This window comes from Gossypium arboreum, chromosome 7 (assembly GCF_025698485.1).
Source record: "Gossypium arboreum isolate Shixiya-1 chromosome 7, ASM2569848v2, whole genome shotgun sequence".
Taxonomy (NCBI): Eukaryota; Viridiplantae; Streptophyta; class Magnoliopsida; order Malvales; family Malvaceae; genus Gossypium; species Gossypium arboreum.
Window position 1 is genome coordinate 82,415,139 of NC_069076.1, and position 72,089 is coordinate 82,487,227.

Genomic DNA, 72,089 nt, shown 5'->3' on the forward strand with positions numbered 1-72,089 from the left:
GGGAGCTTAGTCCAGCAACGTAACCAGATAAGATGTCAATCGGTGGTTGCCTGCTGATGCTGTTTTCGTGGGCCTAGTGGCAAATATCGTTTCTATGTCCTAGAGTAATCAACCTATACATGTTCCAGTTGGTGACAAGGTAAACATCATTTATCAATAAATACATAGTTTGTGCAGTAAATTTTTTTATTTATTATATGTTTCTACTAATATATCTCTCGTACATGGGGAACCATAGGCTAAGTTACATGTGGCTGCCTGACAAGTTGGAAGACGTTAGGCTATTGTTAGATCAACGCTCAGAAATCGAGGTTAATTACTGTGACAGCCATAATGTGACCCTAGTCGAGAAGTGGTTTCGGGACCACAAAACCGAGTTATAAAAATAATTATTTGTTATATCCTATGCTTATTATGTGTGTACATGCATATGTGAAAGTTTCATTCTCTAATTTTACCAATTGTGTGAGAAATTATTAAATAGGGATCAATATGAGACATGGTGAAATATGATAGGCTAATGTTAAAGTGGCCTATTAATGCATGTAGGAAAATACTTGGACTTGCATGTCAAATTGCCAAATTTCCTTATAGTGGCCGGCCAAGCTAGATTGATGATGGGCAATATATTTGTTTGCCTTAGATATTATAATAAGAAGTGGCATTATTTGAGATAAAATAATATTAGTAAAATAAGGTAAAGAAAACAAAGGGAAGGGATATTCATCTTTCTTCTTCTTCATTGCCGAAATTGAGAAAGGAAAGATTGAAAAAGAGACCAAGGCATTCGGCCATAGCTATTTCAATGGAAAGGTATGCATTGTGATTTTTGTTTACTAATTGATATTGAGATTAAGTTGATAAGTGTATAGTCTAGTTAACCCATAACAAAACTTATGGATTCATTGTTGGGAGATAAGAATGGTAGTTGCCGTATGTATGGGTATATATGCACTTTGGAAAGGAGATTTTTGGTGTCATTTGAGTTCTCTCTATGAATGTATGTGCATGAGTATTCGGTCATGTTATAGATTCATGTTGAAAAATGTTTAATGCTTAATGTATTATACAATTGTACTTGTGAATGAACTTGAGAATATCTAAATTTTTGGTTGGAGGTACCGAATGTGGCCTTGGGTGAGTTTTAAAGAATAAAGGTTTAGGTGACTAGAGGTCAATGACATTCGGCCAAAGGCTTGTGTGCTAGCAAAATCGGTATAAGTGTTATTTTGATGTGTTGAATGGAGTAAGTTAGATGTCGGAACACTTAAGGATTCTGCATTTCTATGACAACCGATATACGTGTATGAGAGGCTAAGTTTAAGTAGTAAGGCCGAATAAGTTGTGATTAAGGCACTTGTGAGTTTTGGCCAAGTAATTTACAAATTAAATTAGAGTTCTTGTGATATTATCTTTGATTGTTTATAATCGAAAAAAAAAAATGGGAAAATTAGCAAGGGTGGTGGCCAAATGTCCAAATATATAAATATATGCATGTGTGATTAGATTATTGATAGTATGGTAATTGCATAAGGCTATTAGCCGAATAGCTAAGGACATAAGGTAGCAAGATAAAAAAAATTTTACCATGTCGTTCCGTATGTCATTAAATCATTAAAATGTGGATACCAATATATGAACCAAAGCGGTTGAATGAGTTAATTTATTTGTTTAAGCTCAAGATCTTAAAGGAGAGGCGTCCAACAAGGGGAAATCGAAGGTCATCGAGTAGCCGACCTAGAACTACCTTGCCTAACACAAGGTAAGTCATTAAGCATATATTTGGTATTGATTTAAATGATCATAATATATATGCAATTGTGTTAATGAATTGATGTGTAAATGGAAATGTATGTGTATGGAATGATGCCATCGTTGAATGTATAAAGGTGGTAAATTGCATAAAGTATTGGTCTCGGCACTAAGTGTGCGGGTATAAATGGACACGGTGACAAGATTGGCACTAAGTGTGCGGGTATAAATGGACACGGTGACAAGATTGGCACTACGTGTGCGGGTTTAAAATTGTACAGCACTAAGTGTGCGAATTTGATTATATAGCACTATGTGTGCGATAGCACTAAGTGTGCGGATTCACTATATGCTCTCGCATTACAATTGGCACTGAGTGTGCGACATTATCGAGTTAATCCCGGACAGCGGATCGGGTAAGTACCTTGAGCTCATGACGAATAGGCAATATGTTCATGCTCGGGGTTGAGCTTGGTAAGCTTTAAATCTATGTGATGATTGCAATTGTGTGATTGTGGTGAAAATGAGTTAGTGTGTGAAAATGCCTCAAATATCTTATCGTATAAATATGAAATGTGGATGTATGACTTGGTATGAGATTGAACCGAAAGGTCCGAGGAATTATGGTATAGTTTCGATATGGATGAGTACCTAGCCTCGTTTATTGTTTCATGTTGTGATAACTTTATCAATGGGTGGTTGATGAATGCTTATGACTTACTGAGTTATAAACTCACTCGGTGTTTTCTTGTCACCCATTTTAGGTCTCTTGGACTCGTATTGTTGCGTGCTCGGAACCGTCGTTGAAGTCATCACACCGGCTGGAAATCTTTTGGTATTGTCTTCGTTGTTGAAGAACATTTGGCATGTATAGGCTGTTATGTTTTGTTGAACTGTGGGTTGTAAACTTTAAGCCATGTGAAAATGGCCTATGTGGTCGTCGAGTGGGATGCTAGAACCTATAGCCACGAGTCTTAGAAACTTTAATTTTGATAAGGTGGCCATAATTTGTGTCATGTGTGATGGATGATTAAGGCCAAGGAAAGATTCATGAAATTAGCATAGTCTACTGCAGTAACTGTTGCGGACAGCAGCAGTGAGATGAGATTGAAAAATCACTAAAAATAGTAGAAGTAGAATTAAATAGTGAATAAATTATGAAATTTAACCTTGATGAATATATTCTTATATGGACGAAACGAAACGACCATATGAGCAGTATACTGAGAGATATTAAAGTTCTCGTGAGACAGGGCCGGAACGGTTTCTGGGTCCCCTGTCGCGACTTTGAAAATTTACTATAAATTATTCAGAAATAATTAGAAGTCATGCCTTATATGTGCAGATTCCATTTTGAGTCTAGTTTCATTAGAAACAATCGGCACCAGTATTAAAGCCCTGTACAGAGAGATATTCAAGGTGTAACACGCGAAGGTCAGTGTGGTCGACCCCTGTAACATGGGTGACTTTAACTAATAAACTGTACCAATTGGCCCAACAAAAAATTCTAGAAATAAATCCATGGATGGATATATGAGTCTAAATTCAGGGAAAATTTACGGAATCAGTTTCCAAGTTTTGGAACTCGAGATATGATTTTTAAGGCGACAGTGACGCAATTTTCCAGCCTGTCTGGAAAGGCCAAATTGGTTGGTACTTTGAGAGGATTTGGCCCGTTAACCCCTCGTGTCCGACACTAGCGACGGTCACGGGTTCGGGGTGTTACATTTAATTGGTATCAGAGCTATGGTTTAGTCGGTTCTAGGACTACCATAGCGCGTGTGAGTCTAGCTATACATGCCAAATTGTTAGTGCTTAATAATGTGATGACTTCGACGGTTGAAATTTTTGTTTTGATTAGCAATGGAACCCGGGTAGAGAGACCCTTGGCGGATGACGTTGAAAGTGTAGCGGCTGCTCTGCGCAAGGGACACCGCCTGTTGAGCCTCGATCATCCGCGATTAATCAAAATGAAGGGCGAAACAAGCCTTCTTCACCATGATGAATGAGTGGGTCGCGCAATATGCCCGAACCAATCCGATTGTCCAACCATTCCCGAATTTAAATACTCCACCCCAAGAGCCCAAATGCCTCCGATTCATCGATCCTGTGAGGCTGAGTAAACCACTGTGGACTTGATTAGGAAGCGTGGGGCCGAGGAGTTCAAGGCCATAGTTACTTGATGATGCCGAAAAGGCCGAAGTTCGCTCGATAACACCATTAGAGTGTTAGATGAACTGTCATGCACACCGATGAATGTCTTAAATGTGCTATATCCTTGTTGCGAGACTCACTTACTATTGGTGGAGGACTTTAATTTCCATAGTCCCAAATGAACGAGTTACTTGGGATTTCTTTCAATCCAATTTCAAAGAAATACATTAGTCAACGGTTCATCGATCGAAGCGTAAGGAATTCTTGGAACTCAAGCAAGGTCGGATGACCTTATCGAATCTGAACATGAGTTCGTAAGACTTAGTCGGTATGCTCGGGAGTGTGTGGCTGATGAGGTTGCGATGTGCAAAAGATTTGAAGAAGGATTGAATGAAGAGTTAAAGTTACTAGTGGGAATTTTGGAGATAAAGGAGTTCGTGACACTAGTCGAACGAGCTCGCAAGGCGGAAGAACTTGGGAAGGAGAAGAAGAAGGCTGAATTTGAAGCAAGAGATTACCGTAAAAGATCGACGAGTAAAGCTCCGTTCTCGGCTGTAAAGAGGTTCGGGAGGACACCAAGAAGTCGAGGACGATCGGGAATTTCCATTAGAGCCCGACCATTGACGGACTCCCGAGCTACTTCAGTAGCTAGTGTGGGCAATAATCGTCAAGAGAGACCTGAATGCCCCAATGTGGAAGACGACACCTAGGTGAATGTTGGGGTAAGTCTATTAATAGGGCTGTTATGGATGCGGTTCAAGGACCACTTCATTAGAGATTGCACGGAGCTAGATGAGAGGAATAAGACGCAAGGTGCAAGACCTAGTGGAACGACGGTGGAGGTAGGCCCCGAGAATCTCTGGAGGTAGGGGTGGTAATCGAGAGGAGCCTCTAATACGGCTGTCCGATCCGAGACCCGTGCTCTGCTAGAGCATATGCCATCCGCGCACGAGAGGAGGCATCCTCCCCGACGTTATCACCGGTACTTTTACTCTCTTTGATACTATTGTGATTGCATTGATTGACCCGCTCTACTCACTCATATGCATGTGAAACCTTAGCATCCATAGAAGACTCTACCGTTGAGTCTCTCGAGTTCGTAATTCGAGTGTCAAACCCTTTGGGTCAATACGTACTCGTTGATAAAGTGTGCAAGAGATGCCCCTAATAATTCGAGAATCTGTTTTCCGGCCGATCCGATGCTTCTACCATTTAATGAATTCGATGTTATTCTTGGTATGGATTGGTGATCAGTACATGATGCAAAGGTGGATGCAAAAGGAAAACCATTGATTTGAGGAGTGCAAATAATGAGGTAGTCCGAGTCGAGTCTCATCGATTTAAAAGGAGAGCCAATGATAATATCTTCTATGACCGCTCGGAGGTATGTGAAAAGGGGTGTGAAACATACCTTGCGTATGTGTTTGAAAGTAAAGAGACGGAAAGGAAACTCGAATCGGTACCGTGGTTTGTGAGTATTCGGATGTTTTTCCCGAGGAGTTACCGGATTGCCACCGGTTCGAGAAGTAGAATTCGCATCGGTTGTACCGTACTACGCCGATTTCAATAGCCCGTATCATATGGCATTAACGGAATTAAAGGAATTGAAGGTTCAATTGCAAGAATTGACGGATAGAGGTTTCGCTCGACCGAGTTTTTCTCCATGGGCGCTTTGTATTGTTTGTGAAAAGAAGGACGGAACCATGAGGTTGTGCATCGACTATCGTCAACTCAATAAAGTGACGATAAAGAATAAATATCCATTGCCACGAATTGACGATTTGTTTGATCAATTAAAGGAGCCTCGGTGTTTTCAAAGATAGATTTGAGGTCGGGTACTATCGGTTGAGGGTTCGAGAATCGGACATACCCAAAACCGCTTTTAGAACGAGGTACGGTCACTACGAATTCTTGGTGATGCCGTTTGGGCTCACTAATGCCCCTGCGGTGTTTATGGATTTAATGAATAGAATTTTCAGGCCATACTTAGATCGGTTCGTAGTTGTATTTATCGATGACATTTTGGTCTATTCGAGAGAAACCCGAACATCTTGAACACCTGAGGCTAGTGTTGCAAATCTTACGAGATAAGCAGTTATACGCAAAGTTCAGTAAATGTGAATTTTGGTTGAAAGAGGTTAGCTTTTTGGGGCACGTGGTGTCCGCATCGGGTGTCAGGGTGGACCCGAACAAAATTCTGGCCATAGTCGATTGGAAACCACCAAGGAATGTTACCGAAGTTAGGAGCTTTTTGGGGCTTGCCGGTTATTACCGACGATTTGTAAAAGGTTTCTCGACGATAGCCACGCCAATGACGGCTTACTCCAAAAGGATGTTAAGTTCGAATGGACGGAGAAATGTCGAAAAAGTTTCGATCAACTGAAAGCTTATTTGATGAAGCCCCAATTCTAGTGCAACCCGAATCGGGCAAAGAGTTTGTCATTTATAGTGACGCATGCCTACTTGGGTTGGGTTGCGTATTGATGCAAGAAGGGCGAGTTGTGGCCTATCGCGTCGAGACAATTAAAGCCACATGAGAAAAATTATCCGACCCATGATCTCGAATTGGTCGCCATCGTATTCGCCTTAAAGATATGGCGACATTACTTATTTGGTGAGAAGTGCCATGTGTATTCGGATCACAAAAGTCTCAAATATTTGATAACCCAAAGAGACTTAAATCTGCGACAAAGGCGATGGCTCGAGTTGTTAAAAGATTATGAGCTCGTCATTGATTATCACCGGGAAGGGCTAATGTGGTTGCGGATGCCTTAAGCCGAAAATCACCGCTTGCTTTACTGACGATGAATGTACACTTGTCTATCCTACCCGACAATGTGTTAGTAGCTGAATTGAAAGCCAAACCATTATTGATACGTCAAATTCGTGAAGCTCAGAAAGTCGACGATGAGTTGGTTGCAAAACGGGATGAGTGTGTTTCGAACAAGGACTCGAAATTTCAAATCGATGATGACGATTGTTTGAGGTTCAGAAGTCGTCTGTGTGTTCCAAAGAATTCGGAACTTATTCCAATAATTTTGAACGAAGCCCATTGTAGCCGAATGGCAATCCACCCGGGGAGTACGAAGATGTACAACGATTTGAAACGTCGGTTTTGGTGGCATGGTATGAAACAAGACATCTCTGATTTTGTTTCGAGATGTTTAATATGTCAACAAGTGAAAGCGGAACATCAAGTGCCTTCAGGATTACTTCAGCCGATCACGATACCCGAGTGGAAATGGGATCGAGTCACAATGGACTTTGTATCCGGACTGCCATTGTCAGTGAGTAAGAAGGATGCGATTTGGGTCGTTGTCGATAGACTGACTAAGTCGGCTCACTTTATCCCCGTACGTACGGATTTTTCAATGGACAAACTAGCCGAATTGTACGTTTCTCAGATTGTGAGATTACACGGGGTGCCTATTTCCATCGTGTCGATAGAGATCCGAGATTTACCTCGCGATTTTGGAAGAAGTTGCAAGAAGCTTTGGGTACCAAGTTACATTTCAGACCGCCTTTCACCCCAAACCGATGGTCAATCCGAACGGATAATTCAAATACTCGAGGATATGTTGAGATGTTGTATCCTTGAGTTTAGTGGTTCATGGAACAGATCGCCTTTGATTGAATTCGCACAACAATAGCTTTCAATCAAGTATTAAGATGGCGCCTTACGAGGCTTTATACGGTCGTAAATGTCGTACCCCATTATTCGGACCTGAACTTAGTGAAGGTAAATTCTTGAGGTTGATTTGGTTAAGGATGCCGAGCAAAAGTTCGAGTAATTCGTGAAAGTTTGAAGGTCGCCGGATCGCCCAAAGTCGTATGCGATTTGAAAAGGAAAGACATTGAATATCAGGTTGGAGACAAGGTATTTCTCAAAGTCTCACCCTGGAAGAAGGTGCTTAGATTTGGCCGTAAGGGAAAATTGAGTCCGAGGTTCATCGGTCCGTATGAAGTATCCGAACGAGTTGGACCAGTAGCGTACCGATTAATTTTACCCCCTGAGCTTGAAAGGATCCACAACGTTTTCCATGTCTCGATGCTTGACGATATAGATCTCGACCGTCGACGTAATCACTCCATCCGAGATTGAGATTCACCTAATTTGAGTTATGAAGAAGAACCGATTCGCATATTGATGCGTGAAGTAAAGGAGTTGCGAAATAAGAAAATTCCATTAGTGAAGGTGTTGTGGCATAAACACGGAATCGAAGAAGCCACTTGGGAACTTGAGGACTCTATGAAAGAACGATACCCGGACCTATTCACCGGTAAGATTTTCGGGGACGAAAATTTCTTAAGTGGGGGAGAGTTGTGACAGCCATAATGTGACCCTAGTCGGGAAGTGGTTTCGGGACCACAAAACCGAGTTATAAAAATAATTATTTGTTATATCCTATGCTTATTATGTGTGTACATGCATATGTGAAAGTTTCATTCTCTAATTTTACCAATTGTGTGAGAAATTATTAAATAGGGATCAATATGAGACATGGTGAAATATGATAGGCTAATGTTAAAGTGGCCTATTAATGCATGTAGGAAAATACTTGGACTTGCATGTCAAATTGCCAAATTTCCTTATAGTGGCCGGCCAAGCTAGATTGATGATGGGCAATATATTTGTTTGCCTTAGATATTATAATAAGAAGTGGCATTATTTGAGATAAAATAATATTAGTAAAATAAGGTAAAGAAAACAAAGGGAAGGGATATTCATCTTTCTTCTTCTTCATTGCCGAAATTGAGAAAGGAAAGATTGAAAAAGAGACCAAGGCATTCGACCATAGCTATGTCAATGGAAAGGTATGCATTGTGATTTTTGTTTACTAATTGATATTGAGATTAAGTTGATAAGTGTATAGTCTAGTTAACCCATAACAAAACTCATGGATTCATTGTTGGGAGATAAGAATGGTAGTTGCCGTATGTATGGGTATATATGCACTTTGGAAAGGAGATTTTTGGTGTCATTTGAGTTCTCTCTATGAATGTATGTGCATGAGTATTCGGTCATGTTATAGATTCATGTTGAAAAATGTTTAATGCTTAATGTATTATACAATTGTACTTGTGAATGAACTTGAGAATATCTAAATTTTTGGTTGGAGGTGCCGAATGTGGCCTTGGGTGAGTTTTAAAGAATAAAGGTTTAGGTGACTAGAGGTCAATGACATTCGGCCAAAGGCTTGTGTGCTAGCAAAATCGGTATAAGTGTTATTTTGATGTGTTGAATGGAGTAAGTTAGATGTCGGAACACTTAAGGATTCGGCATTTCTATGACAACCGATATACGTGTGTGAGAGGCTAAGTTTAAGTAGTAAGGCCGAATAAGTTGTGATTAAGGCACTTGTGAGTTTTGGCCAAGTAATTTACAAATTAAATTAGAGTTCTTGTGATATTATCTTTGATTGTTTATAATCGAAAAAAAAAATGGGAAAATTAGCAAGGGTGGTGGCCGAATGTCCAAATATATAAATATATGCATGTGTGATTAGATTATTGATAGTATGGTAATTGCATAAGGCTATTAGCCGAATAGCTAAGGACATAAGGTAGCAAGATAAAAATTTTTTACCATGTCGTTCGTATGTCATTAAATCATTAAAATGTGGATACCAATATATGAACCAAAGCGGTTGAATGAGTTAATTTATTTGTTTAAGCTCAAGATCTTAAAGGAGAGGCGTCCAACAAGGGGAAATCGAAGGTCATCGAGTAGCCGACCTGGAACTACCTTGCCTAACACAAGGTAAGTCATTAAGCATATATTTGGTATTGATTTAAATGATCATAATATATATGCAATTGTGTTAATGAATTGATGTGTAAATGGAAATGTATGTGTATGGAATGATGCCATCGTTGAATGTATAAAGGTGGTAAATTGCATAAAGTATTGGTCTCGGCACTAAGTGTGCGGGTATAAATGGACATGGTGACAAGATTGGCACTAAGTGTGCGGGTATAAATGGACACGGTGACAAGATTGGCACTACGTGTGCGGGTTTAAAATTGTACAGCACTAAGTGTGCGAATTTGATTATATAGCACTATGTGTGCGAGCTGATTTTATAGCACTAAGTGTGCGGATTCACTATATGCTCTCGCATTACAATTGGCACTAAGTGTGCGACATTATCGAGTTAATCCCGGACAGCGGATCGGGTAAGTACCTTGAGCTCATGACGAATAGGCAATATGTTCATGCTCGGGGTTGAGCTTGGTAAGCTTTAAATCTATGTGATGATTGCAATTGTGTGATTGTGGTGAAAATGAGTTAGTGTGTGAAAATGCCTCAAATATCTTAGCGTATAAATATGAAATGTGGATGTATGACTTGGTATGAGATTGAACCGAAAGGTCCGAGGAATTATGGTATAGTTTCGATATGGATGAGTACCTAGCCTCGTTTATTGTTTCATGTTGTGATAACTTTATCAATGGGTGGTTGATGAATGCTTATGACTTACTGAGTTATAAACTCACTCGGTGTTTTCTTGTCACCCATTTTAGGTCTCTTGGACTTGTATTGTTGCGTGCTCGGAACCGTCGTTGAAGTCATCACACCGGCTGGAAATCTTTTGGTATTGTCTTCGTTGTTGAAGAACATTTGGCATGTATAGGCTGTTATGTTTTGTTGAACTGTGGGTTGTAAACTTTAAGCCATGTGAAAATGGCCTATGTGGTCGTCGAGTGGGATGCTAGAACCTATAGCCACGAGTCTTAGAAACTTTAATTTTGATAAGGTGGCCATAATTTGTGTCATGTATGATGGATGATTAAGGCCAAGGAAAGATTCATGAAATTAGCATAGTCTACTGCAGTAACTGTTGCGGACAGCAGCAGTGAGATGAGATTGAAAAATCACTAAAAATAGTAGAAGTAGAATTAAATAGTGAATAAATTATGAAATTTAACCTTGATGAATCTATTCTTATATGGATGAAACGAAACGACCATATGAGCAGTATACTGAGAGATATTAAAGTTCTCGTGAGACAGGGCCGGAACGGTTTCTGGGTCCCCTGTCACGACTTTGAAAATTTACTATAAATTATCCAGAAAGAATTAGAAGTCATGCCTTATATTTTCAGATTCCATTTTGAGTCTAGTTTCATTAGAAACAATCGACACCAGTATTAAAGCCCTGTACAGAGAGATATTCAAGTTGTAACGTGTGAAGGTCAGTGTGGTCGACCCCTGTAACATGGGTGACTTTAACTAATAAACTGTACCAATTGGCCCGACAAAAAATTCTAGAAATAAATCCATGGATGGATATATGAGTCTAAATTCATGGAAAATTTACGGAATCAGTTTCCGAGTTTTGGAACTCGAGATATGATTTTTAAGGCGACAGTGACGCAATTTTCCAGCCTGTCTGGAAAGGCCAAATTGGTTGGTACTTTGAGAGGATTTGGCCCGTTAACCCCTCGTGTCCGACACCGGCGACGGTCACGGGTTCGGGGTGTTACAATTACCTATCCTTTTCGAACCTATATTCATTACACAATAATTTGCTAAAAAAATCCATACGTAACAATATTTAAAATTTTGCTTTTCAGTTAGAACAAATGTTGTATGCAGACCCTAAAATCCTATCTTGCATCTGACCGAAAGTGTTGGACAATCGTGAGATGTAGGACACGAAGGTGCTATTAATACAGTACGCGAAGATGTAAATGCATGAATCAAACTGAGTTCTACGGTAGTTCAGGTGTAGGTAACGAATTCCACTGCCAAAGCGAGACATGAAGGAATTGTACAAGTGGACATGCGGGGGAAGAACAACTAGGACTGGGTGGAGAAGCATTAGGAGCACATCTAGGCTTGGGATCGTAGGATAGAATCCATACCCATCCGCAAACCATTTTTCTCAGTGGACACGATGGTAGCTGATGATTACTTGACATGCTTTAGAGTCGTCGGCAAGCCGTATCTACTACCACCAAAGGCAAGAAGTAGGAAAATTTGGTAGAAGAGGCAACGTCGATAGTCACAATAGCATAGGAAAGGATGCGGTTGCACGATGGGTTCGTCATTGGCTCTGGCAAGAGATGTGTCGCCTGTGGCTACGCAATATCTGGGTCAATTTGCTTAACTTATTCCCATTCAATTCACTAACCCCATGTTTTTTCCACAAACCCCACCGCGCTATGGATCACCACCGCATGTGGTCGGTTCTTCTTTTCCCGCAGGTACATATTTTAGGCCACTGACGTCCTTCGTATACTACACCCCCATGCCAATGTCGATGTTGAACCCCATGTCGGGACAAATGCTGACATATTCACTGCCAACAATGATGATACCAATGCAGACACCCATGGAGCAACCAATGCTCGGTTCGATGTCGACGTACTTGAGATTTGGGGCACCTTATGGTTACACACCTATTGTGACCCAAACACCGCACGCATCACTTTTTTTTACTGGTTGACTCATTGTCACAACCATCGAATGCGAGAGTGGCAGATACATGATGGCAGACGAGGATGACCTAGTAATCAACCACAGAGGAAGATGATGATGTTGTCAATACAAAGAAACGGTTGCCCAGGGGGCCATGCTAGGTACATATTCAGGTCATAATGACGAAGATGAGGAAGTCTACAGGCTCGTACCTCTAATTGCTCCTCTAGTTGAACCTCTGGTTGTACACCCAATTTGATGCAAAATCCTCCACGCAATCGTCGTCCACTGATTTACGACACATATTCTCCTCGGCGATATGATTGAGTGTATTTTGTGTTAGAAATATTGTGATGTAAATATAAATGTGATAAATAAAAAAATTGAGGTTATTCATTCAAACAATACATTTTTCTTTCTTAATATCTATCATGAGTTATGCATAAGTTAACAATAATTAACAAATTGAACCAAAGGGAATATGCGAATCACGCTAATGAATATGAAATTTCGTAGAAAGTAATGTTAACGACTCTGAGGCCTTAATGTATCCCTGTACAGAAAACATATTGTCTTTGTATGCCTTGGGTTTCTACAATACCCATATAATTTCTATTGACCGCCTCTCTCTCAAATATCCATGTTGTTCCTTATTCGGGTGGAAATTAGACTACTTTTCGAGAAGCGACGCAAGTTCTTATTTGGGGAATAAAATAAAAATATGTTAAATTGGCATGGACTTCTTATAAATATAGATGCTTGAGGGCTGGATAAGGATGAATTTAAAAGTCAGATTAAATTTTTAGGGTTTAAATGTGAAAAATATACTTATTTAGGTTTTAAGGGCTAAATTGAATAAATAGAAAAACTTTAAGGGAATTGTAAAAAATGAATAAAAGATATCATATACATGAAATGCGATGATTTAAAGTGTATGTAACTAATAATTGGAAATAAATTATTGTATAGATCAAGAACCGATTAATAATCGAGGAAAAGGATAAATTACATATTAGTCCTTAACACTCCTGTTTTTGATAGTTGTCCTAGTAAGTTTATATAGTTTAGTTCTATGTATTTTTGTAATGTGTATGTTGAATTGTGTATTTTGGGAACAATATGGATATTCGAGAGAGAGATGGTCAACAAAAATTATGCAGTTGTTGTAGAAACCCAAGGCATACGTTGGGGCCTCAGTGTCGATAACATTACTTTTTACCAAATTTCATATTAATTAGCGTGCTTTGCGTATTCCCTTTGGTTCAATTTTTTAATTATTGTTAACTTACGCATAACTCTTGATAGATACTAATAAAGACAAATGTATTTTTTGAATAAATAACTACGATTTTTTAATTTATAACATATTTATATTTACATCACAATATTTATAAAAAAAATACACTCAAATATCGTCAATGAGAATATGTGCCGCAAGGCGATGGACGATAGTCATGTGAGGATTTCTGAGTGGAACTGAGTGTAGAACTGGAGGTGTATCTAGAGGTGTGAGCCTACAGACTTCCTCTTCGTCGTCATCATCGCTTAAAAATGTACCTAGCATGACCCTCTAAGTAACTATTTCTTCGGGATTGGCAGCATCATCATCTTCGTTCATGGTCGATTACTGCATCATCATTACTTGCCATTGTGTATCCGCCACTCTCGTGTCTGATGGTTGCAACGATGAGTCACCCGGGTAAAACTATAATGTACGCGGTGTTTGGGTCAGTATAGGCGTGTAATTATAAGGTGCCCAAAATCCTAGGTACGTTGGCATCGACATCTGCATCGATTGTTGCATGGGCATTTACACGGGTATCATCATCGATGCCGGTACATACGTTAGCATCTATCCCGACATGGGGTTCAGCATCGACATTAGCTGAGGTGTAGTATGCGGGGGACGTTAAAACTAACTACGTACGAAAATGGTCCATAGTGTGGTTGTGCTTGTGAAAAAAATGCCGGGTTAGGGAATTGAATGAGAATAAGGTGAGTGAATTGACTCGAATATTGCGTAGCCATAGGCGATGCTTCTTCTTTCGGAGCCGATGACGAGCCCATCGTCCATGTATCACCCCAAAAATTGGCCCAGATGTTTTGACTGAATTCCAGAGGTCACATTGGCCAACAAAATGTCCCAAAATAAAACGATGTTTAAATTACTAAATTCCTTCTCGAAATCCATTTACTTTTTATGATTAACAAAATTCAATAAAATCTTGTCTTACGTTTTGTAGATTGTGGTTTAATTTTCGTTAAACTAAACTAGACCAAAATGATACTTTCCAGAACAGTTTGCAACCATTTTAGACTAAGCAAATTATTATTCGAAGTTTCAAAACATTATTGCAATGAAAAAATCGTTATTTTGCTATGAATTGAAATTTGTATTAATAATACTTTAAAAACTTGTGAGCTATTAAAACAAGAGAGACTTAAAATCAATGTCCATATATAGAAACTCAATTTTGTTCAAATGAAAACCCATAGCTTTTCAAAAAGTCCAAGCCAAAACTTAACTACAGCTTATAAAATTTTCTCATAGTCCAAATGAAATTAGATTATCAAAACTTATGAAAACTTTATTTATTCAAACCAAAATGTGTCATTCCGAGAGTTCCGACTTCCCAAGTCTAATGCCTAATTACGAAAGCTCAGTGTGAGTCTAAACAAATGTGAACAAAAAAAATAGTAATAAATAATCAAACAGACATGCAACAACTCAATCTGAACCATATTCGAAAATCACTTCAAAATAAAGCACACTAAGACATGAACATTTAACTAATATTAACAAATAGAATCATATACTGGCAAGAAATCAGACGGTCGTTTTCAAACCATATCGAAATAGAACATCACATTGTTCTTTCACAACCAAGTCAGAGTACAGAATGCAATCATGCTCAATGTAGCCCATACCAAAATGTCAACCTATCCAACCTCTACACATCATCTCTGTAAATTTCCCACACACACCAAATAAGGGTATACTAAACCCTTTCCAACCTCTACACACCATAATCGGGTTATGGTGGACCCATCCAACCAATTCACACCGCGAAGAGGTCATTTGCCTTGTTATTGATATGCACTCACACTGTTGACGAATTTATAACGCAGTTTAACTACCGAATCAAACTTCATTCTCTTCAGAACAAATCCTTAAACACAAATGCAAATGCGTATGCAAATCCTACAAAGCAAATACATATATCGAATCAAATATTATCACATTTGATTATGAAATAACATAATCCATGAAATGCAATATTCTGATCAACACATCCAAACGTTTCCATATATCAGAATATTATACACAATGTCATTTCATTAACTTAAGTATATAACCAAACCAAATTTGAGAATTTCATATATATACAAAATTATTCTAAAAAAAACATGTATTATGAAGACCTACCACAACCAATATTCAAGTTCCAAACAATCCTATAGAGACTTGAACACACAAAAGAACATTCAGTGATTGATAAACCATAAAAGTAACATGTTTTAATCCCATGCTTGACATGTTTTTGGATGATTTATTATGTAAATTAGTGAATTTGATGCTCCTAATCCTTTAAATTTATGTTTCCATACTTAGGTGAGCATAGGGAAGTGAAAGAAGCAAAAAAGGGGCCAAAATCGGACAAAAGGAGCTATTTTCAGGAACTACACGGCCTGGGCACTTCCACATGGCCTGAGCACACGCTCGTGTGAGCCACACAGGCTGGCCACAAGCCCATGTGCCAGCCCGTGTCGATATCGCTCCCTGTTTCCCAAACACGCAGAAAAATCCAATTTTTAGGCTTTCTGAGCATTTTAAAGTCTATAAATACACACTAGAAGAGGACCTAAGAGGAGCACGCAGAGTAGAACGAAGAAATTACTCGAAGAATATTGTCGTAATCAACTCAGAAGCAGATCTTCTTTAAGATTGAAGATCTCCATTCAAATTTCCTTCGAAGTTTTACTAGGTTTCTTATGTCTTGTTGTTATTCTAATTTTGAGATGTTTCCCTCCATATTATGAACTAAATTCCCTAGGTACCTAGGGAAGATGAAACCTATGATGGATCTTATTATTTGATTTTCTAAATTATATGATAAATACTTGATTCTTGTTCTCAATTATGTATGCTTATTTCTTACTTTAATATTTTCAAGATATTAATTCAAGTGTGATATGCTTATTTCAGTGTAGCAAAAGTTCTTGTTTAAAAGTAGATCTGGCATAATTGACTGGAGTTGCATGTAATCTTAGAAGTAGGATGACATAAATCTATCGGTTTAGAGTTAAATCTAATAGGGGAATCCATAGATCGAGTTAATGCGACAATAGGGGTTTTAATTAGAAAGCGATTTCAATTAATTAACCTAGAGTCAGTTGTTCTTACTCTCGAAAGAGATATTAGAGATATTAACATAATTTAGGGATTTTTAGAATCAAGGCACAAGTGAATAAATCGTTTAATTTAGATTAAGAATAATAAGTGAAGTCTAGGTGGATTCTTTCCTGGGTATTGTCTATCTCATTAGTTTTCTTCAAATTGTTTCCCAATTCGCTCTCTGTGCGTTCTTATTAATTAGTCTAGTTAATTAAAAACAATTCCTTCAATTTATCGGCTAGATAATAAAAAGATAGTAATTACTAGTACTTTTAGTCCTCGTGGATAAGATATTCCTGACTCACCATAGCTATACTACTATTCGATCGTTCGATCGGTGTGCGTGCCTTTGTCGTGATTTTAGCTAGTTAAGTGACTCATCAAGTTTTTGGCGCCGTTGCCGGGGACTAAAATATTAGGAACACTCAATTTTTATTAATTTAGCCATTTTTATTTTTATTGCATTTTTTTTGTTTTTAATTTAATTTTTGTTTTCTAATTTTTGTTTTGTTTGCTTCTGGCAAGTTCCTTTAGTTTATGACTAGGAGAAACCCGACAGGACCTTTAGTATTCGATAGTGAGATTGAAAGTACAGCTCGTAGAAACCGTAGAGAAGCAAGACAGAGTTGAAAAAGTATAGTGGAAGAGCAAGAGGACGTTATTGTTATTGCTGAGGAGATGGCTGAAAATCAGAATAATCAGCTACCTCCTGTGGTTGCCGCAAATCCTGTAAATTCAAATCTTGCTCCTCGTACTATGTACGATTATGCCAAGCCCACTCTAACTGGGGCTGAATCGAGTAACACGAGACTTGCTATTGCTGTGAATAACTTTAAACTGAAGCCAAATACCATTTAGATGATTCAACAATTTGTTCAGTTTGATGGTTTGCAAGATGAAGATCCAAATACTCATTTGGCCAACTTTCTGGAATTCTACGACACTTTCAAGATTAATGGCATTTTTTATGATTCCATTCGGATACGGTTGTTTCCCTTCTCGTTGAGAAATAAAGCTAAACAGTGGTTGAACTCCCTACCAAGAGGTTCTATCACTACATGGGATCAAATGACCGTAAAGTTTTTATTTAAGTATTTTCCACCAGCTAAGACAGCTAAGTTGAGGAATAATATCTCTTCCTTCGTGCAAGTGGATTTAGAAACCCTATATGATGCATGGGAGAGGTATAAGGATTTATTGAGAAGGTGCCCTCACCATAGCTTACCTCTATGGTTACAGATCCAAACCTTTTACAACTGTCTGAATCCTTCAACTAGGTAATTGATCGATGCAGCCATTGGTGGGAGTCTGAATAATAAAACAATTGAAGAGGCTTATAAGTTTATAGGGGAAATGTCACTGAATAATTATCAGTGGCAAGTCATGAGAACAAAGCCGATGAAAGCAGCAGGTGTTTTTAACGTAGATGCGGTCACCATGTTATCGAATTAGGTAGAACTCTTAAGTAAGAAAATTGATGGTTTATATTGTTCTACACTGGTACATCCGGTGATGTAATGCGATACGAATGGAGGAGGGACGAACAATCAGAATCTCGATCGTACAGCCCTAGCACAGAGAACGAACAAATCAACTATATGAGTAATAATTTTAGACCTCAAAATAATTCCTATAGTAACACTTATAATGCAGGTTGGAGGAACCATCCCAATTTCACTTGGGGTGGTCAAGGAAACCAAAGACCATAACCCCCTCCAGGCTTCTAACAACAACCTTACCAGTAAGAGAAGAAGCCGAACCTTGAGGAGATGTTGATGAAGTTTATTTCGGTGTCAGAAACCCAATTCCAAAACACCAAAACCGCACTTAAAAATCAACAAGTGTCGATTCAAGGGTTCGAGAACTAGATAGGTCAGCTTGCTAAATTGATTTTAGAAAGACCACAAGGTAGCTTACCTAGAAACACCGAAACTAACCCAAAAGAGCAGCTTCATGCAATTACTATTCGAGATGAAGAAGGGTTAGTTGAATCTGAACCAGAACCGAGGCAAGAAAATGTGGTAACTAAAGGTAAGGTTGAGGTAAGCCAAAAAGTGCAACAATCAGTCGGTAAGGAGTATAAGCCTCCTATACCATATCCTAACACGACAAAGAAAGACCACACAAACGAACAATTTGATAAATTTCTTAAACTTTTGAAAAAGTTACATATTAACTTACTGTTTATTGAAGCTCTTTAACGGATGCCCAATTTAGTTAAATTTTTAAAGGAGCTTTAGGCAAACAAACGGAAGTTAGATGATTCGTTACATGTGGAGCTAAATGCAGTTTGCTCAGCCATTTTGCAAAATAAACTACCAAACAAATTGAAAGATCCAGGGAGTTTTACTATTCCTTGTTTAATTGGTAGTTTAAATGTTAATAATGCTTTGGTTGATTTAGGGGCAAGTATTAATGTCATGCCCTATAAAATGCTTAAAGCAACTAGGTCTTGGGAAACCCAAATAAACTAGGATGAGTATTCAATTGGCAGATAGAACCATTAGATTTCCTAGGGGTATTGTTGAAGATGTTCTTGTCAAAATTGACAAATTTATATTCACAGTCGATTTTGTTGTCTTAGACAAGCATGAGGATAGTGACGTACCTCTAATTTTAGGTTGGCCCTTTTTAACAACTACTAGCACTATCATTGATGTTGGTACAGGTGAACTAATACTTCGAGGAGATGACATGATTACTCTTCAAGCTCGTGATTCTGCTAAGATATCTAGTGATCAATATGATTATATAAGTTCTATTAATGTGAGTAACCTTGTGGCTTAACCTTCTTTGCAGAAAATCCCTCGAAAAAACGTGGTAGAGCCACATTCCAGCTTATGCGACAAAAATAGAACGACACATGAAGAACGAATGCTACAAATCAATGAACTAGACGAATGGCAGAAACATGTCAAAGAGAGCTTGAGAATACATGGTGCAGAACCAAAGCAATGACATGATGAGCATAAGGATGGAACAAACCACTTTAAGGTTAGGGGCTAGGTATTGCTAGACAAAACGGACTGATAAACCATAATTTATACATATTTTTACCCCATGCTTAACACATTTTATGGATGATTTAATTAGGGAATTCGATGCTCCTAATGCTTTAATTTCAGGTTTTATACTTAGGAGAGCATAAGAGAATGAAAAGAACGAGAAACGAGCCAAAAACGGAGAAAATGGGCCAAAATACGAAATCAACACGGCCTGGACTTGTCACACGGGCAGACCACATGGCCGTGTCAATTTGGCAGGTTCGAGCACGGCCTGAAGTAATCGAACATGGGCGTGTTACAACGGTGTGTCCCTGCCAAGCCCAAGTTGAGTCCAATTCGGAAAAGGTTAATTTTGAGGGCTCTTAGGCATTCCAAAGCCTATAAATACACCTTAGAGGAGGAAGAAAAAGAGACACAGAATAGGGAGTAAGGAATTACTCCAGGGAAGCCGATTGATCCATCTCAGAAGCCGGATTCACCATCAAGACTGAAGATCTCACCTCAATTTCCCTTCAAGAGTTTTGGGTTTTCTTTATGTTTTGTATTCTTTATTATTCTGAGATGTTTTCTTACTTAGTTATAAACTAAAACCCCTAAATACCTAAGGGGAATGAAACCTAAGACGAATCTTGTTATTATTTTCTGAATCGTATGATAAATATTTAACTTGTTCTTAATTGTGTGTTTTTAATTCTTGTTTTGATATCCTAGGATACTGATTCAAGAAAAACTCTTATTCAGAGGAGGAATAAACCCTGTCTAAGAGTACATTTGTCATAATTAAGCGGAGTTGATTGCGCGCCTAGACATAGGGTGACAAGATTTTGCCGGATTAGGGTGAAACCTAATAAGGGGATTCATAGATTGAGTTAATACAACCTTATGGTGTTAATTAGAGAAAAGTCTCAATTATTCAATCTAGGGATTAGATGTTATTAGTCTTGAATAGGGATAATAACATAACTTAGGGATCTCTACGGAACAAGTTGAATGAATAAATCGTCCGATTCGGAGCTAGAATAACAAGTAAAGTCTAGGTGGATTTTTCCTTAGGTATTGTCTTAAGTCAATCGATTTTCCCCAAAAGCAATTCCCTAATTCCATTCTCTGTGAGTTCTTAGTTTAGATAATTAGTTAGTTAAAACAAAGCCTCTTTATTCTTAGGCTAGATAATAAGAAGACATTCATTACTAGTACTTTTAGTTCCTTGGGGTTCGACAATCCGATCTTGCTAGAACTATACTACTATTCGATAGGTACGCTTGCCTACATCGCGATAATAGTTAGTGTCAAGAATGATTAATTATAAATATTTAAAACCTATCACGAAATCACGCAATCAAGTTTTTGAAGCCGTTGTCGGAGAATTAAGATATTAGGAACGCTTAATTTTTATTACTTTAGCCATTTATTTTCTCGCAATTTAATTTATTTTAATTTTTATTAATTTACTTTTTCTTTCTCTTGGCAAGTTTTTATAGTTTATGACTAGAAAAAAACCCGTCAGGACCACTAATTTTTGATAAAGAAATCGATCGCACAGTTCGCAGAAACCAAAAAGAAATAAGGCGAAGCTTAAAATACACAGAGAACAAGTAAGAGGACGATAGTCAACCCCCAACCGATGAGATGGTTGAAAACCAAGACAATTAGCTACCTCCTGCAATTGCGATTAATCAAAATCTTACTTCACGCACTATGTATGATTACGCTAAACCTTCTTTAACAGGAACTGAATCAAGCATAGTTAGACCTGCTGTAGCTGCAAATACTTTTGAACTGAAACCTAACACTATTCAAATGATACAGCAATTTGTTCAGTTTGACGGTTTGCAGGATAAGGATCCCAACACTCACTTAGTAAACTTCCTGGAATTCTGTGATACATTTAAAATCAATGACATTTCTAATGATGCCATTCGTCTTCGGTTGTTTCCCTTTTCATTGAGGAACAAAGCTAAACAGTGGTTGAACTCATTACCACGAGGGTCAATCACTACTTGGGCACAAATGACCGAAAATTTTTTATTAAAATATTTTCTGCAGGCTAAAACGGCTAAATTACGTAATGATATCTCTTCTTTTGTGCAGATGGATTTAGAAACACTCTACAATCTAGGGGAGAGATACAAAGACTTACTCAGAAGGTGCCCTCACCATGGGTTACCGCTTTGGCTTCAGGTTCAAATGTTTCGTAATGGCCTGAATCCTTCGACTCGACAAATGGTTGACGCAGCTGCTAGCGGAACCATCAATAATAAAACACCTAAAGATGCCTATGAGTTTATAGAGGAGATGTCACTAAATAACTATCAGTGGCAAGTCATGAGGACTAAGCCAACAAAAACAGCCAGCGTTTATAACATCGATTCACTCACCATGCTCTCTAATCAGGTAAAACTCTTGAATAAAAAGATTGATGGTTTACTTGGTTCTACTCAGGTACATCCAATAATGAGGTGCGAGACAAATGGAGGAGGAGCATGCTTAGAGTATCAACCTTTCAACCCTAGCATCGAGGAGGAACAAGTCCAATATATGGGAAACAATAAATCTTGATCCCAAAATAACCCATATAGTGACACTTACAATGCAGGTTAGAGGAACCACCCCAATTTCTCGTGGGGTGGTCAAGGAAATCAAAGACCACAACATCCTTCGGGTTTTCAACAACCACCTAATCAATAGGAAAAGAAGCCGAACCTTGAATAGATGCTGTCAAAGTTTATATGGATGTCAGAAACCCATTTTCAGAACATCGAGACAAACAAGCACCGATCCAAGGGCTCGAAACTCAGATAGGCCAACTTTCTAAACTAATCTCTGAACGACCATAAGGTAGCCTACCAAGTAATACTTAACCCAACCCAAGGGAACAGCTTAACGCAATTAAAATTCAAGATGACGAAGGAGTCGTTGAGCCTGAACCAGAACCGAGGCAAGAAACTGTGGCAAGCAAAGGCCAAGGAGAGGTAGGTCATAATAAAAACAAATCGGTGAATGCCGAGTATAAACCTCGTGTGCCATACCCCAATGCGACAAGGAAAGACCGCTCAGATGAACAATTTGGTAAATTCCTTAAACTCTTAAAAAAATTATACATTAACTTACTGTTTATTAAAGCTCTATCAGAGATACCAAACGCAATGAAAATTTTAAAGGAGCTTTTAGCAAATAAACGGAAGTTGGACGAGGCGTCGCATATGGAGCTAAACGTAATGTGGTCAGCTATTTTGCAAAATAAGCTACCGAACAAATTAAAAGATCCAGGGAGTTTTACAATTCCTTGCTTAATTGGTAGTCTAGATGTTAATAATACATTAGCTGATTTAGGGGCTAGTATTAACGTCATGCCCTACAAAATGTTTAAAAAATTAGGTCTTGGGAAACCCAAACAGACTAGGATGAGCATTCAATTAGCAGATAAAACTATAAGATTCCCTAGGGGTATTATTGAAAATGTGCTAGTTAAAATTGATAAATTCATATTTCCCGTTGACTTCATTGTTCTAGACATAGAGGAGGACATCAACACTCCTTTGATTTTAGGACGACCCTTCTTAGCAACTGCTAAAACAATTATTGATGTTGGCACAGGTTAACTCACACTCCGTGTGGGAGATGAAACAATCACCCTTCAAGCTCGCAATTCTGGCAACACAACAGAAATTGAAGGTGATCGTTTAACCCATTCTACTAAAACTGATAATAGGGTACACCCTACTTTGCAGGAAATGAGTCTGAAGGAAGTAGATGAGTCATTCTCAAGCAATCATAGAGGACCTAATCATGAAGAATGAAGATTGCAAATAGAGGAGCTAGATGAATGGCGAACACATAAACCGAGAACACACGATAAACCAAAACTACGCCAGAATGAGCTCGATACCTTTCCAAATCAACTTAAGGTTGGAGATAAAGTCTTATTAGATGCCGCAGATCCCCACATTGTCACTAGCACATCAAATGAAGAAATCCCTTTTACGATACTCAGCATTTTTCCATTTGGTATGGTCGAGGTGAGTCATCCCAAGTTTGGCACTTTTAAGGTAAACAACACCCATTTAAAACCTTATTTTGATGAGATTAATACCAGGAATAAGGAGTATAAACTCCTCAAACCACCATGATCATTCAACGAAGAGGTAAGTCGAGCTTAGACTATAAATAAACGCTTCTCGGAAGGTAACCTGAGCACTAACTTAGTAACTTCTTTAAAATTTAGTCTTCAACACCTAACTTACTAACGGAGCTCTTGAGTACAGTTTTTCCACAAAGACACGGCCAAGCACACGGGCGTGCTTATGGCCGTGTAAAACAGGGCTAGGATTTCCCCAAAGATAGGCTACGATAAAACGCCACGGTCGTGTGACATGGCCGTGGTCGAGCCTGCCAAAACAACACGGGTGTGCGACACACCCGTGTAGAAGAACCGTGGGCAAACCTGTTAAAATAGCACGGGCATTCAACACGCTCGTGTCTAGCACCCGTGGTCAAACCTGTTAGATTAACACGGGCGTGGGGCTTTCATACATGACCGTGGGAGAAGTGAACCACAACAAACACGGTCGTGCGACACGGTCATATAGCTACACGGTCTAGACACACGGGTGTTCCAGAAGGCCGTGTAACGACATCTCAAATCGCGACGAGCACGGACGAGACACCAGCCATACAAGCGTGTGTACCGGCCGACCAGTTTAAAAATTAGATTGTTTCTCTTATTTTATTTTCTTTTATTAAGTTTTTAAGATTCATTTGTTTTTTTTAACACGGCTTAACTTTATGACTACTATCAAATTATTCCCTTAACTCTCCTTTTATCATTCAGAATCATGCTTGCCCTCTAGCTTTATTTCTAATACTCGGTCTCGCCAATCAAAGAATATCATCCATTCTTAATTCAGGAAGTTCCACTTCTCTCTCTATCTTATTGTTATACTTTAATATCTATCTTTGTATATTGAGGACAATGTACATCTTAAGTGTGGAGGGGTATTCATTTCATTATCAGAAGAATCCCTGAATGACTGCCTTGTTCTCTTGAAAAGCTCTCATATCATATTTAGGATAAATTTTGATTGATTTATGATTTTAATGGATATATCTTGAATTAAAACATAAGCATTTATGCATTGATTGTTTAAACTTTAAGACATTAGAGAATCAAGCATGATAAGTTGATTTTTAATAATTTAAAATCTTAGGTTGGTTCCCCAAAGTTTAGGTATTACTTTGAGTAAGATTTCACAAGTTTTAAACATCAAAAAGCCATAATTTTTGTGAAATTTTTGAGTCTTTTGAGCATTTATTAAATTCTTTCATGCTCACTTTTATTATTGCTTTGAGTGCGTCAGTATTGAACTGTTATTCTAGAACTTGCTTGATTATGCATGTCGAGACCACTCCATTTGATTTGATATGTTAAAATGATTAAGGCATTTAGGATTAACCCACTCATGCCACGAAAAGCCTACCTCCATGATTAACCCCTAGTAAACCCCCTTGAGCCTAACAAGCCATTTCTTGTATTACCCTTAATATTAACCTTTAAACCATTATTGTTGAAATCCCCTAAATTAATTTGAGCCCTATTTTTTGTCGAGATTTGAATTGAAATAGTTGCTTAGATATGTTTTATTCTACTTTTTAATTTAACTTGTTCTTAAATAAATATATCTATGTATTAGTAGTGATGTAGTGGTCTTTTGTTTGTAAGCTTCAGTAATTAAATTCCATGTTCTGAGAAGAAGCTCTGTTGTACGCAAGTGATGAGTAACTCTTTTTCTAGTTAGGCAATTTTTCAATTCGATCTCGATTCTAACCTTTTTCTTTCAGCTTGTGACCACACCCCCTAACCAAGCCTCATTACAACCCTCTAAAGACCTTCTGATTGATGTATCATCTTAAATTATAGTGATGGAGATTTGATTTTCATGCAAGCCTATGGTAATGACTTTTCATTATTGACTATTGAGTGATTCATTTATTGTCCTTAAACAGCTCGAGTGATTTGAGTGAATCTTTAGTGAGGATGTGAAACTCTGTGATATTCTGAATCAAAGGTAATTACTTAGATAAGGGGAGACACCTATGTTTGCATGATTAAATACTCAACTCGGAATGTTTGAAACTTTTGTGTTCTTTTAGTTGAATTCTCAATGTATGATTACCTATGGATTATTTTGAGATATTATCAATAGAAATTATAAGTTGAAAAGAATTTATTTTGATTATGAGTCGAGAATTTTGCTTGAGGACAAGTAAATGCTTAAGTGTGGGGGTATTTGATACATATTTTTGCCCCCTGCTTAACACATTTTATGGATGATTTCCCATTAGAATTGGTGAATTTGATGCTCCTAATGCTTTAATTTCAGGTTTTATAAGAGAGCGAAAGGAATGAGAAACGGACCAAAAACGGAGAAAATGGGCCAAAGTACGAAATCAACACGGCCTTGACCTCCTCACACGGGTAGACCACACGACCGTGTCAATTTGGCAGGTTCGAGCATGGCCTGAAGTAATCGAACACGGGCGTGTTACAAGGGCGTGTCCCTGCCGAGCGCAAATTGAGTCCAATTCGAAAAAGGCTAATTTTGAGGGCTCTTAGGCATTCCAAAGCCTATAAATACACCCTAGAGGAGGAAGAAAAAGAGACACAGAATAGGGAGTAAGGAATTACTCCAAGGAAGCCGATGGATCCATCTCAGAAGCCGGATTCACTATCAAGACTGAAGATCTCCCTTCAATTTCCCTTTAGGAGTTTTGGGTTTTCTTTATGTTTTGTATTCTTTATTATTCTGAGATGTTTTCTTACTTAGTTATGAACTAAAACCCCTAAATACCTAAGGGGAATGAAACCTAAGATGAATCTTGTTATTATTTTCTGAATCGTATGATAAATATTTAACTTTTTCTTAACTATGTGTTCTTAATTCTTGTTTTGATATCCTAGGATAGTGATTCAAGATAAGCTATTATTCAGAGGAGGAATAGACCCTGTCTAAGAGTACATTTGTCATAATTAAGCGGAGTTGATTGCGCGCCTAGACATAGGGTGACAAGATTTTGCCGGATTAGGGTGAAGCCTAATAAAGGGATCCATAGATCGTGTTAATGCAACCCTAAGGTGTTAATTAGGGAAAAGTCTCAATTATTCAATCTAGCGATTAGACGTTATTAGTCTTGAATAGGGATAATAACATAACTTAGGGATCTCTACGGAACAAGTTGAATGAATAAATCGTCTGATTCGGAGCCAGAATAACAAGTAAAGTCTAGGTGGATTTTTCCTTAGGTATTGTCTTAAGTCAATCGATTTTCCCCAAAAGCAATCCCTAATTCCATTCTCTGTGAGTTCTTAGTTTAGATAATTAGTTAGTTAAAACAAAACCTCTTTATTCTTAGGCTAGATAATAAGAAGACAGTCATTACTAGTACTTTTAGTTCCTTTGGGTTTGACAATCTGGTCTTGCTAGAACTATACTACTGTTCGATAGGTATGCTTGCCTACATCGCGATAATAGTTAGTGTCAAGAATGATTAATTATAAATATTAAAACCTATCACGAAATCACGCGATCACGGACCCTCAAATTGCCATTGTAGAGCTTAATGCAAACAGAAAAACTCCTTTCATGGTACTAAATGTTTTCCCATACGGTATAGTTGAGGTAAATCATTCTAAATTAGGCATTTTCAAGGTAAGGATTACTAGACTCAAACTTTATTCCACTAATAGAATTGACAGCGAGAAAGAGGAGTTTTGACTCGTGAACCACCGTAACCGTGCGAATAACGAGGTAAGTCGAGCTTAGACTTTAAATAAGTACTTCTCAGGAGGCAACCCGAGCTTTAACATTACTAATTTCTTAATTTTATCTTACGATTTTTTTAAATTAATAAATTAATAAAAAAAGTTTTCAACAAACCCATACGGCCTGGACACATGGGCGTGTCCTTGGCCATGTGGATCATATGACATGGTTTTAAAATGTGAAAAAAATCGATAGTGAGTTACATGGCCTGGTGACATGGCTATGTAACCAACCCGGCTAGACACGCGGGCGTGTCCTTGGCTGAGTGGAGCTTGGGACTTAATTTTTCAAAAAATCGACAGAGACACTACTTAAAAACTGGCCATATGGGCATATGACACGACCGTGTGGACCACATGTCTTGGAAAAATGGGCGTGTCCTAGGCCGTGCGAAACTTGGAGCTAAAATTTTCAATTTTAAAATAAGTCAGAGAGTTACATGGGCAAGACACACGGTCATGTGCGAGATACGGACGAGCCACACGGTCGTGTGGAAGGTCACACGGTCTTTGGAGAAATAAAAGAGGTTGCATACGGCCGTGCGACATAGTCGTGTGGTCTACACGGCCTGGACACACGGGCGTGCCCAAGGATTTGTGAAGATTAGGCTTGAATTTTTATTGACACGGGCTTAAAAAGAGCCACATAGGCTTGTGACACGGCCGTGTAGCTCAACACAGGCCTTTACACGACTGTGTCACCCCATAAAACCCTAATCCCTTTTCTTATTTTCCACTTTTTTCGTCTTCTCCAACTCTCTCAACCCTAGCCGTCGTCGTTCCCCTACCTCCATTTTCTGGTCGCTGTTCCTTTCCTCACTCCGTCGCACAGCCACACCAATTTTCGTCCTAAAACCCCATTCCTCACTCCTTTCTTCTCCTCTCCCTTCACCCCAACAGCGACCCTTACAGGCCACCACGTGCACAACCCCCTAACCCTACGCGCACTCTCGCCTTCCCCCATTCCGACGAACCCCCTTCCTTTGGCTTACCTCCTCTCCTCCTTACCCTCGTTGCATGCCTGGAACGGTGGAAATGTGCAAGTGTACACAATCGTAACAAGTAATAAAGTGACAAGTAAATGTCGAGTTATCGTACCCACAGGGACTGTAAAAAGCGATATTTATGAAATTAATTAAAACACTTTGGTGAGGTAAATATGATTTTGGTTTGAAAAGAGTGATTTATAAACTAAGATTTTAAAACTAGGCAAACAATTTAAATAAAATAAAAGAGTTCTTGTACACGATTTCAATTAAGATTTAATCAAGATAATATAATTGTGTTGGATTAATTATACCTTTTTAACTTAGAAATATTAAATTCGTGCTTACGCTGTTAGTAATTTGCTAAATTATGAACATATTTACTAATTAAAAAATTCCATTTATCTCTTGAACATATCCCTATGCCAATTCAACCGACTAAACAGATTTAATAAAGTAAACATGCTATCGCACATACATACTTATTGAATTAAATCATCTCTCGCATATTCCTATGTTGATTCAACCGATTAATTCAACTTAATAAACATGTAAAAGATTATGTGAAGTAACAAAGTAGCCATACCTTGAAACAATTTAATCACAACAATCTTGCAAGTTATGCAAGGCATATGTATCGCCAAATACAATGTTAATTTAATTTTTAGTTACCTTAGAAGAATTAAACATGCACTGATTAAGTACTGAGTCCATTAATTGCAATTTCAATCCATTTAAACAATTAATTCTTTAGTTATCTAAACAATTATAATGCCAGATAACCTAAGCATGATTTTACTTAATCAAGCATTTCATTGAGGCCTATAACAGCATAAACACTATTTTAATATTTCAAGTAGGAAAAATATAATCAATCCAACACGAATTAAATTCAAGCTAAACTGATTAAAATAACCATTTCAAAAACAATATTTTTCATAGATATGTTCCTCATAAAAACAACAGAAATTAAAAAGAAAGGGAACAGAAAGCAAATCCAGTGTTTCTCTGCAGCTTGACTGTTGCTCCATTCTTAGTCTCTATTGTCTTTGCCGAGCAAGGCTTCTATGAATCCTTGATTGCTGCCCAATATGGATGAAGAACACCTCTTTCTCAAGAGAGGAAATCGGCACAAGAGGAAGGGAAAATGGGATGGAAAAATGGAGAGGAAACTTTGAGAAAAGTGAAGAGAGGATAAGAGAATGTTATGGAATGAGGGATGTTGAGGGATGCTTTGAAATAGGCAGCATAGGGTGGCTTTAATAGCTGAAGAGGACTGCTAAAAATAGCAAATTCAGCAGCCAAGAGATCCCTCCCATGGCCGGCCGCACACATGGCAAGGTTGAAGCTTTCAACCTTGCTAAAAATAGGCTGGGGCAAATCTACAAAGCCTAAAATAGAGGTGGGGTTTGAACGTAATTTGGAGGTTTTTCAAGGGCCTTTTTGCAAGCATATTTTATTAGATAATTTTCTGATTTGGGTCAGCCAATGGACAGTTCTTGTCAGCCCAATTAGTGGCTGGTTCGGCTCACTTCATTAGTTTCAACCAGTGCGGTTCACTAGGCCCTTTCTTCATAATTAATTAAAATTAATTCATTTAACCTAAATTAAATAGGAAATAAACTAAAATTAATTTAATTATGAATTAAAACACATTTCTGGACTGTCTTGGTCTGGAAATTAATTGGCCTCGATACTTCAAATTTCTCTCGGTTTTGTTCTTCTCGCAGTGTTCACCGGGCCCTTTTTCTCCAATTGTGTAATTCTGTAAAAAATAACCAAATTTAATCAAAATTAACTACAAAATTAATTAAAATTCATAATGTTTATATTTTTAACATAAGTTAATTATTTTATAATATTTAATTATTTTTTTGACAAGAATTTAACCGAATTTGCATAAATTTAAGTAGAATTGGGTATGAAAAAGTATATAAATTTTTGTGTTTCCAATACTAGTCCCACACCCGACCGCCCCCTTCTCTCTTCCTCTTCCCTTCTTCTCTCAACAACAACCCCCACGTTGAAGCCTAACTCTCGCTCACTGATAAACCATAATATATACATGTTTTTACCCTATGCTTGGCATATTTTTGGAAGGATTATCATAAGATTTAATGAATTTGATGCTCCTAATCCTTTAATTTCATGTTTTATACTCAAGAGAGCTTAGGATAGCAAAAAGAGTAAGAAACGAGCCAAAAACAGACAAATTGGACCTAATTCAGTGTTTCACACGGCCTAGGCACTTTCACACGGGTAATCTGCACACCCGTGTGTGACACATGGGTAGGCCACACGCCCGTGTGTCATGGCTGTGTCGACATTAAACCAAGTCAGAATTGCACACGGCCTGAGGACCTTCACACGGGCATGGCACACGGTCGTGTCCCTGTCGAGACAAAGTCTATTTCTATTCAGAAAAGGCTAATTTTGGGCTATTTTGGGCATTCCAAAGTCTATATAAACACCCTAGAAGAGGATCAAAAGACACGCAGAGTAGAAGGCAGGAAATACTTAAGGACAGCCTTCGAAATCAGCTCGGAAGCAAGATCTACTTCAAGATTGAAGATCTCAACTCAATTTCCTTAGAAGTTCTTTGGGTTTCTTTATATTTTGTTGTTTTCCCAATTTTGAGATGTTTTCCATTATTATGAACTAAACTCTCTAAATACCTAAAGGAGATGAAACCTAAGACGGATCTTATTACTATTTGACTTATATGATAAATACTTGTTCTTATTCTTAATTGTGAGTTTTAATTCTTGTTTTAATATTTCAGGATATTAATTCAGGTTTTGATGTGCTTATTCAGTGGAGCAAAAGTCCTTGTTTAAGAGTAGATCCTCCATAAGTAAGCAAAGTTGCATGCATCCTAGAGATAGGACGACATAAATCTGTCGGATTAGAGTCAAATCTAATAAGGGAATCCATAGACTGAGTTAATGCGACAATAGGGGTTTTAATTAGAAAGAGATTTCAATTAATCAACTTAGAGTCAGTTGTTTTTAGTCTCGAGAGAGATAATAACATAAACTAAGGACTTCTACGGATTAAGTCAAGTGAATAAATCGTCTAATTCAGAAGTAATCAATGAGGTCTAGGTAGATTCTTCCTTGGGTGTTGTCTTTTCCATCGGTTTTCTAAAGAGTATTTTCCAACTTTAATCTCTGTCGTAATCTTAGTTAATTAGATAATTAGTTTTAGTTTAAAAACATCATTTAATTCTTAGGCTAAATAATAAAAAAATAGTAATTACTAGTACTTTTAGTGCTCGTGGATACGATATTCCCGGTCTCACCATAACTATACTACTATTCGATAGGTGCGCTTGCCTTAGTCGAATTTTTTTTAGTTAGTTTCACAACCATCAAGTTTTTGGCACCGTTATCGGGGACTAAGATATTAGGAATGCTTAATGTTTATTACTTTAGCCATTTTTTTTATTTTTATTGCAATTTAATTTTGTTTTTGTTTTAATTACTAAATTTTCTTTTATTTACTTCTGTCAAGTTTTTATAGTTTTTGACTAGAAGAAACCTGTTAGGACCTTTGCTTTTTGATAGTGAGATCGAGAGCACAGCTGCAGAAATCGAAGAGAAATAAGGTGAAGCCTACAATGCATAGAGGAAGGGCGAAAGGGCGATATTCACACTAATACTGAGGAGATGGCTGAAAATCAAAATAATCCGCTACCTCCTGTGGTTGCTGTAAATCCAGTAAATCAGGATCCTGCTCCTCATACTATGTATGATTATGCTAAACCTACTTTAACAGGAACTGAATCGACTGTAGTCAGACCTGCTGTTGCTGCAAATAATTTTGAACTGAAGCCTAAGATGAGTCAAATGATACAACAGTTTGTTCAGTTTGATGATTTACAGGACGAGGATCCAAACACTCATTTAGCAAATTTTTAGGAATTCTGCGACACTTTTAAGATCAATGGTGTTTCTAATGATGCCATTCGCCTGCTGTTGTTTCCCTTTTCATTAAGGAATAAGGCTAAACAGTGGTTGATCTCGTTACGATGAGGGTCAATAACCACTTGGGAACAAATGACCAAAAAATTTTTACTTAAATATTTTTCGCCGGCTAAAACAGTTAAATTGAGGAATGATATCTCTTCTTTTATGCAGATAGATCTAGAAACTCTTTATGATGCATGGGAGAGATACAAGGACTTATTGAGAAGGTGCCTTCACCATGGGTTACCTCTATGGTTGTAGCTTCAGAATTTTTACAATGGTATGAACCCCTCAACAGGGCAATTGATCGATGCAGCCATTAGTGGAACTTTAAACAATAAAATACCTGAAGATGCTTACGAATTTATTAAAGAAATGTCACTGAATAACTATTAGGGGCAAGTCATAAGAATGAAACTGAAAAAAGTAGCTAGTGTCTTCAACCTCAACGCGGTTTGTATGGTTCTACTCAGGTACATCACAACACTGATTATCCATCCTTCAACCCTAGCATCGAGGAGGAACAAGTCTACTATATGGGTAATAATTCTAGACCTCCAAATAATCCGTATAGTAACACTTATAATGCAGGTTGGAGGAACTATCCCAATTTCTCGTGGGGTGGTCAAGGAAATCAAAGATCACAACATCCTCCAGGTTTTCAACAACCACCTTACCAACAAGAGAAGAAGCCGAACCTTGAAGAAATGCTAAGAAATTCATCTTGGTAGCAGAAACACGTTTCCAGAATACTGAAACAGTGCTTAAAAACCAGCAAGCATCTATTCAAGGGCTCAAAAATCAAGTAGGCCAACTGGCTAAGATGATATCAGAGAGACCACAAGGTAGCTTGCCAAGTAACACTGAAACTAACCCAAGAGAACAACTTTATGCTATTACTGTTTGAGATGAAGATGGTTAGTTGAACTTGAACTAGAACCGAGGCAACGATCTGTGGTAGCAAAGGTAAGGTTGAGGTGAATCACAGCGAACATAAACTGGTAAGTAGAGAGTATACACCGCAAGTGCCATACCCCAATGCGACAAGGAAAGGCCACACGGATGAACAATTTGGTAAATACCTTAAATTATTAAAAAAGTTGCATACTAACTTATCGTTTATTGAAGCTCTTTCGCATATGCCCAACTCAGTGAAATTTCTAAAGGAGCTCTTGGCTAATAAACGAAAGTTAGATGATTCGATGCATGTGGAATTAAACATAGTTTGCTCAGCCATTCTACAAAATAAGCTACCCAACAAGTTGAAAGATCCAGGGAGTTTTACGATTCCTTGCTTAATTGGTAGTTTGAATGTTAACAATGCTTTGGCTGATTTAGGGGTAAGCATTAATGTTATGCCCTATAAAATGTTTAAACAACTAGATCTTGGGAAACCCAAACAAACTAGGATGAGCATTTAATTAGCAGATAAAACCATTAGATTTCCTAGGGGTATAATTGAAGATGTACTCGTTAAAATCGACAAATTTATATTTCTAGTAGACTTTCTTGTTTTAGACATGGATGACGATAGTTAAACTCCTTTAATTTTAGGACGACCCTTTTTAGCAACTGCTAGGACTATTATTGATGTCGATACAGTTGAGTTAATACTTCGGGTAGGCGATGACATGATTAAACTCCAAGCTCGTGATTCTATCAAAAAGACTAGTGATCGACATGATTACACAAGTTCTTTTAATAGGAGTAACCTTGTTGTTCAACCTTCTTTACAGGAAAAACTTTCAAGAAGTACAAATGAACCACATTCCAATCCATGCAATGACAATACTATCCATGAAGAGTGAAGGCTACAGATCAAGGAACTAGATGAATGACGAACACAGGTTAAGGAGAAACCGAGAATACACGATGAATCAAGGCAGTGCCATGACAAACTTAAAGGTGAATCGAATCAACTTATGGTTGGAGACAAAGTACTGTTAAATGAAGTAGACCCTTATGTTGCTGCTTCTGAACCTAATGGAGAAATCTCTTTTACGATACTCAACGTTTTCCCATAAGGTACAGTTGAGGTAACTTATTCCAAATTCAGCACTTTTAAGGTAAATAGTACTCGTATAAAACCTTATTTTGATGAGATTGATAGCAGGAATTAGGGGTTTCAACTCTTCAAACCACCATGATCATGCAAATATGAGGTGAGTCGAGCTTAGACTATAAATAAGCGCTTCTCGAGAAACAACCCGAGCAATAACACCACTAACCCATTTATTTTATCTATTTTTCGTGTTTTTATACAGGTAAAGTGACCCACACAGCCTGGACACACGGGTGTGTCCTTGGCTGTGTGGAAACAGGGCTGAAATTTCCTAAAAATTGACATGCACATGGCCTGTGATAAATCCACAACGGCGTGCAACACAGTCGTGTGGACCACACTGCCTAGACACATGGGCATGACCTTGACCGTGTGAAACCTGGAGCTTACTTTTTCAAATTTTAAACAAGTCAGAGAGTTACACGGGTAAGGCACACGGTCGTGTGTTCAGACACACAGGCGTGTGGGAGATCACACAGGCATGGGAGAAGCGAAAAACATAGCACATGGCCGGGTGACACGGCCATGCGGACTAAACGTCCTGGAAACACGGGCGTGTCCTAAGTCGTGTAATGAATGGCATTAAACTTTCAGGACTCAAATGGGTAATAATCGAGCCACACGACCGTGTATCCCAACACGGGGCTAAACACGATCGTGTCACCACTTTTTAACCCTAAATCACTTTTGACTTTTCTATTCTTGTCTTCTTCTACCTCTCAAAAGACCTAGCTGCCACAGCCCTCAAACCTCCATCACTCCGGCCACCTTTAGCCACTAATCGCACCAGCAGCCCCCTCCCCTCCCCTGTCCGACCGACCCTCCCCCACTCCTCCTTGCTACAACACAGCCTAAATCATTTGAACCCTCTCTTTCCCCCTTCTCTCTCACCTTTTCCCCCTCAATTCACACACACCCCCCACGCGCATCAGACCTTATTCCAACCCACTCTACACGCACTACCCCCATCGACCGACCCACCCCGCGCGCGCACCAAGCTTCATCACACACGACCACTGTCTGTTAGTCATTTTTCTCCCCTTTTACCCCCATTCTCTTCATTTATTTTACTTTCTTTATTTTATTTTATTTCTTTATTCATTTATTTATTTTTGGTTATTTTACCCACCGCTAATAATTTTCATAGTTATGATTCTTATTTCTGTTTAGTGATTTTCTATTTTACTGATGATAGAGTTGGACTTATACATACTGCTACATCTACTTATCATTTCTATTAGTTATTTTTGGTCTTTTGTGTTTTCATTGGTTCTCATTTATTCCTGCTCTACCCACCCCATGATGAGTATTATCATTATTTACTTTCTATATCTCATTTTTGTCTCAGTCTCTATTTAATTGTTTCTTTATCTATATATTGCTTCCATGTCTAATATAATTAGTCTTTGTCAGTTCATATTCATTTTTATTCTTAATCACTATTTCCGATATTTCTATTTTTAAATATAACTTGATTTGTCTTTTAGTTCTGATTTGTTTATCTTTAGTACTATTTCTCTTCTTTTATTTATCACTATCCCTTTGGTCTCTTTGATTCATATGCAGTGTCACTACTTGGTTTTGGCATGCTTAAGTATTTGTCCATATTATTTTAAGAGAAATTTATTATTTTGGACTACTCAGATTTTTACTTGTAGATTTGGGGATTATTATATTGATGACTTACAGTTTGTTATTTGCAGGTATATCATGACAAACACACGAGGCAAAAAGACCGCCGTCCCTACTTCGAAAAAGCGGAAGGGTCCTGGCGCAACCTCTTCAAGCGCCTCGACCGAAGCTCGTCACCCTCTGCTTCGATTTTCGTCAGGGCCACATGACGACTTGTTTCAGCTTCTTCTAGTACGACCATTAGGAGTGGGCCATTGTATTGACTGGACTGCATTGAAGCAGGTCGGACTAGCTGATGAGGTTCGTGCTTTCATTACCACTGCCCCGTGGGATCAGTTCTTTGCGATTATCGAGCCCACCTATTCAGAGCTTACCTTAGAGTTTTGCACTACTTTCCATCTACAGCATGTGATGAATACCCATAACGAGGCCGGTACTATCACTTTCTGACTTGGTGGCTTAGTACGACTTATGAGCATCTCTGAGTTTGTCGCAGCTTTTTGCATCTACACGGATGAGTTTGTAGGTGCCGATAACTTTCTTTGCCTCTACCGTCACATCCATCACTCACCTTCGTGTTGTTAGACCGATCTCATAGCTAGTCAGATCTGTTATGACGTAAGCCGCTCACAGGCGACATCTCTTTCTCCGGCTTTATCATACATCCATGCCTTACTAGCTCACACGCTGACTGGCAGGAGAGAGAGCACAGGAGTTGAAAGTACTACTGACGCATACTATCTTTGGAGTATGGCAACTGGTCACATCTTTGATTTGGTATACTTCATAGCGCTTGCTTTTCGCCATCAGATAGACCGCCATAAGAAGGGTCCCATCTGTCTTGGTCCCTACGTGACTCGTCTCGCTCGTCATTTCGGCCTCTTCGACACTCTAGAGATGTCATCGACACTCACACAAGTAAACCAGATGGCTCCTCAGGAAATTTCTAGTATGATCCACAAGAGGATGATAGAGAGATGCCATGGATTTGACCCCCCTCAGTACAGACTTGTTCACTCTGATGACCAAAACGAGCCAGAGGACATTACTGATAATGTCCCTCCCCCTCACGAGGACCCACACCCACTGCCACCATCGAGTCACCGACCTTCTGCAGTCACTTTGACCGATATATCCAAGCGACTCACTAGCTTCGAGCAACAGTGTTTTGCGAGGTTTGATAGCATCGAGGCCACTTTGCAGCAGATCTGCCAGCACTTCAACATCTCACCTCCACCACCACCACTTTAAGATCCATCTATTGATGAGGACTTTTAAGTCCATTTATTTTATCTTTTATTTTTCTCTTTATTTTTATTTTTATTTTAGTTTTAAGGACTTGTCGTTTATACTTTTAAACTATGTTTATCTTTATCGCTATTATAGAGTAACCCTTTAATTCTCTTCACTGTTGTGTTTATTTTCTTACTAGTAGCGCCGACTCATGCACATCATTGGCCATATCTACAATTTTCACTATCATTATTCCAAGGATTCCCTCCAAAAATTCAGGGCAATTCCGCTTCTCTCCCTCTCTTATGATATTATGCGTCTATTGTTATCTACCTTTGTACATTGAGGACAATGTACATCTTAAGTGTGGGGAGGTTATTTTTATTATCCCTAAATTTTTATCTCGTTCTCAAATAATGTTCTCATATTACTCTTAGAGTTAATTCTGATTAATTTATGATTTTTATTGATATGTATTGAATTTAATCATAGGGAATTGTGCATTGATTGTTTAAACTTTAAAGGCATTAAAGAATCAAGCATGATAAGTTGACTTTTGAGAATTAAAATTGCTAGGTTGTTTCCCTGAATTGAGGTATTATCTTGAAGTTTTGAATTTGCAGGATTGACATCAAAAGCCATAATTTTTGTGAGATCTTAAGCCTTTAGAGTATATATCCTTTCTTGCTCACTTTTATTGTTGCTTATGAGTGTGTCAATACTAATTTGTTATTCTAGAACTTGCTTTGATTATACATGTCGAGACCACACCATTGATTTGATATACCGAGATGATAAAGGCACTTAGGCTTTAACCCACTTACCCCATAAAAAGCCTACCCATATAATTGACCCTTAGCAAACCCTTTGAGCCTTAACCGTTGTTTCTTGATTTTTCCCCTTAATGTTAATCCACAACTTAACCCTTTTTGATTAGTTAAGAATTTCTCCCCTTTCATTGACTCCTTTTTATCAAGATTTGATTTGATTACTTACCTAACCAAGATCGTTTATTTTAGTTGCTGAATTATTTCTTACTATGTACTTTCTATTATTGTACTTGTTCTTATTCTTAAAAAAAATCGTACATTTATTCATTCAACTACATATTGTTTTAAAGAGCTTGGATAAGTTATAGTTATTATATTGAGGGAAAGCTCACTTCATCTTAGGAAGTTTTATTTCTGGCACCTATTTGTAATTCAGTAATTAGTTTTATTCTTCTAAGTTGGGTAATTTATTAAATTAATCTCTATTCTAACCCTCTTTTTCAGCCTTTATCCATACCTTTAACCCAAGCCCCATTACAACCCTGTTGAAGACCTTTTGATTCGTGTATCATCTCATTTATAGTGGTGGAGATTTGATTTTCATGCAAGCCTATGGTAATAACTTTTCATGTTTGACTATTGAGTGCTTAATTATTGAACCTTAAACACTTCAAGTGATTTAAGTGAATCTTTAGAGAGGATTTCAACTCTTGTCAATTTGGAATTTAAGATGATTACTTAGATAAAGGGGGATACATATGATTTTATCATTAAAATGCTCAACTTGGATTGTTTGAAACTTTGATGTTCTTTTAGTTGAATCCTCAATGTGTGATTATCTGTGGATAACTTCGAAACATTATTGATGAGAATTATAAGTTAAGAAGAATTAATTTTAATTGTGAGTTGAGAATTTTGCTTGAGGACAAGCAAATGCTTAAGTGTGGGGATATTTGATAAACCATAATATATACATGTTTTTACCCTATGCTTGGCATATTTTTGGAAGGATTATCATAAGATTTAATGAATTTGATGCTCATAATCCTTTAATTTCATGTTTTATACTTAGGAGAGCTTAGGATAGCAAAAAGAGCAAGAAACGGGCCAAAAACAGACAAATTGGGCCTAATTCAGTGTTTCACACGGCTTAGGCACTTCCACACGGGTAATCTACACGCTTGTGTGTGACACACGGGTAGGCCACATAGCCATGTCGGCATTAAACCAAGTCAGAATTGCACACGACCTAAGGACCTTCACACGGGCGTGGTACACGGTCGTGTCCCTGTCGAGCCAAAGTCTAATTCTATTCGAAAAAAGGCTAATTTTGGGCTATTTTAGGCATTCCAAATTCTATATAAATGCCCTAGAAGAGGATCAAAAGACACGCAGAGTAGAAGGCAGAAAATACTCAATGACAGCCATTGGAATCAGCTCGAACGCAGGATCTACTTCAAGATTGAAGATCTCAACTCAATTTCCTTAGACGTTCTTTGGGTTTCTTTATGTTTTGTTGTTTTCCCAATTTTGAGATGTTTTCCATTATTATGAACTAAACTCCCTAAATACCTAAGGGAGATGAAACCTAAGACGAATTTTATTACTATTTGAATTATATGATAAATACTTGTTCTTATTCTTAATTGTGAGTTTTAATTCTTGTTTTAATATTTCAGGATATTAATTTTGGTTTTGATGTGCTTAATCAGTGGAGCAAAAGTCCTTGTTTAAGAGTAAATCCTCTATAATTAAGCGGAGTTGCATGCAATCCTGGAAATAGGATGACATAAATCTGTCAGATTAGAGTCAAATCTAATAAGGGAATCCATAGACCAAGTTAATGCGACAATAGGGGTTTTAATTAGAAAGAAATTTCGATTAATCAACCTAAAGTCAGTTGTTTTTAGTCTCGAGAGAGATAATAACATAAACTAGGGATTTCTACGGATTAAGTCAAGTGAATAAATTATCTAATTCAGAAGTAATCGGTGAAGTCTAGGTAGATTCTTCTTTGGGTATTGTCTTGTCCATCGGTTATTCTAAAAAGTATTTTCCAACTTTAATCTTTTTCGTAATCTTAATTAATTAGATAATTAGTTTTAGTTTAAAAACATCCTTTAATTCTTAGGCTAGATAATAAAAAGATAGCAATTACTAGTACTTTTAGTCCTCGTGGATACGATATTCTCGGTCTCACCATAACTATACTATTGTTTGATAGGTGTGCTTGCCTTAGTTGAATTTTTTTTAGTTAGTTTCACGACCATCACTCACCCCCACGCTGCAGCCACCGTTCCCCTTCGACCACTATGCCTCCACACTGCCCTACCACTGCTAGTTATCCTTTTTCCCCTTTTGCCCTTCCTTTTTCTTTATTTCTTTATTTATTTCTTATCTTTTATTATTATTATCTAGATTGTTTTATTTCTTTATTTATTATAATTAGTATTATTATTAGCGCTTTTTCTTTTCGATTCTATTTGTTACTGTTTTAAATTAATATAATAGTTATTGCTACTCTTTAATTAAATTACTTGCTCATTGTTTCTATTACTATTGGTTCTTTATTCTTAACATTAGATTTCTTTATTTATGTTTTTGCTTATTGCTTTTATTTCTAATATGATTAGTCTATTTAGGTTACTTGTTATTATTTTTATTTTAAGTATGTCATGATTTGTTCTTTCTTATTTCACCAAGTTGCTTCATGCTAGTGTTACTATATGAATTTCGCATGCATGAGTACTCGTACATTTTGTTTTCGGAGTAATTGGCTATTTGGACTACTTGTATTCTACTTTCCTAAGCTTAGTTTGCATATTTGGTGATGCTTCATTTATTAATGAATTCTTTTCTTCTTCAGGCACACAATGACGAACACTCGCGGCAAGTCTAAGGTCGCTGTCCCCGCTTTAAAAAAAGTAGAAGACCCCTAGTGCGACTTCCTCCTCTAGTGCTTCTGCCGAGGCCCACCACCCTTATCTCAGATTTCCTGCAGGCCCCAAGAGGATTTCAGTTACTTAGACAGCGCCTACTAGGTCTAGGCCACTGTATCGATTAGTTCGCATTGGAGCAGGTCCGCCTAGCTGACAATGTTCACGCTTTCATTACTACAGCTCCGTGGGACATATTCTTCTCCATCATCTAGCCCATATACATAAAGCTTACATTGGAGTTCTGCACGATGTTTCTTGTACAGCAGGTCATGACGACTCATGATGAGCCAGGCATTATCACTTTTTAACTTGGTGGTTTGGTACGCCACATGATTATCCCCGAGTTCGGCAATGCTATAAGACTTTACACCAAGGAATTCATGAGTGCTGAGACCTTCCTTTATCTACATCGGTACATCTATTACACTCCATCTCATAGTTGGATTGAGCTTAAAGTGAGTCAGACACCATATGACGCTAGTCGCTCGAAAGCGACCTCTCTTCCTCCAACCATACAATACCTTCATACACTTTTAGCTCACACTCTGACCGGTAAGAGGGAGAGCACTGGAGTCGTTAGTACTCATGACGCATATTTTCTGTGGAGCATGGCCACTGGGCATGTCTTTGACTTGGCGTACTTCATCGCCTTAGACTTTCGCCATCAGACTGACCGCCATAGGAAGGGCCCCATATGTTTAGGCCCTTATGTGACTCGCCTCACTTAGCACTACTGTCTCCTAGACACACCGGAGTGGTCCTCTACACTCACACTAGTCGGCCAAATATCCTCTTAGGGGATCTCGAGCATGATACATATGAGGATGATCGAGCAGCATCGTGGAATAGATCCCCCTCAGTATCAATTAATTCATTCTGTAGCTCAAAATGGACCTGAGGACTTCACTGATGATGTTCCTCTCTATCATGAGGACCCACCATAGCATCCACCTTCGAGTCACTGCCCTATTCCTTCTGCTCCTACTTTAGAGGACGTCTCAGAGTGGCTCACTCGCTTTGCGCAATACTGCGCTCAGAGGTTTGACAATCTTGATGCAACATTGTGGAGGATTTGTCAGCATTTCCATATCTCCTCTCCAAAGTCGATGACTCACGACACTGATGTGTTTGACGATGAGGACCATTAAGTCCATTTATTTTATTTTTATTTTTATTTCTAGTTTTATTTCTATTTTTATGTTTATTGTTATTTTTTAGACTTCTTTTACTTTTATATTTTGAGTTATTTTTTTATTTATTATGGTTGTTTCTAATCAAGTATAATCCCTTAATCTTCTTTACCACTTGTGTTTATTTTCTTAATAGCTTGCTTAGAATTATGCACTACATTTAAGATTTATCTACAATTCTGCTTTTCACTATTCTAGGGATTTCATCCAATATTCAGGCAATTTCAATTCTCTTCCTCTCTTATGATATTTTGTTTCTACTATGATTATTTTTCTTTGTACATTGAGGACAATATACATCTTAAGTGTGGGAAGGTTATTTATATGATTATTACAAAATCCCTGAATTATGTCTTGTGTTCAAGTAATTTTCTTATATTACTATTAGAATGAATTCTTATCAATTTGTGATTATCATTGATTTGTTTTAGATTAAATTCATAGATATTTGTGCATTGATTGTTTAAACTTTAAGACATGAGAGAACCAAGCATAATAAGTCTATCTTCAGAATTAAAAATTTTAGGTTGTTTCCCTGAATTGAGGTATTACCTTGAAGTTTGAGATTTGCAAGATTGATATCAAAAACCATAATTTTTTGTAAGGTTTTGAGTCTTTAGAGCATACACTTTTTCTTGCTCATTTTATTATTGGTTATGAGTGTGTCAATATTGATTGGTTATTCTAGAACTTGTTTCAATTATGCATGTCGAGACCACACCTTTGATTTGATATACTGAGATGATAAAGGCACTTAGGTTTAAACCCACTTATCCCATAAAAAGCTTACCTTCATAATTAACCCTTAGTGAACCCCTTTGAGCCTAACACATTGTTTCTTGATTTACCCATTAATGATAACCCATAACTCATTTTTTTGCTCATTGAGAATTTTTCCCGTTTTATTGACTCCATTTTTATCGAGATTGATTTGGATAATTTCCTGATTAAGCCAATTGATTAAGTTGCTAAATTATTTCTTCTTATTTACATATTAAAAAATCATAAAAAAGAAGAAGTAGTTATTTAGTTCTTTGTTAATTGAGCTTGAACTGTTAAAATTCATATTTTGAGAAGAAGCTCGTGTTATTCTTGAATAGTTTTGATTGATGTAATTATTTTTAATTCAGCATTTTTTATTTTTCTCGTTTGGTAATTTATCAATTCAATCTCGATTCTAACCTTTCTTTTTCAGCCTTTCTCCACACCCTTAACCTAAGCCCCATTACAACCTCTTAAAGACCTTTTGATTTGTGTATCATCTCATTTTATAGTGGTGGAGATTTAATTTTCATGCAAGCCTATGATAATGAATTTTCATGTTTGACTATTGAATGCTTATTTTTGAACCTTAAACACTTTGAGTGATTTGAGTGAATCTTTAGTAAAGATGTCAATTCTTGTCGGTGTTGAATTAAAAGTAATTACTTAGATAAGGGGAAATACCTATATTTTCATGCTTTAAAAATGTTCAACTTGGATTGTTTGAATCTTTAGTGCTCTTTTAGTTGAATTATCAATATATGATTATTTTTGAATTATGACAAAACACTATCGATGATAATTATGAGTTGAGAGGTTTAATTTTAATTGTAAGTTGAAGATTTTGCTTGAGGACAAGCAAATGCTTAAGTGTGGGGATATTTGATAAGCCATAAAAGTAACATGTTTTCATCCCATACTTGACATGTTTTTAGATGATTTATTATGTAAATTAGTGAATTTGATGCTTCTAATCCTTTAAATTTATGTTTCTATGCTTAGGTGAGCATAGGGAAGTGAAAGGAGCGAAAAACGGGCCAAAATTAGACAAAATAAGTTGTTTTCAAGAACCATACGACCTGGGCACTTCCACATGGGCTGGGCACATGCCCGTGTGAGCCACACAGGTTGGCCACACGCCCATGTGCCAGCCCGTGTCGATATCACTCCCTGTTTCCCAAATACACGGAAAAACCCAATTTTTAGGCTTTTTGAGCATTCTAAAGTTTATAAATACACACTAGAAGAGGACATAAGAGGAGGACACATAGTAGAACAAAGAAATTACTCAAAGACCGCCATCGGAATCAACTCAGAAGCAAATCTCCTTTAAGATTGAAGATCTCCATTCAAATTCCCTTCGAAGTTTTATTGGGTTTCTTATGTCTTGTTGTTATTCTAATTTTGAGATGTTTCCCTCCCAGATTATGAACTAAATTCCCTAAATACCTAGGGAATATGAAACCTATGATGGATCTTATTATTTTATTTTCTGAATTATATGATAAATACTTGATTCTTGTTTTCATTATGTATGCTTATTTCTTGCTTTAATATTTTCAGGATATTAATTTAAGTGTGATGTGCTTATTTCAGTGGAGCAAAAGTCCCTGTTTAAGAGTAGATCTGGCATAATTGAGTGGAGTTGCATGCAATCCTAGAAATAGGATGACATAAATCTACCAGATTAGAGTCATATCTAATAGGGGAATCCATAGATCGAGTGAATGCGACAATAGGGATTTTAATTAGAAAGAGATTTCAATTAATCAACCTAGAGTAAGTTGTTCTTACTCTCGAAAGAGATATTAACATAATTTAGGGATTTCTACAGATCAAGGCACAAGTGAATAAATCGTTTAATTCAGATTCAAAATAATAAGTGAAGTCTAGATGGATTCTTTCCTGGGTATTGTCTATCTCATTGGTTTTCTTCAAATTGTTTCCCAATTCGCTCTCTATTGCGTTCTTATTAATTAGTTTAGTTAATTAAAAACAATTTCTTCAATTTATCCGCTGATAATAAATAGATAGTAATTACTAATACTATTAGTCCTCATGGATACGATATTCCTGACTCACCGTAGCTATACTACTATCCGATAGGTACGCTTGCCTTTGTCGTGATTTTAGTTAGTTAAGTGACTCATCAGTGATCAAAATGAATCAATTAGCAAACATTACAGAAAAATTGTAAAAATAGGACCACATGATCGTGTGGCCAGGCCGTGTGAGAGGGTCCAGACTATATGATAGGGGTACACAGCCGTATGACTGAGGGACACACCTCTGTGATTGAGGGACACGCTCGTGTGACTGGGTTACACGATCATGAGGTCAGACTGTACAACTCTCTTTGCCCATGTGACAAAATTACACAATTTTAAAAGAAAAGGAGACACGGCGTGTTGCCGAACAACACAGCCGTGTAGCCAGCCTGTGTGGCCCAAAGTTTACCTAATTCTTACAGTAACACACGGACGTGTAGACCACTTGTGTGCGGCACATGCCTGTGTGTAGCACATGCCTATATGGGTTGTAAACCACCCCAAAATTAGGTGCAGAACATGAAATTCAAAACAAAAATGACCTCCGATTACAATGTTAAAGAAACACACCTGAAATTGCAATTCGAAGCACCAACGAACGATCGAAACAACTCAATTCAACCAATTAATACTTATACTACTTCCACTTCAATTCCTTGTTAAGTGAAAATACAGAAAAACAATCAAGATACAACAGAAACGACAAAGAATAACGCTTGAGCACAAAGAAAAAAACACCACTAGATTTCTCAAATTACACGTGCACGAATCAGTGAAACAAAATAGAAAACCAAAAAATCCTATAAGAAATTCAAAGAAAAACAAAACAAAATGATGGGTGAATAAGTATAGTGGTAAAAACAATAAAAATCTGAAAATTGGGAAGAAGAAAACGAAACTGATTTCAAAGAAAAACAAAACAAAATGATGGGTGAATAAGTACAGTGGTAAAAACAATAAAAATCTGAAAATTGGGAAGAAGAAAACGAAACTGATTTGAGAGAGGGAGTGAGTGAAAACAAACATGAGCAAAATTTCGAGGGGGTTTAGTTACTTTTATTTTTTAAAAAACTACAATAAAATAACAAATTAAAATTAAAATGTAACTAATTAACCAATCAAATTTTCTTCAAAATTGGATCTTTCAAAAATTAAAAGAAAATTTTCACTTTGCGCACAAGGGGATTCAAACACGAAACCTAAGGCAAGCTAACAACTCACCATTGAACTAGCAGGCTTATTTTGTTCTTAAAATGAAAAAAATTAACTTAATTTCCCATCCAAAGCACTAACCTAACCATCAGACCTTAATACTTCTAACCTTAAATTTCAGGGTGTTACAGTGCGACCATGTCCCCTCCTACGCTGTTGTGGTAGTTGACATTGCCTCTTCGACCAAATTTGCCTGCTCGCCTTTGGTGGTAGTAGATACAACTTGTCGATGACTTTAAACCATGTCAAGTAATCATCAACTGCCATTGTGTCCGCTGAGAAAAATGGTTCATGGGTGGGTATGGATTCCATCCTACAATCCAAGCCTAGATATGCTCCTTGTGCTTCTCTGCCCAGTTCTCATTGTTCTTCCCCCTGTATGTCCACCTTGTGCAATTCCTTCATATCTTGTGATGGCGGTGAAATTTGTTGCCAATACCCAAACTTCTATAAAACTCGGTCCTATTCATGCATGTCCACTATCACATACACTATCAATGGCACCTTCGCATCCTGCATCTCACGATTGTCCAACACTTTCGTCTGGATGCAAGATATGATCTTGGGATCGGGATACGATATTCTTTCAAACTAAAAAGTAGAACTGTAAATATCCTTATGTACATATTTTTTTTAATGAATCATTGTGTAATTAATATAGGTTCATAAAGGATAGGTAATTAACCTCGATTTTTGAGTGTTTATCTAACAATAGCCTAACGTCTTCCAACTCATCAGGCAGTCCCACATAACACGACCTATGGTTCCACCTATGCAAGCGATATATTAGTAGAAACATATAATAAATAAAAATATTTACTACAAAAACTACATATTTATTGATAAATGATGTTTACCTCGTCACCAATGGGAATATGTATGGGTCGATCACTCTAGGATATAGAAACAATATTCACTGCTAGGCCCACGATTGCAGTAGTAGTAGGCAACCACCGATCGATATCTTATTCGATTGCGTTACCGGACAAAGCTCCCGGTATAACATCGATAACACGGTAGATCCCAAATTAGTTTTGCTCATTCACTAAAATCGATTAGATGTAGAAGCCACCTTATGTGCACCATATTTCTAGATTTATTAGGCAATAAAATGCCCCTGATTAACCTCATAATGAATGCTTGGGCGTACTGTTGTATGAATTCTTCCGTTGCATCATCGGGAAGCTTATCAAAAATTTTCTCCAACCAGTTGATCGATATCCAACCACTTTTAAACCTATTTAAAACCATTCCCAACATGGTCATGTAGAGGTCAACTTTCCCTCGAACTACCGGCGATCCCGTGGTGACTGACCCATCCACCTGCAGACTGAGCTGTAACGCTACGTCCTCGAGTGTGATTGTACACTTGCCGCATGGAAGGAGGAAAATGTGTGTTCCATGCCTCCATCTTTCTGATTAGTGTGGGATCGAGTTTGCAGCCTCCTTGCATATGAGACGCATGCAAGAATACAACCTCTTGTAGGTATCCACGAATTTCAGGGATTGGAGGCTCCCCCAAATTATGTATGAACGCCTGCAGCACACCTATTTATAATATAAAAAATATTTAGATTTATTAAAAAATAATTAAAAATAAAAAAAATTTAAACATAATGAATTACCATTGCTAATTGGGTGACAGGAATATGGTTGTTGTCGAAGCGGCTTACAGAGCCGTCCATTCTCAAGAAATAGATCCGAACGAAAAAATACTATATAATTAAAAATAATAATTTTTAAATAAAAATATAAATAAATATTGAATAAAAAGATTGAGAGAGTTTGAAAGAAGGAAGTGAATGAAAAAAAAAATGGGGGGTATTTATCTATTAAGAAAAAATTATTGTTAAGGGAAAATGCGTCTAGTTGGGTGCGCTTTTCTGCCATTTGTGCAAAGAGCATGTCCAGCTGGATGCGCTTTCATTTTCTTTTCCTAAAAATGGCCTATTTCCTTAATTAAATTTTAAAATATCCTAAAGGCATAATTTAAAAAATAACTTATTCAACTAATTTAGCCCTAATCAACAATTTTTTATCTAAAAGAAAAAAAGAAATATTCAAAACATATAAATATGTGCGAAGAAAAAAAAAGTGTAGATTGATTGTATCTAATTTTAAAACCAACATGAAAGATATCAAAAATATATATATAAAAATTATTTTGTCAAAAATACCTAATCGTTTTCTTTATGAAAAACATGTATATAATTAAATATATATAATTAAATTTATTGACTCATTTCAAATTACAAAGTATTCATTTTTATACAAAATCTATTTCTCCTATAATTTCTTTTTTACTTTTAATAGAAAAAAATATTTAAGTGCTAAAAATTATATTCTTTTAATTGTTACGATAGTAACGATATCAATTAAATTAAAAATCAATCAATTAAATTACAAATTACAAATTATAAAGAGTTATATATATTTATTTTTAAAATTCATTTTACCATTGCATTTTTCAGTGAGCAATGAATTTTATAAATTTTTTTCTGTATTTGTATGAATTTTTGTATTTTATTTTGTTATAATTTATGTTTTAAATATTATAATAATTTATAATATAGAATTTGAAACAATTTAATACTCCTCAATATAAATAGTGGGATTTTATCTCCCATATTATTAGAAGGTAAGTATAGAAAAAGAAAATGATAATAACATTAACCACTTTTGTTAATAAACTATTAGGTGAAGAGCAATTTAGTTACTATATTATTTAAAAATGAGTTAATAAGGATAATTGACTATAATATTAACTTTTAACTGAAAAAAAAGAGACAACGTTATGTTATGTATTTACATTTATAAAAGCTAACATGATGGAAAGAACCTAAAAAATTGTAAAAGAATCTATTTATGTCCATCCGTGATTGATTGAATTTTCGATAAATAAACATTATTTACTATTTTAAACTCTAAGTATTCAAAAAATTAATAAATATTTTCAAATTTTGAAAAAATACAAAAGAACTTTTGAATTAAAAAATGATTTTTTAAATCTGAATTTTTATAATGTTATTAAAAAAACCTTTTTTTAAAAAAATTTTGGAACATTTATCATTTGTTGAATTTTTATAATTTTTAAAATTTTAAAATATTCTTATGAATATTATATATTTTATTTTGCTAATTTTAAAATTCAAAAATTGTATAGTACTATAGAAATATTTATTCTTAAAATATTTCATATTTATTCTTAAATTTAAATTTTTAATAATTAATATTATACAAATGATAAGACATTCGGATATTTTATCCTAATTGAAATATTTATGTGTCGTTGTTTTGGTGTCGTATAAAGGTCCTCTTGTTTCCGTAAACCTAGGTTTGATTATGGTGATGTGAAGTGGACATGGAGTCTTTTGTCATATGGAAAGAGCGAAGAAGCTCCATTTCCCAGCATGTTGTTAAAAGGAAAGCAAGAAAGCAACATAGTTACATAGGATGGCCAAGTTAATTCCTACGCAATATATTTGTACTTTTCTTCATTATAAAATTTTGACTTATGCTACGTGTTGTTGGGTAGAGATTGAGTAACATAAATTATTGAGCAACTAGAGTTCAACTATTTTAATATTCAAGTTTTTTTATTAAGCCAATAATTTTATTAAAAATCAAAAGGTTACAGAACTAGTTTAAGACTCAATAAACCTAAACACCAAATACCAGTGAAATAACAGTGAAATAAGCTCCTCACATCTAAACTCCAAAATCACTTAACACATGAAATACACACAAAAAAATCTTACTTAGCATCGAAACTCGAATAAAGAAAATTAAGTAAATCACTTTCCTTAAAGTTTTATTTATATTTACGATACAATAAATCATAAAACAAAAGAAATAAAATAATGAAAATGAGATAATTTGAGGTTTGTATAGACACTAAATAATTACAGATCGAAATATGTGTCTTTTAATACAAATCTTTTGACACACAATATGTTTATTTAATAATACTTTTCCATAAACTTTACGTTTGTTTTATTTGAAACATTTCAAGAAAAACATATTATTCCAATTATTTCAAGAAATAAAATAAAATAATTATTATAATTATTCCAAAAGTAAATTAAATATATATATAGCCAACCTTCTTAATGGGTTAGGCATCTAACTCAAATTTATGTACTCAAAGAATTTGTTATTTACATTCTTTATACTTTTAACCCCCTGACTTATTTATTTTTAATTTTGTAAATATTTGACATAAATGTTTATTTGTTTCAGTGGTTAAGTGTTTTGGGTGTGTGTGGGAGGTCTTAGGATCAATTCTCACTTGGCAATTTTTGTTATTTTTTACCTAAGCCTTACCCTTGTAGAGTGGGTTTATAGAAAATTTTTTGTTAATCCATATTAGAATGAGCCTGCTGGTTTAAGTGATAAAGGAGTTGGGTGTTGGAGGTCATGTGTTTGAATCGTTACGCAAGTGAGGATGATATTTTTGCTCAGTTGCATGTGAAAGTTTCGGTGGAGTTGGGTTTCTGAGAAGGTTGTTTGTTGGTGGGTTAGTGGGGAGAAATTTGAGGGATTTGGGAATTAGTCTTTTAATATTTTTTATTTTTATTCTCTTTTTTCAAAATTTTCCTCTCTTTCCAAAAAAAAAAACTGACGTCCATTCTATGTTCTCTCCCCTTTTGCTCTTCCATTTTTCAATTATTGTTTCCCCCTATTTTGTTCGATTGGTCGTTTCATATCTGTAATTTGTTTCTGTTTCCTTCAGCTATTGGTAATTGGCTTTAGTGCTTTGTAACTTTGATTTCCAAATTGCCAATTAAAAGTTTATATTTTCTATTTTGAGCAGCAGAGAATAGTGTAGAGCGGGACTCTCTTCGTGCTGATTTGTAGTCGAAATCGTGCGGGGTGTTGGGGTAAGTGATGAACAGTTGAATTAAAATTTTGTTGGTTCCGTGGTTTCGGTTTAATCTTGGTTTCAGATTGATTTTGGGGGATTGCTATGTCGATTTTTTAGGTGCTATGGGCTCGGGATTGTTTTTACATCACAATGGTAACAAGTGTTGTAACACCCCTAACCCATATCCATCGCTGGACTAGGGTTAAAGGTATTACTGGACAAATCGAAACATTACAAAATCATAAATCATACATCATCATATCATAGCAATTCATACACAAATAATCCCTTTAGAAGGTTTAGGAAACCTTAAACATGCTTTGGAGAAGGTTCAGGACCAAACCGAACACATACAAAAATTTTCAAAACTTAAATAAATTTTCTAAGTTACAAAAGTCAAACGCCCGTGTGAACAGGCCATGTGCCTCACATGACATTAGACACCCATATGTCTAGACCATGTAAAATCAGGGCATACATATTGACTTAATCACACGGCCACAAGGCATGCCCGTGTGCCTTGGCCGTGGTCGAAACTGACTTGGGTCACATGGCTAGCCACACGCCCGTGTGCCTTGGCTGTGCTCAAGACTGACTTAAAATCATAGGGTACCCTAGGGGACACACGACTGTGCAACATGACCGTATGTCGCACACGGCTGAGACACACGCTCGTGTCTCTACCTGTATGGACAAAAATAGGCTATTTGAAAAGCTAATTTGCCACCCAATTTGGGTCAAACCTACAAGCATCAAACCAAGCACATTTGCACTATAATTTCAGCCAATTTCAATACTAAGACTTACATCATTCATGCCATATTATTATCAACCAAATTCAAGATTATAATCTATACTCAATCATATCAAATCATAAGCTAAAGTCATATTAAATCATATGTTTCATAACTCCAATTCACCTTATCCATTCACATGCCAAAACCTTACCAAATTGACCATTTTACTAGGCATTGAAGCACATCAAAACATACCATTTATGAACACAAGCATATACTAAATTCATTCATAATCTCATCCATAACCAAGCCATATCACATGGCTAGATATACACATCACAAAACATAACCAAAATCCTCTAGCCTATACATGCCATACTACAATATATACATTTTCATAAGGTACCAAAATAGAGTTTGATAGTGTGATGATGATCCACGACGATCCCCGAGCTCCCGATAGCTATGATATCTATAAAACAGTTGAAAAACACACAGAGTAAGCTTTCAAAAGCTTAGTAAGCCATATACAAATAAACTTAACATTTAAAACATGAAAGCATCATCAAATTACATATACTGGCCAAATACCAACTCAAACCACATAGTTCATATACATTTAACATATTCCCAATTCATTTACACATAAAGCATACTTTCTCATACTTATCTTACATATCATCACTTATACATATACTTACCTTTTATACTCAAACAAAATAGACATTTTGAACGTACCTGAATCGAATACACATCTCATATATTTATTCATTTCTCGGAATGCCCATTGAACCGTTTGGAATCATAAGGATACGCGGATAGCTCGGAAAGCTCGGAAAATGCCAACGTCCCAGACGTGGTCTTACATATGTTTCATTTATTTTTCATTTTAGTCCCTCAAAATCTCTTTTTTACAATTTAGTCAAAATTACTCAAATTCATCAAAAATTCAAAGACAAAACTTAGTAACCTAACACATATCTTCCATTTACTATCATAAAACTTCATAAAAATCAAAATTTCATCAATGGAATATTTAAAAATCATCAAAAAAAATCATAAATTGAGACATGGGTTTGATAAAACTCCAAGCAACGATCACAAAAACGTAGAAATTATCAAAAACAGAATAAAACTCATACCTCAATCAAAGGAATCAATGACCAAACACTAAGAATCCTTTTTCTTTCCTTTCTATATGATTTTCAGTAATAATAAGCATGAATGAATTAAATTTCATGCATTTTTTTATTAATTAAACATAATTAATCCATTTACCATTTTACCCTTAGTTAATTAACATTTAAACCATTAACATACAAGGTCATTAATGTCCACCCAAGCTTACAATGGTCAAATATCAACATAAAGACCTTTCATTTACAAAGACATATCAAATAGGCACTTTAACAATTAGAAGGCCACTTTTACATATTAAGCGATTAGGTCCTTTTATCAAATTAAGCACACAAACGATTAAATTTTCATACGAAACTTTCACACATGTCAATTTATATATTATAAGCACAAAAATTAATATTAAAATATTTTTATGACTCGAATTTATGGTCTCGAAACCACTATTCTGACTAGGGTCTAAACCGGAATGTTACAAGTGTGTTCCCCAAAACATGAAAAATAGAGTTTCAGCGAAAGCTGAAACTACTCACTATCGATGCCACACGGGCATGTGGCCAGTCATGTGGGTGGTCGTGTGCGAGACATGGCTGTGTGATCGATGAAGGCATGACCGCATGTAAAACACGACCGTGTGACGATGTAGGTGTGGCCGTGTGGGCCACACGGGCTAGGCCAAATTGGGCATATGGGCCACAAGGGTGTGTGGGCCCACACGGGCATGCCACACAGGTGTGGTTTCTGGGCCAAGCAGTGAGGGCCACAAGGGTAAGGCCAATTTGGGCGTGTTGGCCCACACGGGCATGTGGGCTCATATTTCTGAAATTTTCTCTAGGGTTACACGGCTTATTCCGATCGACTGTGGGCACCGTAGGGTTGGTAAGGGCTAACTAAACCCTAGATTATGTGATCTGTTATTCTGATAGTATGCTCTGAGTAGGACATTGATATGTATATCTGATATTTGTACACAAACATGATAAGCATGTTATATATGTATTTGTATCTGTATTCCGTATCTATTTTGGGGCGAGATTTATATATGTAGAGGAAGTGTTCTGTATGGCGTTCACCGCCTATATTCTGGCAGCTTGGCTACACTTTATCTGATATGGTCATAATGGCACGGTACGGTGTGTGGGGCTGTGTGGGTGTTTTTAACCCCACATGGTGTGATAGGATGGTCGGAGTTGGTGTATAGAGGATGGGGGTAGGATTCTATTTATTTGATCTACATATCTGTATCTGTTATCTGTATTTGAAATGGACATGAGTCCGAATCTGTATCTAATTTTTTATATTGATTTTTGTATAAATTGTATGCCTATTTCTGTTGGGTTACATATTGAGTTTACGAAAACTCATATATGTTTGTTTGTTCTGTTCAGGTAATCCACAGACTTTGATGGATTGGTACAATGGGGCCTCTTGGTGACCACGAGTTTACAAACGGTTAATGATTATGATTTTATATTGATTTTAAGGGTTATTTCTGGATTTTTGTAATTTATGGACTCTCCGAACTATTTGATTTTATTTTGGGATTTGGTTTTGACTTGACTATTTATTTGCGATGGTTTTTACTCAAACAACAATTTTTTGAAAATACGAATGGGGTTACCAAATTAAATGTTTTTATGACTTCTGCTGTACTTACGTTTGGGCAATTAAATAAATTAAACAAACGCTTTTGAAAATCGATATAAATGAATATGAGTTTTGAAACTGGAATGATTTGACGAAACGACTTCGTTTACAAAAACCCTACCTTGTGACATCACCGGATTCGGCCGTAGCGTCTAGACCGGGTTTGGGGTGTTACAATACTATATATCTCTTCGTGATGTGGCATTACTAATATAACAAACAATAACCTTAGCTGCTATAATATTATGTTATTAATCTTAGAAATTTGACTGTTAACTACACCATCAGAACTAGTGTTGCAACACCAATTTGGACAATATAATTCTATAGTGTTAGGTTATGTTTAATAGTTTTAAAATTATATCTTTTTGAGTTGTAATTTTTCATTAATTCTTATATTTTAAACATAAGCAACAAATATAATTTATATATATACAAGCCAACTTGCTATACTCAAAATCCAATCTTGGGATTATATATTCTTTAGAGTCTTTATTATTTTGGGATTATTTACTTTCTTTATTTTTTATAACTATGATATTTTATTTACTTTCTTTATTTTTTATAACTATGATATTTTATTTAAAGGATATTGTGATGTTGCAAAGATTATGGAGAGAAATTATCCAAGCATCTTAAATAAGGATTTGCCTAGAAAACCAAAATTATAATGGCTATTGTTTTCTTTATTTGGAGCAAGTCTAATATTGATTTCAAAGATTAAAATGTATTTTCTTTTACTTTGTGTTTGGCATCTCTTCTTCTTTTCTTCTCCTTCCACCATTACTTGATTTTTGGGGGATTCTTTTAGAAACAACTAATTAATAAATTGAGTTGAATATAGTTAAATGTTTGGGTTTTTCTTTGTTTGGAAAGATACACTTCCTGATCTTTCTCTCTTTTACCTTACCTGGGTAGATCTGGGTCCCTCATTTTATTTTACTTTTTTCTTCATTGAAAATGTTATTAGGGAAAGTGAAACACAAGGAACTTCTTACTACTGTTGTTGTTGTTGTTTTTGTTTTCACTTTCTCAGCTATAGCTTGTAGAGCCTTGACCATTTTACATAGGTTTGGATCTAAATATAAGTGACTCACATTTCTTTTTTTTATATGTTAACCAAGTTTCAAAGTTGTGTTAACTAAAAAGAAAAGAGAAAGCTAATTTCAAAATAGAATTGGTGGTTAGTACTTAGATATGAAGAAAATGTTGAAAAGATGATTCAAAATGCTATTGGCAGTTATCATTATTTGAGCATGCATTTTTATGTTTATCAATTAGTGGATCTTAGGATGATCTTGTTTGTTATTAAGTTTTTTAGTGGTTAGTTATATATGGATCTAAATCTTAACGTGGGTTTATGTTCCTATTTTATAGTATTTTTAGTTATCACTAGCATTATTTAATTTATGTACACAATGTTCTTCTTGTCAAGAAATTAGAAGTATTTTCAGTTCATGTCTTTGACTTGTCTCTTTGCATTCTCTTTTGTCTAGTTTACCAACATTTGTGGTATCAGTAAAAATAACCAGGATTAGATCCTTCAAAAGAAATGAGTATTTGAGTGTGGTGAAAAAAATCCTAAATTGAGAGAGTCATGGCAAGTAATGGAACCAACCCAATAGCACAACCCCTAATTCCTATTTTCAAATGTGAAAATTATCATTTTTGGAGTCTCAAAATGAAGATGTTGTTCAAGTCTTAAGAATTATGGGACTTAGTGGTAAAATGAGTATGAAAAGCCAGATCCAGCACCAGCAGAACCCAACTAGCAATTGAAAGAAAGTTGCAAGAAGAATGCAAAAATACTAATGCTAATTTAGTCAACCCTTGAGGATGACATATTTTCTCGAATTTCAATAGCTGATACTTCCAAACAAGGATGAGAGTTTTTGAAGCAAGAGTATTTGGGCGACAAAAAGGTTGATAGGTGCTAAAAGTAACATATTTTAATTCCCTTCTTAATACATTTTTGGGTTATTATTCTATGGTAATGGGGAATTTTATCTCCTAGTCCTTTAAATTCATGTTTTTATACTTAGGAGAGCATTTAGGAGCAAAAGGAGCAAAAAAGGGGCGACAATCGGAAAATTGGAGCAAGTTACTAGAGTCATACGGGTTGGACCATTCCACATAACCTGAACACATAGTCATGTCAATTTCGCGAATTGCATTTTGAACAGTAGAAAAACACAATTTTTAGGGTTTTTTGGGCATTTTGAGACCTATATATGAAAAAAAAAGAAGAAGATGGGAGTGAGTCGTCATAGAATACTCAAGAAAACAACTCGAAAAACACTATTGAAGTCGATTCTGAAGCAGATTTCCATCAAAATTGAAGATTCCCATTTGATTTCTTAAGAGATTATCATAAGTTTCTTAATATTGTGTTTTGGATGTTTTTATTTACAAGTATGGACTAATTTTTTAAATACATAGGGAGATGAACCCTATGATAAATTATGTCTTTTGATTTTTATTTTACGCATAAAGACTTAGATATTGTTCTCAATTATATATGTTTAACTCTTGGTTAAATATTTCTAGACTATTAATTCATGTTTGATGTGCTTAAATCAAAGGAGGAATAGACCTTGTTTAAGAGTAGATCTAGCATAATTGAGTAGAGTTGCATGCAATCCTAGAAATAAGACAACATAAATCTACCAGATTAGAGTTTAGATTAGAGTCAAATCTAATAGGGGAATCTATAGATCGAGTTAATGTGATAATAGGGGTTTTAATTAGAAATTTTTTTAAATTAATCAACTTAGAGTCAGTTTCTCTTATTCTTGTAAAAATATATTAGCATAATTTAGAGGTTTCTACGAGTCAAGATACTAAGTGAAGAAACTGCGTAATTTAGATTGATAATGACAGATGAAATCTAGGTGAATTCTTTTCTGGTTATTGTTTCGCTTCTTGGTTGTTTACTCAATTATTTTCCTAATTTTTTTTCTTTTTCGTGTTCGTTAGGTAATTAAATTAGTTAATTTTAGTTTTAATTGATCACTCGAATTTATTTGTTAAATAATAGAAAGACAGTAATTACTAGTACTTTTAGTCTTTGTGGGAATGATATCTTTTCTCACCATAACTATATTATTAATTGATAGGTGCATTTGTCTTAGTTAGATTTTTAGTTGGTTTACGACTGCATCAAAGGTAATTACTGTAAAATTACAAACTCTTCGTCTTGATTTTGAGACTTTAATTATGCAAGATCAGTGCAAGAATTCTTGTCTAGGGTGTCTAGGATTGTTAATCAAATGATATATTATGGTGAAATTTTGAGTAATGAAATTGTTGTGATAAAGCTTTAAGAAGCTTAACATCAAAATTTGATCATGTTCTTGCTGCAACTGAAGAAACTAAGGACCTGTCCACTTATACTTTTGATGAATTGATGAGCTCTTTGATAGCCCATGTAGTTAGAATAAGGTATCATGAAAAATCTAAGGAAAATTCTTTTCAAGAGAAGGAAAACTCCTTCAAAGGCAAGGGAGAATTTCATGGACGCGATAATAGTCGTGGCAGAGGAAGAGGCCAATATGGTGAATCTCGCTAATACAAAAGCTCAATCTAGTGCAGGGATTGTAGAAAAATGGAACACAAAGAAGCTGATTGTTGGGCAATGGAGAGAAGAGCAACAAAACAGAAAAATTAAAATCCAATTTGAAAGTGGTTTTCTTGTACAAAGAAAAATTAAAATTTTAAAAACCAACCCAATTTATGATATTTATAGCAATAAAATTTAATCGAATTCATACCTATGTTTTTGGATAAGAGGATCCTTGATATTTTCTGGCTATTCTCGTACCACAAACTGCTTCGAGTGTGGACCCGAACTAATTGAATCAAAACACAGAACTAGAAAAATATTTCCTTTTGGGGTGAAAATGGAAATTCACTCTTCTTTAATAGAAACTGGTAAAATTGTTATTCTGAAAAATATATTTATAAGTTGAGAATAAATTTTCTTTTTCTTTTTTTTTTTTTTGCAGAATAACAATCTCTCGAAAGTTGTGTGTATAACTCTATCAGTGCCATTTATTTGTAGGAAGAGAAGGTGGAATCCTTGTAGAGTTGTAGAAGTTTATTTCCACTAGAAAAAATAATATCCTAGTTTATATAGGGGGCAGAAACCTTAGTTAATAATACTAGGGTTTTGCCATCCCACCTCCTTACATGATGGGTTTTGGGCCTTCTCACATCGGGTCCAATTACGAGTACTTCCTGAGCCTTTTTGAACTAGTACTCTGGAATATAATCTAACCTGATTCAATTTTTTCTATTTCCCAAAATAAATTTTAATATCTACATATTAAATAATTTTCTCACCCTAATTTTACCCTAGTAAAATTTTGACAATTTTACCCCTAGTAAATTTTTTTGTCGATTTTACCTCTGATAAAATTTCGAGAAAATTCGCTCAATATGTCACAGCTCAACATGTTCATTATGACCAAATGGTTTATTTTTATTTTTGGGCTTCAAAATAATCCAAAAACATAAACTCATTATTCCATCATTTATTAAATAACCCTATATAGGATTACAATTTTTGCTTGCAAATATTGTTATTAGTTGTTTAGAAAATACTATATTGAAAAACACTGATTCAATTAGCATTAGTTTAATTTTCTTCCTTTCAAATAATGCAAGGGAAATGAATGAATAAATGAATGAATCTTTTCATTAAAAAAAATGAACTAATGTAGAACTTCAGCAAGGCTGCCATTAATCAAGCATGATGTTGAGTGTTATTGTTAGAAATGGCATTTGAAGACAATTTCTTGAAACAAGTTGTTGTTGATGTGATCCAACTCGTATCCCCAGTCATGTCTTCGTTAAGAAAGGCTTTGCTTCTTCGACAGTCAGCTCTTGCCTATTCAACCCTTTTCTTTATACTAGCACTAGCTCCATAACATCTGTATTTTCTAAAGAACAAAAAAAAAAGAATCAACAAAACAGAGGAATAGATAACTTTTTATTAGTAGTCACTAAAAAAGAAACGAAAATTATCTTAGTTTTTTTTTTTGGGGATCTTTTGTTTACTTTTCCTTGGATGAGTCTCCCCAGACAACCCATCCCTGTAGCAGAATCACATTGACATATAGGTGAAGGCAAAAATGACCCTAGAATATGGACCCTATGTCCTTCCTAGTAAAACAGTCTTAACGTCAGTTATCTGGCAACCCAAGAAAGTAATTCTTGTGTTTTGTGATGGTGAGTCTTTACTTAGGGTTGTTATTGATGTATCTCCTTCTGACAGTGAATGTCAATTATACTTCTAATAAAAGAAAAAAATACAATGATTCAAATATCTACAAAGATAAGGATCGAAATCATAAAATAACCATCTTAATGACGTATTACAATTGTGTTTACCTCGAAAAGAGAAGCGTCATTCCCGCAAATGAAATCAACGACTCCTTTAATGTAACAATTGTTGTAATAATACCTTCCAGTGTCGTCTAAGAAAAGTATCCTGGTACGATAAGATCCTACATCCGAAAAATGCTACCCTGTCTCCGGAAACCCTCAATGCTACTACTTTGGCACCAACTCCATAAGTATTCTATAAACATTAATACAAAGGATTTGTTCATAAATCAAAGGGATTTATATTGAAATTAATTGAGTCGGTTTCATTATCAATTAAAATTTTATTTTATTGTAAAATTATCAATTAAAATTTATTATATTTTCAAAGAAATAAATATTAGTTTGAGAATATTTTATCTTTTTATATTTTTATATAAAATTTAGAAAATTACATACATATATATATAATGAAGTTTCAACCTAAAGCATCATAACTTTTACCATCTCAATTTTACTATTTCATATAAAGTTATATTTGATTTATATATATATATATATTCTAAATTTATTATATAATTTTTCATCCATATTATACGTGCACCATAATCTAATAATACCAATTATAATTGGATATTCATCTTTATATACATTCCATTTATATAAACATTATTTAATTTTCAATGTAAGATAGAATTACGCCATATCTAAATATTAAAATATGTGTTTTATATATATAAGGATTAATTTACGATTTAGCTTTTGAAGTATATTCTTTTTTACTTTTGTACATAATTTTTTTATTTCAATTTAGTACCTAAAGTATTAATTATATTCTAATTTAATATATAAAATATGGCTATGTTATATTTTTTTAATCCATTTTTAAAGACATTAAAAAAACTTATGGCCAATCACAAAGCGCCACATGGCATCTTTATATAAGAAAACAAAAATTTTCTTTTATTAAATGTATATAAAAATTAAAAATAGAAATAAATATATAAAAATTCATAAATATATATAATCTAGAAAAAACTTATAAATTATAAAAAATTTACAAAAATGATAATTGAAAATAAATTACTTGAAATTAATAATATTATTAGAAAAATGTAAAAATTGTAAAATTATTAAAAATTGTATTTTTTAAAAGTTTAAATATAATTTTTCTATAAAATTTTAAAATATATAATTATAAAATTCTAAATAGGTATTCTAATAATGTCATGTGGTCGGTTAACATTGAACAATGCTCGCCCAATGCTAGCTAATGTCGGTCAACGATAGATCAACTTTGGTTAACCAAAACACTTTTACTTTGATCGATTGTTGACCAATGTTGACCGGATGTTGACCATTGTTGATTGGCGTTGACTAGTCATGTGACATTATTAGAATATACCATGTGTCATTTTTATTAATATTTTATATATTATATTGGTTAAAAATGTAAAAAATCATATATAATATATAATGAAATTAAAAATGTTTAAAAATATTTTTATAAAATTCTAAATATATAATTATAAATTTTAAAATTAAAAATAATATATAAAAATTAGAAAATGTTATAAAAATTAAAAAAGGTATTTAAATTTCAAGTAATTGCAAAAAGCTTGAAATTTAAACAAATTTTAGAATTTTATAATTATATATTTTATAATTTTATAAAAATTAAATTTTTTATAATTTTTACATTTTTTTCTAATAATATTAGTAATTTCAACTAATTTATTTTCAATTATAGTGTTTTTATATGTAAAGTTAAATGAACTATAGCAAGTGGGTCGGTACCGAAAGGATGTATGAAATTAAAGTCTATATATCTAGTAGATCTGTAAAGGGGATCACATACAGGGGATGATTTTAGACCGAAGCAATTTGATTAATTCCTTCTAAAAGTTCATACCAAAATAGTACTAGTTGATTAGCATTACTTCGAAAAAAAAATAAAGTCTTTTTTTTTGTTATTCTCTCGATTCGAATAAAATGCAACTAGATCTAGTATATATGAGTTGGCGATCAAAATCTATATGGATAGAATTTGTAACGCCCCAAATTTCTTATGTCTATTTCTGTTAAATGTTGACACAACTGTGTATCTACTTTAGTGGTTAAGTATTTTCGGTGTGTGTGAGAGGTCCCAAGTTCAAACTTTACCTTTAGCAATTTTTGTTATTTCTAGAATTAAGTCGTATCTCTTTTCAGTGGGCTTATATAAAGTTGTCTATTAAACCACATTAGAATGAGCCTTCTAGTTCAAGTGGTAAAGGAACTGGTGTGTTGGAGGTCCTATGTTTGAATCTCTACGTTATCAAGGGAGTTTTATTTATTTATTTTTGTTTTGTTTTGCTCTGGTGACAGATAGAGTTTCAGTTTAGTTAGAAATTTGAGTAGTGGGATTTGGGGTAAAGTCTGATTCCAAAAAAATCTCTCTAAGAAAACAAATTGACGTTTCATCCCTTTCCTTTCTCTGTTTTTTCCTTTTCCTTCTCTTCCATTTTTCTTCTTTTGTTTCCGGCGCCATCTTCTTATTTTTCAAATGATGGTTCTCTTGTTCATGAAATTCGTTCGCATTGGTAAGTGGAGGTGGCTTTTCTGTTCGAGTAGGGAGGTTTCTTTTAGAGTCGTTAGAACGATTCCTCTTTTTTGATTGGTAACAACTTCTGTTTGGCAGCAGCTAATCGAGAAGATCGTGACTCCTCTCTTGCAGATTCTTAGTTAATCATTCGAAGTGTTGGGGTAAGTGTGAAACATCTGAATCGGACTCTTGTTAGTTTTGTGATTTCGGATTATCGCGATTTAAGTGACTGATTGAGGGTTTTAATTCATAAATTTTAGGTTTCAGGAGGATTGGGATAGTTTTAGCATCAAAACCATACAAGGTGTATACCTTAAACGCAGAAAAACGAGGTTTAGCAAAAGCCAAAAATCACCACTGTCAATGCCACATGGCTTTGTGGTAGGCTGTGTGGTAGGCCGTGTGCGATGGCACGACCGTGTGATTGACAGAGGCCAAGCCGTGCACAAGACACGGCTGTGTGATAGCTGAAGTCTGGCCGTGTGGGCCACACGGGCTAAACTAAATTGAGCATGTGGGCCTACACAGGCACGTCACACGGGCGTATGATAATTGGGCCAGGCCATGTGATGCACACGAGGTAGGCCAATCTGGGCGTGTGGGCCCAAACGGGTAGACCACACAGGCATGTGGGCCAATTGTATTAAAATTTTTCTTAGGGTCGCACGGGTCGTCCTAATCGACTATGGGCCTACCAAAGGGTCGGTAAAGGCTACTAAACCCTAAAACTATGTGTTATGCTAGACTGATGTACTATTCTGAGCTTGTCTATTCCATGCATATCTACTATCTGTTTATATATGCATGTTAAGCATGTACTATCTGTAATACTGTATGTATGTTACTATTATTCGGGTGGGATTGTTATACTGGAGGAAGTGTTCTGAAAGGCAGTTTTGCTTATTATCTGGCAGCATGGTTGCACTATATCTGTTATTTACCGCATCGGTACTATATAGTGTGTAGGGTTGGGTGGGTGTTTTAAACCCCACATGGTGTGTAGGGATGGCCGAAGATGGTGTGTAAAGGATGGTGGTAGGATTCTGTTATCTGATTTCTGATTCTGATCTGTATATCTGTATCTGATATGGGCTTAGGCCTGCATTTGTATCTAACTGATACTGATATTCTATTTGTGTGCATGCTGAATTCTGTGGGGTTACATACTGAGTTTATGTAAATTCACTCCTCTCTGTTTATTCTGTACAGGTAATCCACAGTCTTAGGCGGATCGGTGCAGCAGAGCCTCTCGGTGACCACATGCTCGAACTGGTGATGATTACGTTATAATTTTTATGTTCGGCTTATTCTAGGTTATATTTTTGTAATACGGACTTTACAGACTATTTTATTTTTATTCAGGTTATACTACACTTTTATGATTCTAAAACGGCGAAAGGTGATAACTCGGATTTTATCAAAAGTAATGGTTTTCTAAAAACAACGTTTCTTTTTTTAAGCTTCCACTCTAAATGTCTTTTAGGTAAATAGATTAATGTTTTGATAATGAATACAGAAACTTAAGAGTTGAATAAACGTTTTAAAGTTTATTATGAATAAATGTGAGCTAATGAACTGAAATGGTTTAATTGCAATGACTAGTTTTCAAATTTCTTTTCATACGACATTGCCAGATACGACCATAACGTCTAAGCTAGGTTTGGGTGTTACATTTAGTGGTATCAGAGTCAAGTTACAAAAATCGGCTGTGAATTTTGGGTTCCAAAATTTGGTTTTAAAAATTGGTTTTCAAATAATTTTAAACATTTCGATTAAGTATGTGATACACCGAGTCTCTGGTGCCGATCCAATAAGTATTTCTAATTTCTGATAGAAAATTCTGAAAACATGGTTGATAGTTTACTTGAAAATATTAGAGTTAGTATATTCTGAAACTGTAGTGAAACTAATAGGGACTAAAAACTTTTGAAAATAACTCTGAACTTCTAATTCTTAATGCATAAAACATTTGTTAATAAATATTAGAACTGATGCATAAAATTTTTAATGTAGATAAAACTACTAGACAAAATAAGTGCACGAGGTATTCGTGAATGTGGTATTCGAGGCCGAGGTAGAGGTCGTAGGGGACTCGAGCTGAGTCATCATCTCTGCGCAGCATGCCAAATCTAGACATTAGTAAGACACCGGTGTTACCTGCTACTGAGACTGGGTCTCAGAATCATTCGGCTGGGGATGACACACTGTCCTAAGCCATACTGAGGATATTCGAGAGGGTCGCTGGGCCTAATTCTTGATATGGGGGTCGAAGGTCGGTAACTGAGCTTCTCCGGTCTAATGGGGCTGAGTTATTTTGGGGTGTCATAGGAGTCGCCCCTAATGTGGCCGAGTAATGGTTGGAGGCCACGAAGAGAATTATGGATGACCTGGACTGTACCTTTGAGCAGAAATTAAAGGGTACAAGGTCCTTGCTTCGCGACGAAGCATATAAGTGGTGGTTAACGGTTAATGAGGGTACTCAGCCTGACCATCTGACTTAGGACTTCTTTAAGACTACCTTCCATAGTAAGTATGTAGGAGCAAGTTATGTGGATGCTTGCAAGCATGAGTTTTTGAACCTCACACAAGGTGATTGATCTGTGGCCAAATATAAGGTTAAATTTCTAAGGCTGAGTCATTATGCTCGAGGTATAGTGGCATCGGAGTATGAGAGATGTGTTAGGTTTGAGGATGGCAAAAGGGATAATCTAAGGGTTTTGATAGCTCCACAGAGGGAGTGTGAGTTTGCGATTCTTGTAAAGAAGGAAAAGACTGCTGAGGATGTTAAGTGCACGGAGTGCTATAACAAGGACCGTGAGAAAAGTAAGAATAAGAGGGATTCGGAGCCCTTGAGTTATGTGCAAAGGCCTAAGAAAAAGGTCTAATCTGATGGGCCAATTAAAGTGGGGGCCCCTATTTTTTTTGTTGTTGCTCCTACTGGGTTAATGTCGTGCATTAATTGTGGTAGACGTCATCCGAGTGAGTGTTGGAGGAGGATTGGAGCCTATTTGAGATGTGGGTCCTCTGAGTACCGCATTCGGGAGTGTATGTTGAGGGCTGATCAGGTGCCAGCTCCGATATCAGGTCCTGCATAGCCATAGAGAGTAGTTCTGCAACCACCTAGAGGCCATTGTTAGGCTAGGAGTGGTAATGGTATGGGCCAAGGATAGAGAGCACCGGGCCGAGGTGCTGGGAAGACAGAGGTGAGGCAGCCTACTTTGGTTTATGCTACATGTTGCTAAAAGGACAGAGATACTTCTGACGTCATCACCGGTACGTTCTTTATTTTTGATGTACCTTACCTTACTTTGTTAGACATAGGGTCTACTCACTCATACATAGCTAGTAATGTATCTAAGACTTTGGGGATTTCAGTGGAGAGTACTACGATTGAGGTCACTGTATCGAGTCTGTTAGGGTAGTCAGTTCGGGTTAGTAAACTCTATAGGGATGTAAATTTAGTGGTGCAAGGAACTATTTTTCTAGCAGATTTGATGGAGCTTCTGTTTGGGGAGTTTGATATAATTTTGGGAATGGACTGGTTGGTCAAGCACCGGGTTAGTCTGGATTATACGACTAAGAGGGTCGTTCTGAGAACTGAGGTGGATGATGAAGTGGTTGTGATTGGAGAACGTCAGGATTATTTGTCTAATGTGATCTTCGAGCTTGTAGTAGAGAAATTGGTTCGAAAAGGGTATGAGGCGTACTTGGTTTATGTTAGTGTTTTTGCTTCTGGGGACTCTTTGATTGGGGATATCAGAATTGTGAGGGATTTTCTAGATGTTTTTCCTGAGGAGTTACCGGGATTACCCCCTAATCTAGAAGTGGAGTTTGGGATTGAGCTTCTTCCTAATACAGTTTCTGTATCCATCGCCCCCTATCGTATGGCACCGAATGAGCTTATAGAGCTTAAGGCTCAACTACAAGAGTTGTTGGATCGTGGTTTCATTCATCCTAGTGTGTCTCCGTGGTGAGCACCAGTTTTGTTTGTTAAGAAGAAGGATGGGACCATGAGGATGTGCATTGATTACTGACAGCTGAATAAGTTAACCGTGAAGAGCAAGTATCCGCTTCTGAGGATTGACGACTTGTTTGATCAGTTCAGAGGGGCTTTTGTGTTTTTGAAGATCAATCTGCGTTATCATCAGTTGAGGGTCAAAGAGGCTGATATATATAAGACTACATTTAGGACTCGTTATGGGCATTACAGGTTCCTAATTATGCCTTTTGGGTTGACGAATGCTCCAGCCGCATTCATGGATCTGATGAACCGTGTGTTTCAACCTTATTTGGATCAGCTCATCATAGTCTTCATCGACGACATTCTGGTATACTCTGAGACTGAGGATGAGCATGATGAGCATCTTAGAGTAGTGCTTCAAATACTCTGAGAAAAGTGGCTCTATGCTAAGTTGAGCAAGTGTGAATTCTGGTTGCGAGAGGTAACTTTTCTGAGGCATATGGTTTCTACTGAGGGGATTTATGTTTATCCTCATAAAATTAAGGTTGTTCTAGATTGGAAATAGCCTAAGAACGTATCTGAGATCCGTAGCTTTCTGGGTTTGGCGGGGTATTATCGACGGTTTGTTGAGGGATTCTCTGTGATTGCCACGCCATTGACTAAGCTCTTGCGTAAGGATGTAGCTATTGTCTGGACTGATGTACAGCAAGAGAGCTTTAAGAAGCTCAAGTCTGTTTTGACTCAGGCTCCTATTTTGATAAAGCTTGAGTCTAGAAATGAGTTTGTGGTGTATAGTGATGTTTCACATGTTGGTCTGGGTTGTGTTCTAATGCAGGATGGTAATATTGTGGTTTATGCATCCCGTCAGTTTAATACATACGAGGGGAACTATCTGACACATGATCTTGAGTTGGCTGCCGTGGCTTTTGCATTGAAAATTTAGAGGCACTATCTGTATGGTGAGAGGTGTATCATTTACACCGATCACAAGAGTCTCAAGTATCTCATTACTCAGAAAGAGTTGAACCTTAGATAGTATCGATAGATTGAGCTGCTTAAGGACTACGATTACATGATAGAGTATCATCCAAGTAAAGCCAATGTGGTGGCTGATGCTCTAAATCATAGGGCGATGTCTGATTTGAGGGAGATGTTTGCACCAATTAGTCTGTTTGATGATGGGAGTCTGTTAGCCGAGTTACAGCTTAAGTCAACTTGGATTGAGTAGATTCGAGATTAACTGTTGGGGATGAGTCTCTAGGTTTATAGTTTCAACAGGTTAAGAGTGGCAGCACTTCAGATTTTGGACTAAATAGTGATGGGGTACTCTATTTTCGTAGTCAAATTTGTGTACCAAACGATGAGGATCTGAGGCAGTCTATTCTAAGAGAGGCACATTCATTAGAAATTACACGAAGCTCTAGGTTCAAGGTTGGACTTTAGTACTGTATTCTATCCTTAGACCGATGATCAATCCGAGAAGGTGATTCAGATACTGGAGGATATGCTTCGGAGTTGTGTGATCGAATTTCGAGGTAGTTGGGAAGATTATCTACCGTTAGCTGAGTTCACCTACAACAACAGTTTCCAAGCTAGTATTCAGATGGCACCTTATGAGGCTCTGTATGGTCGTAAGTGTCGTACACATTTTTGTTGGAGTGAGTTGGGCGAATGTCAAGTTTTGGGTCCTAAATTGGTTTCTGAGACAAAAGATAAGGTTCGATTGATTCGAAATTGTCTGAAAACGGCTTTTGATAGACATAAATTGTATGCATATTTGAAGAGACGTGAGATTGAGTATTCTGTGGAGGACTTCATGTTTCTTAAGGTTTCTCCATTGAAGAATATATTGAGGTTTGGTCGTAGGGGCAAACTAAGCCCTAGATTTATAAGGCTGTACCGGATTCTGAAGCGTGTGGGACTAATTGCCTATCAGTTGGAGTTACTCCTTGAACTGGACCGTATTCATGATGTGTTTCACGTGTCGATGTTAAGATGGTACTGATCTAATCCATCTCACATAGTCTCCATTGAGGATATCGAGGTTAGGCCGAACTTAACCTTTGAGAAGGAACCGATTCAGATTCTGGATCACAATGTCAAGGTTCTGAGAAGGAATTTCATTCCATCAGTGAAGATGCTGTGGTAGAATCATAGCACTGAGGAAGCCACGTGGGAGCCTGAGGACTCAATGCATCAACAGTATTGATAAACGGTAATTTATACATATTTTTACCCCATGCTTAACACATTTTATGGATGATTTCCCATTAGAATTGGTGAATTCGATGCTCCTAATGCCTTGATTTCATGTTTTATAATTAGGAGAGCATGGGAGAGCGAAAGAAACGAGAAACGGGCCAAAAATGGAGAAAATGGGCCAAAGTACAAAATCAACACTGCCTGGACCTCCTCACACGGGCAGACCACACGGCCGTGTCAATTTGGCAGGCTTGAGCACGGTCTAAAGTAATCGAACACAAGAGTGTCCCTGTCGAGCCCAAGTTGAGTCCAATTCGACAAAGGCTAATTTTGAGGGCTCTTAGGCATTCTAAAGCCTATAAATGCACCCTAGAGGAGGAAGAAAATAGGACACAGAATAGGGAGTAAAGAATTACTCCAAGGAAGCCGATTGATCCATCTCAGAAGTCAGATTCATCATCAAGACTGAAGATCTCCCCTCAATTTCCCTTCAAGAGTTTTGGTTTTTCTTTATGTTTTGTATTCTTTATTATTCTGGGATGTTTTCTTATTTAGTTATGAACTAAAACCCCTAAATACCTAAGGAGAATGAAACCTAAGACGAATATTGTTATTATTTTCTGAATTGTACGATAAATATTTAACTTGTTCTTAATTATGTGTTCTTAATTCTTGTTTTGATATCTCAAGATACTGATTCAAGATAAGCTCTTATTCAGAGGAGGAATAGAACCTGTCTAAGAGTACATTTGTCATAATTAAGCGGAGTTGTTTGCGCGCCTAGACATAGGGTGACAAGATTTTGCCAGATTAGGGTGAAACCTAATAAGGGGATCCATAGATTGAGTTAATGTAACCTTAGGGTGTTAATTAGAGAAAGGTCTCAATTATTCAATCTAGGTCTTAATTCAATTGATTTTCCCTAAAAGCAATTCCCCAATTCTATTTTCTATGAGTTCTTAGTTTAGATAATTAGTTAGTTAAAACAAAACTTCTTTATTCTTAGGCTAGATAATAAAAAGACAGTCATTACTAGTACTTTTAGTTCCTTTGGGTTAGACAATCCAGTCTTGCTAGAACTATACTACTGTTCAATAGGTACACTTGCCTACATCGCAATAATAGTTAGTATCAAGAACGATTAATTATAGATATTTAAAACCTATCACGAAATCACGCGATCAAGTTTTTGGCGCTATTTCTGGGGAACTAAGATATTAGGAACGCTCAATTTTTATTACTTTAGCCATTTATTTTTCTTGCAAATTAATTTTATTTCTTTTATTATTATTTATTAATTTACTTTTTCTTTCTTTTGGCAGGTTTTTATAGTTTATTACTAGAAGAAACCCGTCAAGACCACTACTTTTTGACGAAGAAATCGATCGCACAGTTTACAGAAACCAAAGAGAAATAAGGCAGAGCTTAAGATACATAGAGAACGAGCAAGAGGACGATACTCAACCCCCAATCGAGGAGATGGCTGAAAACCAAGACAATCAGCTACCTCCTGTAATTGCGGTTAATCAAAATCCTGCTCCACGCACTATGTATGATTATGCTAAACCTTCTTTAACAGGAACTGAATCGAGCATAGTTAGACCTGCTGTAGCTGCAAATACTTTTGAATTGAAACCTAACACTATTCAAATGATAAAACAATTTGTTCAGTTTGACGGTTTGCAAGATGAGGATCCTAACGCTAAACCCTAAACTCTAAACCCTCAACCCTAAACCCTAAACCCTACGATACATTTAAAATCAATGGCATTTCTGATGATGCCATTCGTCTTCGGTTGTTTCCCTTTTCATTAAGGAACAAAGCTAAACAGTGGTTGAACTCGTTACCACGAGGGTCAATTACTACTTGCGAACAAATGACCGTAAAATTTTTACTAAAATATTTTTCACCGGCTAAAATGGCTAAATTACGTAATAATATCTCTTCTTTTATGTAGATGGATTTAGAAACACTGTACGATGAATGGGAGAGATCCAAAGACTTACTGAGAATGTGCCCTCACCATAGGTTACCGCTTTGGCTACAGGTTCAAACGTTCCATAATGGCCTGAATCATTCGACTCGACAAATGGTTGACACAGCTGCTGGCAGAACCATCAATAATAAAACACCTTAAAATGCCTATGAGTTTATAGAGGAGATGTCACTGAATAACTATCATTGGCTAGTCATGAGGACTAAGCCAACTAAAACAGCAGCGTTTATAACGTCGATTCAGTTACTATGTTGTCAAACCAGGTAGAACTTCTAAATAAAAAGATTGATAGCTTACTTGGTTCTACTCAGGTACATCCAGTAATGAGGTGCGATACGAATGGAGGAGGAGCATGCACAGAGTATCAACCCTTCAACCCTAGCATCAAGGAGGAACAAGTCCAACATATGGGTAACAATAACTCTCGATCCCAAAATAACTCATATAGTAACACTTACAATGCAGGTTGGAGAAACCACCCCAATTTCTCATGGGGCGGTCAAGGAAATCAAAGATCACAACATCCTCCAGGTTTTCAACAACCACTCTATCAACAAGAAAAGAAGTCGAACCTTAAAGGGATGCTTTCAAAGTTTATATCGATGTGAGAAACCCATTTTCAGAACACCGAGACAGCACTTAAGAATCAACAAGCATCGATCCAAGGGCTCGAAACTCAGATAGGCTAGCTTTCCAAACTAATCTCTGAACGACCACAAGGTAGTTTACCAAGTAATACCGAACCTAATCCAAGGGAACAGCTCAACGCAATTAATATTCAAGATGACAAAGGAGTCGTTGAGCCTGAACCAGAACCGAGGCAAGAAATTGTGGTAAGCAAAGGCCAAGGAGAGGTAGGTCATAATAAAAACAAATCGGTGAATACTGAGTATAAACCTCGTGTGCCATACCCCAACACTACAAGGAAAGACCGCTCAGATGAACAATTTCGTAAATTCCTTAAACTCTTAAAAAAATTATACATTAACTTACCGTTTATTGAAGCTCTATCACAGACGCCAAACGCAATGAAATTTTTGAAGGAGTTTTTAGTAAATAAATAGAAGTTGGACGAGGCGTCGCATGTGGAGCTAAACGCAGTGTGCTCAGCTATTCTGCAAAATAAGCTACTGAACAAATTAAAAGATCCAGGGAGTTTTACAATTCCTTGCTTAATTGGTAGACTAGCTGTTAATAATGCATTAGCTGATTTAGGGGCTAGTATTAACGTCATGCCCTACAAAATGTTTAAACAACTAGGTCTTGGGAAACCCAAACAGACT

At 36.3% G+C, this 72,089-nt stretch overlaps 3 non-coding genes across 3 annotated transcripts; all 3 read right to left on the minus strand.

The window, feature by feature from the left end:
* Positions 1 to 17,842: 17,842 nt before the first annotated feature.
* On the minus strand, positions 17,843 to 17,949 carry LOC128296132 (small nucleolar RNA R71). Its single transcript, XR_008286681.1, has one exon. It is a non-coding gene; the product is annotated as a small nucleolar RNA R71 (small nucleolar RNA).
* Positions 17,950 to 32,642: 14,693 nt separating this feature from the next.
* Positions 32,643 to 32,749, minus strand: LOC128296188 (small nucleolar RNA R71). The gene has a single exon (XR_008286736.1). It is a non-coding gene; the product is annotated as a small nucleolar RNA R71 (small nucleolar RNA).
* Positions 32,750 to 70,734: 37,985 nt separating this feature from the next.
* LOC128295735 (small nucleolar RNA R71) lies at positions 70,735 to 70,841 on the minus strand. The gene has a single exon (XR_008286293.1). It is a non-coding gene; the product is annotated as a small nucleolar RNA R71 (small nucleolar RNA).
* Positions 70,842 to 72,089: the final 1,248 nt, after the last annotated feature.